The following is a 69,009-nucleotide window of genomic DNA, read 5'->3' as shown; positions in this document are numbered from 1 at the left end:
CTATCATTTACAATGCATCAACATTGAGCTCTTTGAAAATTTGACAGTTCGTCAACTCTCCCTGTGCACCTGCCAGGTGACCTGGAATCTGTGACTTGCTGGGTGATCTGGAAACTGTTATTTTCAACCACCCACTAAGCAGGGATTTTTTGACTCCTAAGGAGGTGAAAAGGAGTAAAATATTCCGCTCAGCAAACCTTTGCATGGTTGAAACCGTGCACAACAGCTAGTTTAGATGTATTAGAAATAACAAGCAATAAAAAATTGGTTTCATTGAAAGACAGAAAATAAATCATATCAATGCCTAATTTTGGATTAAGGGAATAATTCATAATGGGCACCCACCGGAACTATTCAATTGCCATTATCCACCCCTCCCCATACTTACCTACTCTCCCGGAAGCTGCGGGAGGCTACCGTTTTTGGGGGTAGCCCCCCGCATCCCCGGAAGAGTGGGCAGGTCTCCCGCATCCTGCTTGCACCCTAGTGATGCGACAGGATGGAGAGATAACCTTCCGCATTCGCGGGTCCGTCGGGTGGAGAAGGGGTTAAAATGACGCAAATCGCGTCTTTTTAGCCCTTCCCCCTTCCCGCGGACCCTCGAATTGCGGCATTTCACGATGCGGGGGCAGGTCTTAGTGATGTCACAGTCCAGCCCCGCCCCCCGAAGACGCCTGCAGCGTCTACTCTCCGGGCTTCTCCCGGAGAGGAGACATACAATGTAGGTAAGTATGCCCCTCCCCGCTAAGCAGCTAAAACTGTCTAAACTCCTGCTTAGGGCGCTCAAAGGGGAGTTTGAGCACATTTCAGCTCGCACCTCAGGAGGCTGCAAAGTGAAATGTGTCCCCCAGCTATATGCAAACTCAAACTGAGCAACAAATAAATTGCTCCATTGGGTGCCATCTGGTGGCAACTGGGGGGAAAAGCAATTGAATTCCACTTTAATGTTGGAAAGTATTAAAACATTGGCCCTCATTCCGAGTTGTTCGCTCGGTAAATTTCTTCGCATCGCAGCGATTTTCCGCTTAGTGCGCATGCGCAATGTTCGCACTGCGACTGCGCCAAGTAAATTTGCTATGAAGTTAGGTATTTTACTCACGGCTTTTTCTTCGTTCAGGCGATCGTAGTGTGATTGACAGGAAGTGGGTGTTTCTGGGCGGAAACTGGCCGTTTTATGGGTGTGTGCGGAAAAACGCTACCGTTTCTGGGAAAAACGCGGGAGTGGCTGGATAAACGGAGGAGTTTCTGGGCGAACGCTGGGTGTGTTTGTGACGTCAAACCAGGAACGACAAGCACTAAACTGATCGCAGATGCCGAGTAAGTCTGGAGCTACTCAGAAACTGCTAAGAGGTGTGTAATCGCAATTTTGAGAATCTTTCGTTCGCAATTTTAAGAAGCTAAGATTCACTCCCAGTAGGCGGCGGCTTAGCGTGTGCAAAGCTGCTAAAAGCAGCTTGCAAGCGAACAACTCGGAATGAGGGCCATAGTTGAGCAAGGTTTCTAATACACAGCAATGTTAAGCAGGATTTAAACTTTAATTACAATATTATTGTAAAAAAAACAACTGGTTTACAAAAAAACAGTTTAAACAAAAAAAAAAAAAAAACAATAAAAAAAAACCAAGGGTCATCTTTACCTTCTGATTCATAGAAAACTGATCCTACTGTAATGAAACTACAAAAGTCATCAATGACCAGTGCAAAAACAGCATACCGTAGAATTACTAAAAATAGGACTCATTTAGCAGTCTGTAGAAGCAGGAATTAGATAATTACCACAGAATAAAAATAGGATTTATTCTGCAGACTAGAGGTAACTGGCACAGAGTTGGTACTTGAGAATTACATAGAATAAAAATAGCACTCCTTTGCACTAGAGACCTCATTCAGGTTTACTAGGTTTAGGAAAATATATATATCTATCTCTCTCTCTCTCTCTCTATATATATATGTAAAATATAAGCACACAGGGGGCACAAAAAGGGAGTTATTTGGAGACGGACGCAGATCGCTTCATACATCCGCCGCTGTCAATCATCTTGCGTCCGCATCTGCTGCAAGAAGGGTCGTGCACGCGCAGTGCGGCCAGTGCGCAGACCAGATGGATGTGGCCACTGCGTCCATCTCTGATTCTGCCTCTCAGTGCAGTATTGTTTAAAAACAATAAAACTTTACTTAAATTGTGCAAGGACATTTAACATATAAAAACAAGCTTATCACAGTGGGGCTCATCCACTTTCACTTTAGGCTTTTCAAACAGATACTGCAAGCGTCTCTTCACGGACCTTGCGGCTTTGTCACTCTGCCTGTGATTGTAGGAAAGCGCACCCAGCTTGTAGCTTTCCACTCTGTCGTTAGTATAATGAAGCACAAATAATCTCCCAGTGGCTCTCCAGCGGCCTAGTGTGTACCGTCCGTTAGATATACTGGGGGTAATTCCAAGTTGATCGCAGCAGGAAATTTTTTAGCAGTTGGGCAAAACCATGTGCACTGCAGGGGGGGGCAGATATAACATGTGCAGAGAGAGTTAGATTTGGGTGGGTTATTTTGTTTCTGTGCAGGGTAAATACTGGCTTTATTTTTACACTGCAATTTAGATTGCAGATTGAACTCACCACACCCAAATCTATCTCTCTCTCTGCATATGTTATATCTGCCCCCCTGCAGTGCACATGGGCCCTCATTCCGAGTTCTTCGCTCGCAAGCTGCTTTTAGCAGCATTGCACACGCTAAGCCGCCGCCTACTGGGAGTGAATCTTAGCTTATCAAAATTGCGAACGAAAGATTCGCAATATTGCGAAAAGACTTCTCTGTGCAGTTTCTGAGTAGCTTGAGACTTACTCTTCCAGTGCGATCAGTTCAGTACTTGTCGTTCCTGGTTTGACGTCACAACCACACCCAGCGTTCGCCCAGACACTCCTCCGCTTCTCCAGCCACTCCCGCGTTTTTCCCATAAACGGTAGCGTTTTTTCACACACTCCCATAAAACGGCCAGTTTCCACCCAGAAACACCCACTTCCTGTCAATCACACTCCGATCTCCAGAACGAAGAAAAAACCTTGTAATGCCGTGAGTAAAATACCAATCTTCATAGCAAATTTACTTGGCGCAGTCACAGTGCGAACATTGCGCATGCGCATTAGCGACTAATTGCTCCGTTGCGGAAAAAAAATAACGAGCGATCAACTCGGAATGACCACCATGGTTTTGACCAACTGCTAAAAAATAAGAATTTACTTACCGATAATTCTATTTCTCATAGTCCGTAGTGGATGCTGGGGACTCCGTAAGGACCATGGGGAATAGCGGCTCCGCAGGAGACTGGGCACATCTAAAGAAAGCTTTAGGACTATCTGGTGTGCACTGGCTCCTCCCCCTATGACCCTCCTCCAAGCCTCAGTTAGGATACTGTGCCCGGACGAGCGTACACAATAAGGAAGGATTTTGAATCCCGGGTAAGACTCATACCAGCCACACCAATCACACCGTATAACCTGTGATCTGAACCCAGTTAACAGCATGATAACAGAGGAGCCTCTGAAAGATGGCTCACAACAATAATAACCCGATTTTTGTAACAATAACTATGTACAAGTATTGCAGACAATCCGCACTTGGGATGGGCGCCCAGCATCCACTACGGACTATGAGAAATAGAATTATCGGTAAGTAAATTCTTATTTTCTCTAACGTCCTAAGTGGATGCTGGGGACTCCGTAAGGACCATGGGGATTATACCAAAGCTCCCAAACGGGCGGGAGAGTGCGGATGACTCTGCAGCACCAAATGAGAGAACTCCAGGTCCTCCTCAGCCAGGATATCAATTTTGTAGAATTTTACAAACGTATTTGCTCCTGACCAAGTAGCTGCTCGGCAAAGTTGAAAAGCCGAGACCCCTCGGGCAGCCGCCCAAGATGAGCCCACCTTCCTTGTGGAGTGGGCATTTACAGATTTTTGGCTGTGGCAGGCCTGCCACAGAATGTGCAAGCTGAATTGTACTACAAATCCAACGAGCAATAGTCTGCTTAGAAGCAGGAGCACCCAGCTTGTTGGGTGCATACAGGATAAACAGCGAGTCAGATTTCCTGACTCCAGCCGTCCTGGAAACATATATTTTCAGGGCACTGACAACGTCTAGCAACTTGGAGGCCTCCAAGTCCCTAGTAGCCGCAGGCACCACAAATAGGTTGGTTCAGGTGAAACGCTGAAACCACCTTGGGGAGAAACTGAGGACGAGTCCTCAATTCCTCCCTGTCCGAATGGAAAATCAGATAAGGGCTTTTTCAGGATAAAGCCGCCAATTCTGACACGCGCCTGGCCCAGGCCAGGGCCAACAGCATGACCACTTTCCATGTGAGATATTTTAACTCCACAGATTTAAGTGGTTCAAACCAATGTGACTTTTGGAACCCAAAACTACATTGAGATCCCAAAGTGCCACTGGAGGCACAAAAGGAGGCTGTATATGCAGTACCCCTTTTACAAACGTCTGAACTTCAGGGACTGAAGCTAGTTCTTTTTGGAAGAAAATTGACAGGGCCGAAATTTGAACCTTAATGGACCCTAATTTCAGGCCCATAGACACTCCTGTTTGCAGGAAATTTAGGAATCGACCCAGTTGAATTTCCTCCGTCGGGCCTTACTGGCCTCGCACCACGCAACATATTTTCGCCAATTGCGGTGATAATGTTTTTGCGGTTACATCCTTCCTGGCTTTGATCAGGATAGGGATGACTTCATCCGGAATGCCTTTTTTCCTTCAGGATCCGGCGTTCAACCGCCATGCCGTCAAACGCAGCCGCGGTAAGTCTTGGAACAGACAGGGTCCTTGCTGGAGCAGGTCCCTTCTTAGAGGTAGAGGCCACGGATCCTCCGTGAGCATCTCTTGAAGTTCCGGTTACCAAGTCCTTCTTGGCCAATCCGGAACCACGAATATAGTGCTTACTCCTCTCCATCTTATCAATCTCAGTACCTTGGGTATGAGAGGCAGAGGAGGGAACACATACCCTGACTGGTACACCCACGGTGTTACCAGAGCGTCTACAGCTTATTGCCTGAGGGTCCCTGGACCTGGCGCAATACCTGACGAGTTTTTAATCATGTGGAAGACTTCTGGGTGAAGTCCCCACTCTCCCGGGTGGAGGTCGTGCTGAGGAAGTCTGCTTCCCAGTTGTCCACTCCCGGAATGAATACTGCTGACAGTGCTATCACATGATTTTCCGCCCAGCGAAAAATCCTTGCAGCTTCTGTCATTGCCCTCCTGCTTCTTGTGCCACCCTGTCTGTTTACGTGGGTGACTGCCGTGATGTTGTCCTACTGGATCAACACCGGCTGACCTTGAAGCAGAGGTCTTGCTAAGCTTAGAGCATTGTAAATGTCCCTTAGCTTCAGGATATTTATGTGAAGTGATGTCTCCAGGCTTGACCATAAGCCCTGGATATTCCTTCCCTGTGTGACTGCTCCCCAGCCTCGCAGGCTGGCATCCGTGGTCACCAGGACCCAGTCCTGAATGCCTAATCTGCGGCCCTCTAGAAGATGAGCACTCTGCAACCACCACAGGAGGGACACCCTTGTCCTTGGTGACAGGGTTATCCGCTGATGCATCTGAAGATGCGACCCGGACCATTTGTCCAGCAGGTCCCACTGGAAAGTTCTTGCGTGGAATCTGCCGAATGGGATTGCTTCGTAGGAAGCCACCATTTTACCCAGAACCCTTGTGCATTGATGCACTGAGACTTGGCTCGGTTTTAGGAGGTTCCTGACTAGCTCGGATAACTCCCTGGCTTTCTCCTCCGGGAGAAACACCTTTTTCTGGACTGTGTCCAGGATCATCCCTAGGAACAGAAGACACGTCGTCGGAACCAGGTGCGATTTTGGAATATTGAGAATCCAATCGTGCTGCCACAACACTACCTGAGATAGTGCTACACCGACCTCCAACTGTTCCCTGGATCTTACCCTTATCAGGGAATTGTCCAAGTAAGGGATAACTAAAATTCACTTCCTTCGAAGGAATATCATCATTTCGGCCATTACCTTGGTAAAGACCCGGGGTGCCGTGGACCATCCATACGGCAGCGTCTGAACTGATAGTGACAGTTCTGTACCATAAACCTGAGGTACCCTTGGTGAGAAGGGTAAATTTTGACATGAAGGTAAGCATCCTTGATGTCCCGAGACATCATGTAGTCCCCTTCTTCCAGGTTCGCAATCACTGCTCTGAGTGACTCAATCTTGAATTTGAACCTCTGTATGTAAGTGTTCAAAGATTTTAGATTTAGAATCGGTCTCACCGAGCCGTCCGGCTTCGGTACCACAACAGTGTGGAATAATACCCCGTTCCCTGTTGCAGGAGGGGTATCTTGATTATCACCTGCTGGGAATACAGCTTGTGAATGGCTTCCAAAACTGTCTCCCTGTCAGAAGGAGACATCGGTAAAGCCGACTTTAGGAAACGGCGAGGGGGAGACGTCTCGAATTCTAATTTGTACCCCTGAGATATCACCTGAAGGATTCAGGGGTCTACTTGCGAGTGAGCCCACTGCGCGCTGAAATTCATTGAGACGGGCCCCCCACCGTGCCTGATTCTGCTTGTAAAGCCCCAGCGTATACTGAGGGCTTGGCAGAGGCGGGAGAGGGTTTCTGTTCCTGGGAACTGGCTGATTTCTGCAGCCTTTTTCCTCTCCCTCTGTCACGGGGCAGAAATGAGGAACCTTTTGCCCGCTTGTCCACGAAAAGACTGCGCCTGATAATACGGCGTCTTCTCATGTTGAGAGGCGACCTGGGGTACAAACGTGGAATTCCCAGCTGTTGCCGTGGCCACCAGGTCTGAAAGACCGACCCCAAATAACTCCTCCCCTTAATAAAGCAATACTTCCAAATGCCGTTTGGAATACGCATCACCTGACCACTGACGTGTCCATAACCCTCTACTGGTAGAAATGGACAACGCGCTCAGACTTGATGCCAGTCGGCAAATATTCCGCTGTGCATCACGCATATATAGAAATGCATCTTTTAAATGCTCTTTAGGCAAAAATATACTGTCCCTATCTAGGGTATCAATATTTTCAGTCAGGGAATCCGACCACGCCAACCCAGCACTGCACATCCAGGCTGAGGCGATTGCTGGTCGCAGTATAACACCAGTATGTGTGTAAATACCTTTTAGGATACCCTCCTGCTTTCTATCAGCAGGATCCTTAAGGGCGGCCATCTCAGGCGAAGGTAGAGCCCTTACAAGCGTGTGAGCGCTTTATCCACCCTAGGGGGTGTTTCCCAACGCACCCTAACCTCTGGTGGGAAAGGATATAATGCCAATAACATTTTAGAAATTATCAGTTGTTATCGGGGGAAACCCACGCATCATCACACACCTCATTTAATTTCTCAGATTCAGGAAAACTACAGGTAGTTTTTCCTCACCGAACATAATACCCCTTTTTTGGTGGTACTCGTATTATCAGAAATGTGTAAAACATTTTTCATTGCCTCAATCATGTAACGTGTGGCCCTACTGGAAGTCACATTCGTCTCTTCACCGTCGACACTGGAGTCAGTATCCGTGTCGGCGTCTATATCTGCCATCTGAGGTAATGGGCGCTTTAGAGCCCCTGACGGCCTATGAGACGTCTGGACAGGCACAAGCTGAGTAGCCGGCTGTCTCATGTCAACCACTGTCTTTTATACAGAGCTGACACTGTCACGTAATTCCTTCCAACAGTTCATCCACTCAGGTGTCGACCCCCTAGGGGGTGACATCACTATTACAGGCAATCTGCTCCGTCTCCACATCATTTTTCTCCTCATACATGTCGACACAAAAGTACCGACAAACAGCACACACACAGGGAATGCTCTGATAGAGGACAGGACCCCACTAGCCCTTTGGGGAGACAGAGGGAGAGTTTGCCAGCACACACCAGAGCGCTATATATATACAGGGATAACCTTATATAAGTGTTTTTCCCCTTATAGCTGCTGTATAGTTAATACTGCGCCTAATTAGTGCCCCCCTCTCTTTTTTAACCCTTTCTGTAGTGTAGTGACTGCAGGGGAGAGCCAGGGGAGCTTCCCTCCAACGGAGCTGTGAGGGAAAATGGCGCCAGTGTGCTGAGGAGATAGGCTCCGCCCCTTTTTCGCTGACTTTTCTCCTGCTTTTTTATGGATTCTGGCAGGGGTTAAAATTCATCCATATAGCCCTGGGGGCTATATGTGATGTATTTTCGCCAGCCAAGGTGTTTTTATTGCGTCTCAGGGCGCCCACCCCCAGCGCCCTGCACCCTCAGTGACCGAAGTGTGAAGTGTGCTGAGAGCAATGGCGCACAGCTGCAGTGCTGTGCGCTACCTTGTTGAAGACAGGACGTCTTCTGCCGCCGATTTTCCGGACCTCTTCTGCCTTCTGGCTCTGTAAGGGGGCCGGCGGCGCGGCTCTGGGACCCATCCAGGCTGGGCCTGTGATCGTCCCTCTGGAGCTAATGTCCAGTAGCCTAAGAAGCCCAATCCACTCTGCACGCAGGTGAGTTCGCTTCTTCTCCCCTTAGTCCCTCGATGCAGTGAGCCTGTTGCCAGCAGGTCTCACTGAAAATAAAAAACCTAAACTAAAACTTTCACTAAGAAGCTCAGGAGAGCCCCTAGTGTGCACCCTTCTCGTTCGGGCACAGAGATCTAACTGAGGCTTGGAGGAGGGTCATAGGGGGAGGAGCCAGTGCACACCAGATAGTCCTAAAGCTTTCTTTAGATGTGCCCAGTCTCCTGCGGAGCCGCTATTCCCCATGGTCCTTATGGAGTCCCCAGCATCCACTTAGGACGTTAGAGAAACTTTCCTACTGCGATCAACTTGGAATTACACCCTCTGTCTGTCACAGAATTTGGAAAGACTGAATGTGGGCAACAAAGGATAGCTCCAAGTCCAGGTTGACAGCTCGGTAGTGAGCTTGATTAGGCGGGTTGCTTGTTATGTTTTCAAGAGATTTTAGCAAGGTTACTTGGGATGGTATTAGAATCCCGGCGCTTGGAATGCCAGCAGTCCGAATACCGACAGCGGCATCCCGACGCCCAAAATCCAACACCTGTTAGGTGAGTATTTTAACCCTAACCCCCTACATACCCAAAGCCTGACCCTAACCCTCCCCGCTTATTGCCTAACCCTAACCTCCCCTATACTGCCTAAATCTCTCAACCAGCCCCAGCATACTTACGTTCAGGATGCCGACTGTCGGAATTCCGACGTCAGCATTTTGATTTATTTCAGGATTACCACTGCCAGCATCCCGATCGCCGGTATGCTGACTGAATACCGGTTGCTTCTGATGACTGGGTTATGCAGTCAGCATGTAGACATTTACAATGTCAACAATCATACAGAATGTCGACATGTTCACAACGTCAACTGAAATGTCGGTATGTGAAACCCACACATTCTCTGAATGCTGACAGGCTGCAGTAACAGATGGTTAGGCACTCGGGTGAGGGTTAGGCTTTACACTAGAGCTGAATGCTGGACACAGAAGACACCGCTGGAGCTGATGGACCTGAAGAACAAGATCATTTTTGTTCATTTGTTCACTTTTGTGATTGAGAATTTCACACACATGAGGATCTCCGGCATCTCATTTCACTTGTGTAAAAGGTTTGTGCTACTTGTGACTTACATAAATTAGAGATGTGCACGGACATCCAGACTACCCTTAGGTGGTCATTCCGAGTTGTTCGCTCGCTAGCAGATTTTAGCAGCCATGCAAACACATTGTCGCCGCCCACCGGGGTGTGTATTTTCACTTTGCAGAAGTGCGAACGCTTGTGCCGCAGAGAGCCTGCAAAAACATTTTGTGCAAAACAAGACCAGCCCTGGACTTACTCTTCGTGTGCATTGATTCTAACGTTGGAGGGTTGGCTTTTGACGTCACACACCCACCCAGCCTCGCTTGCGTTTTCCCTGCCACGCCTGCGTTTTTCTAAGCACCCTCTGAAAACGGTCAGTTGACACCCAGAAACGCCCCTTTCCTGTCAATCTTCTTGCGGCCGCCAGTGCGAATGAAAACGTCGCTAGATCCTGTGCAAAACCATAAAGGCCTTTGTACCCGTGCATAGGAATGCGCAGATTAGCCTTTTTTTAGCCTGATCGCTGCGCTGCGAACAACGGCAGCTAGCGATCAACTCGGAATGGCCCCCTTAGTGTTTTGGTTTTCCCGTTTTGTCAAAACCACGCTCAAGCGTTTTGGATCTGGATTTTTATTTTATTTCTAAAAACAGTTAAAATCATGTAACTTGGGCCTATTTTTGTTCCTACAGTATTATTAACGTCAATAATATTCATTTCCAGTTGATAATGACCAACTCTCAGCTCACAGTATTATTCACCAATACTGGCCAAAGGCTGGCTGGTATAGTTACCCAGGAATCCGACCCGGGTAGCTACCAGGGTCGGCCCTGGCAGAGCCGGATTAAGGGGGGGGTTCTGGGGGTTAGTACCCCCAGGCCCCACACTCCGAGGGGGCCCCCCGCCACCAGCCACGGATCGGATCACTGTTATTGGTCCGATCCGCAGCGTAGAGCGCCCCACTGACACCGCCGCTGACTGCCTCCAGTGCGTCACGCCGCGGCCGCCGGAGCCACAGGGCTATGTGGGGCTGCCGAGATCCTGGGGCCTCTGTCCAATGGCATGTGCAGCTGCAGCCTGCTGCTCCATGACTGGCTGGAGCGCAGGCTGCAGGTAAGAAGGAGGCAGCAGTATCCCTGGCGTGTACAGAGCCGCCACATGTGAAGTTGTGCCCGTCGGAGGAGAGAAGTTAAAGCTCTCGTTCTTCTCCCTGTCTAAGTGAGTTTTTGCCAGCAGCTGAGCAATGTTATGAATTAAATTAGAACTGGTGGCTCTGGGTCATATATAGATATGCATATATACGTACATATGTGTGTGTACATGCATATTTGTACATGTGTAAAGAATATATATGTGTACACAGTATGTGTATATATGTACATACAGTATATATATATATAATAAGATTTTACTTACCGATAAATCTATTTCTCGGAGTCCGTAGTGGATGCTGGGGTTCCTGAAAGGACCATGGGGAATAGCGGCTCCGCAGGAGACAGGGCACAAAAAGTAAAGCTTTTCCAGATCAGGTGGTGTGCACTGGCTCCTCCCCCTATGACCCTCCTCCAGACTCCAGTTAGGTACTGTGCCCGGACGAGCGTACACAATAAGGGAGGATTTTGAATCCCGGGTAAGACTCATACCAGCCACACCAATCACACCGTACAACTTGTGATCTAAACCCAGTTAACAGTATGATAACAGCGGAGCCTCTGAAAGATGGCTTCCTTCAACAATAACCCGAATTAGTTAACAATAACTATGTACAATTATTGCAGATAATCCGCACTTGGGATGGGCGCCCAGCATCCACTACGGACTCCGAGAAATAGATTTATCGGTAAGTAAAATCTTATTTTCTCTATCGTCCTAGTGGATGCTGGGGTTCCTGAAAGGACCATGGGGATTATACCAAAGCTCCCAAACGGGCGGGAGAGTGCGGATGACTCTGCAGCACCGAATGAGAGAACTCCAGGTCCTCCTTAGCCAGAGTATCAAATTTGTAAAATTTTACAAACGTGTTCTCCCCTGACCACGTAGCTGCTCGGCAAAGTTGTAATGCCGAGACCCCTCGGGCAGCCGCCCAAGATGAGCCCACCTTCCTTGTGGAGTGGGCCTTTACAGATTTAGGCTGTGGCAGGCCTGCCACAGAATGTGCAAGTTGGATTGTGCTACAGATCCAACGAGCAATCGTCTGCTTAGACGCAGGAGCACCCATCTTGTTGGGTGCATACAATATAAACAACGAGTCAGATTTTCTGACTCCAGCTGTCCTTGCAATATATATTTTTAATGCTCTGACAACGTCCAGTAACTTGGAGTCCTCCAAGTCACTTGTAGCCGCAGGCACTACAATAGGCTGGTTCAGATGAAATGCTGACACCACCTTAGGGAGAAAATGCGGACGAGTCCGCAGTTCTGCCCTGTCCGAATGGAAAATCAGATATGGGCTTTTGTAAGATAAAGCTGCCAGTTCTGACACTCTCCTGGCCGAAGCCAGGGCTAGAAGCATGGTCACTTTCCATGTGAGATATTTCAAATCCACCTTCTTTAGTGGTTCAAACCAATGAGATTTTAGAAAGTCCAAAACCACATTGAGATCCCACGGTGCCACTGGAGGCACCACAGGAGGCTGTATATGTAGCACTCCCTTAACAAAGGTCTGGACTTCAGGGACTGAAGCCAATTCTTTTTGAAAGAAAATCGACAGGGCCGAAATTTGAACCTTAATAGATCCCAATTTGAGACCCATAGACAATCCTGATTGCAGGAAATATAGGAATCGACCCAGTTGAAATTCCTCCGTCGGAGCACTCCGATCTTCGCACCACGCAACATATTTTCGCCAAATTCGGTGATAATGTTGCACGGTTACTTCCTTCCTTGCTTTAATCAAAGTAGGAATGACTTCTTCCGGCATGCCTTTTTCCTTTAGGATCCGGCGTTCAACCGCCATGCCGTCAAACGCAGCCGCGGTAAGTCTTGAAACAGACAGGGACCCTGCTGAAGCAAGTCCCTCCTTAGAGGTAGAGGCCACGGATCTTCCGTGATCATCTCTTGAAGTTCCGGGTACCAAGTCCTTCTTGGCCAATCCGGAACCACTAGTATCGTCCTTACGCCTCTTTGCCGTATAATTCTCAATACTTTTGGTATGAGAGGCAGAGGAGGAAACACATACACCGACTGGTACACCCAAGGCGTTACCAGCGCGTCCACAGCTATTGCCTGCGGATCTCTTGACCTGGCGCAATACCTGTCCAGTTTTTTGTTGAGGCGAGACGCCATCATGTCCACCATTGGTCTTTCCCAACGGGTTACCAGCAAGTGGAAGACTTCTGGATGAAGTCCCCACTCTCCCGGGTGAAGATCGTGTCTGCTGAGGAAGTCTGCTTCCCAGTTGTCCACTCCCGGGATGAACACTGCTGACAGTGCTATCACATGATTCTCTGCCCAGCGAAGAATCCTTGCAGCTTCTGCCATTGCACTCCTGCTTCTTGTGCCGCCCTGTCTGTTCACATGGGCGACTGCCGTGATGTTGTCCGACTGGATCAACACCGGTTTTCCCTGAAGCAGAGGTTCTGCCTGGCTTAGAGCATTGTATATTGCTCTTAGTTCCAGAATGTTTATGTGAAGAGACGTTTCCAGGCTCGTCCATACTCCCTGGAAGTTTCTTCCTTGTGTGACTGCTCCCCAGCCTCTCAGGCTGGCGTCCGTGGTCACCAGGATCCAATCCTGTATGCCGAATCTGCGGCCCTCCAATAGATGAGCACTCTGCAACCACCACAGAAGAGACACCCTTGTCCTTGGAGACAGGGTTATCCGCAGGTGCATCTGAAGATGCGACCCTGACCATTTGTCCAACAGATCCCTTTGGAAAATTCTTGCGTGGAATCTGCCGAATGGAATTGCTTCGTAAGAAGCCACCATTTTTCCCAGGACTCTTGTGCATTGATGTACAGACACCTTTCCTGGTTTTAGGAGGTTCCTGACAAGCTCGGATAACTCCTTGGCTTTTTCCTCCGGGAGAAAAACCTTTTTCTGAACCGTGTCCAGAATCATCCCTAGGAACAGCAGACGAGTTGTCGGCATTAACTGGGATTTTGGAATATTCAGAATCCACCCGTGCTGTTTTAGCACTTCTTGCGACAGTGCTAATCCCATCTCTAGCTGTTCTCTGGACCTTGCCCTTATTAGGAGATCGTCCAAGTATGGGATAATTAATATGCCTTTTCTTCGAAGAAGAATCATCATCTCGGCCATTACCTTTGTAAAGACCCGAGGTGCCGTGGACAATCCGAACGGCAGCGTCTGAAACTGATAGTGACAGTTTTGTACAACGAACCTGAGGTACCCCTGGTGTGAGGGGTAAATTGGAACGTGGAGATACGCATCCTTGATGTCCAAGGATACCATAAAGTCCCCCTCTTCCAGGTTCGCTATCACTGCTCTGAGTGACTCCATCTTGAACTTCTTTATGTACAGGTTCAAGGACTTCAGATTTAGAATAGGCCTTACCGAGCCATCCGGCTTCGGTACCACAAAAAGAGTGGAATAATACCCCTTCCCTTGTTGTAGAAGAGGTACCTTGACTATCACCTGCTGAGAGTACAGCTTGTGAATGGCTTCCAAAACCGTCTCCCTTTCGGAGGGGGACGTTGGTAAAGCAGACTTCAGGAAACGGCGAGGTGGATCTGTCTCTAATTCCAACCTGTACCCCTGAGATATTATCTGCAGGATCCAGGGATCTACCTGCGAGTGAGCCCACTGCGCGCTGTAATTTTTGAGACGACCACCCACCGTCCCCGAGTCCGCTTGAGAAGCCCCAGCGTCATGCTGAGGCTTTTGTAGAAGCCGGGGAAGGCTTCTGTTCCTGGGAAGGAGCTGCCTGTTGCTGTCTCTTCCCTCGACCTCTGCCTCGTGGCAGATATGAATAGCCCTTTGCTCTCTTATTTTTAAAGGAACGAAAGGGCTGCGGTTGAAAAGTCGGTGCCTTTTTCTGTTGGGGAGTGACTTGAGGTAGAAAGGTGGATTTCCCGGCTGTAGCCGTGGCCACCAAATCTGATAGACCGACTCCAAATAACTCCTCCCCTTTATACGGCAAAACTTCCATATGTCGTTTTGAATCCGCATCGCCTGTCCACTGTCGCGTCCATAAAGCTCTTCTGGCCGAAATGGACATAGCACTTACCCGTGATGCCAGTGTGCAGATATCCCTCTGTGCATCACGCATATAAAGAAATGCATCCTTTATTTGTTCTAACGACAGTAAAATATTGTCCCTGTCCAGGGTATCAATATTTTCAATCAGGGACTCTGACCAAACTACCCCAGCACTGCACATCCAGGCAGTCGCTATAGCTGGTCGTAGTATAACACCTGCATGTGTGTATATACTTTTTTGGATATTTTCCATCCTCCTATCTGATGGATCTTTAAGTGCGGCCGTCTCAGGAGAGGGTAACGCCACTTGTTTAGATAAGCGTGTTAGCGCCTTGTCCACCCTAGGAGGTGTTAACCTAAGCTAAACTTTTTCTAAGCAGCTCTTTAGGAGAGCCACCTAGATTGCACCCTTCTCGGCCGGGCACAAAAATCTAACTGGAGTCTGGAGGAGGGTCATAGGGGGAGGAGCCAGTGCACACCACCTGATCTGGAAAAGCTTTACTTTTTGTGCCCTGTCTCCTGCGGAGCCGCTATTCCCCATGGTCCTTTCAGGAACCCCAGCATCCACTAGGACGATAGAGAAATATATATATATATATATATATACACATACACACACACGGTATATAGATATAGATATATATAGATATATATATATATATATATATATATATATATAATGCGGTAAGCCGGCACTCCCACTGCCTTGTACTGTAATCAACTTGCGTCGGTGGCCTCCTACTGCCGGGCTCCACCCGACAAGTAGATCCACCAGGGCGGCACGCCAGACAACTTGTAATAAAAGGCTTTTAGTCTCGTTGATATCAATTTTTCAGAACTATTTACATCAGCATCCCGACGAAAGATCATAAGTAAAAGAACATAAGTAAAAAGTTCTGAAACGTTGACATCAACGGGACTAAGAATTTTTCATTACAAGTCGTCTAGAGTGCCGCACATATACAACTGTCAGGCAGCACTCCCAGGAATTAAACGGGGACAGTAATCAGGAGACCGAGTCCCAAATAGATATATATATATATACACACACACTGTATATGTATAGTATATATTTGTATTATGGTTTTAATGTTAGACCTCAGGGCCCCCCTGTCGTAAGTACCCCGGGCCCACCGAAGTCTTAATCCAGCTCTGGGCCCTGGGTAATGCTGCAGTATAATACCTCTTTCACATCGCCAAAATAACCCGTCTCATTGTGCATTGTGAAAACCTCTGACCCATGATATTCAAACTGGGTCTCAGAAAAAGGTGCGGATTGGCTGTTTCTGCGCAGAGCAGTCCCCAGCCCCTCCTTTTAGTTCTTTTGAAACCTCATCAATGTGAGCCAGAAAAGTCCATTATAACAGAGCAGACTGCTAAGGGGTGCAGTGTGAAAGGAGCCGGACAGGGAAAAACCCAGGTTGAAGCAGCAGTATCAACGGTGTTTGACCCACATTGGAATTATGGGGGACATGTATAAGCAGTGATAAAAGTGGAGAAGTGAGCCAGTGGAGAAGTTGCCCATGGCAACCAATCAGCATGATGTAACATTCATAATTGGCATACTATAAAAGTATGCAGAGCAGCTGATTGGTTGCATGGGCAACTTCTCCACTGGCTCACTTCTCCACTTTTATCACTGCTTAGTACATATCCCCCTTTCTTCAAGAAAATTGAGTCAGAACCGGGATTTAGGTTTAAAAGGATAATATATGTGACTGATCTCTGGCACACTGAGCACAGATCACAGCTAGCCGCTGCCCATCTCCCTGTAAGGCCTGTGTATAATGTAACTATCTTCTCCAGCGCAGAGGAAAGAAGGCGCCCTACGGCGACTAACATCTAACATCCAATCACCACTCTTCTCTCACCCACCATATGTGTCTGAAATCCGCAACCTGATTGGCCCTCACACACACGCACCGCACCTATTGGAGTGGAGTTAGGAAAGTGGGCGGTGCCACATGCGGGAGTATTGTGCGTTACCGTGTCTCCGTTTCCGGTACACCGGGACCGGCAGTCACTCCGACGCTGCGGTACGTTACTCCAGTTACCCTGTTTCTGCTTCACCGGGACCGCCAGTCACGCAGCGGCAGAGGTACGTCACCCGCATAGCCGTTACCGTGTCAGTCACAGGACCTTACCGGCAGGAGAGAGCTCCACACACAGCTCCGGCTGTCCGGGCTGTGGCGGAAGTCGGGCGCGTTGAGTGTATGTGGCACATCCCAGTACCGCGCAGCCTGTACCGTGTGATGTGACTGTTTGTGTTACTGTACGTAGTGTCACAGAATATAACTGCGGCAGGGGGCCCCTGATTGTCATGCAGTGTCAGTGCTGGGGGCCCCTGATTGTCATGCAGTGTCAGTGCTGGGGGCCCCTGATTGTCATGCAGTGTCAGTGCTGGGGGCCCCTGATTGTCATGCAGTGTCGGTGCTGGGGGCCCCTGATTGTCATGCAGTGTCACTGTCAGTGAAGGGGGCCCTGGGTATTGTGTAGCGTTGCTGCAGGGGCCCCTGGGTATTGTGTAGCATTGCTGCAGGGTGCCCCCAAGCAGTGTTGTGTGGCATCGCTGTAGGGTGCCCCCTGGGTCTTGTGTAGCGCCACTGTAGGGTGCCTCTCCCCGGGTCTTGTGTAGCGTTGCTGTAGGGTGGTCCCCCCCCCCCCCCCAATCCAGGTCTTGTGTAGCGTCGCTGTAGGGGCCCCCGAGTCCTGTTATGTAGCGTCGCTGTAGGGTGGCCCCCGGGTCTTGTGTAGGGTCCTGCCCCGGGTACTGTAGTGTCCACTGCAGGGCTTGCTGGTGACTGCAGAGTAAATATTTCTCCACCAAGGATCAAGTAAAGTCAGTTTACATTTTGCACACCTTTTACTTTTATTTTAAGTGCAAGAGACAGGTAGAAGCGAATTACCACCAGCTGGGAGTAAGTGCAGCTAATATGCAACTTGCCTCATCTCACCTGCGAATTCATGGATTTTTGTACTCTGGGGATAATTCAGACCTGACCGCTAGGGTGTGCGTTTTTGGTATCCCTGCGATCAGGTAGTTGCCACCTACAGGGGGAGGAGGAATTCGCTGTGCAGGTGTGCACAGCACAGGACTTACTCAGCCGCTGCGATGATCGGGGCCGGAGCTGACGTCACAAATCCTCCCACAAAATGCCGGGTCACTCCTGCGTTTTTCCGGACACACTCTAGAAACGGCAGTTATCACTCACAAACGCCCTCTTCCTGTCAGTCTTCGTGCGATCGGATTTGGCGCACCATCCTGGCGCTGCAGACCGTCGCACCTGCACGTTGCCCGCTGTGGGAGAACGCACAGCAGCGATCAGGTCTGAATTAGCCCCACTGTCTTATGGGTCTGCAAACAAAAATAAGTGAGTCAGGAGGAACCGTAGGTGCGGTGTGTAGCCGAACTTACTTGCGGGCAGATCACTATAGATGTGGAAGGGATACGATGGTAAACAGATTTTGTTATAAGGGATTCACCTGATTAGGATGCTTGAGGTGTGTTCAATATGTACCAGCGGGGGGTAATATTAGAGGCATGTGCAGGGGAATCAAGATCCCTTCAGTATTCCACAAGTTGACATGAAGTGGTGCTGGTCATAGGATGTTTTAGTGTACAGTATTTGTATGCTTACTGAAGCAGAGAATTCAACTGAGAACAGAATTGTTACATTGGCAACTTATTTCACTTGTCTCTGTGCCCACACCTTCGGATGTGGGCACAAGTGCTCTATTGCCAGCATGAAGCCGTGGATTATGGGGAGAAGGAATGTTCCCTGGACGGCCCATATCCGTGATAACACCAAGTTCATAATTATGTTGGCCCCAGGCACTCATTGTTAATAATAATAATAATAATAATAAATAATAATAATAAAAAATTAAAAAAAAGTGTGCCCTAGCTTACGTTTTCTGGGTCCCATTGTAATATACCTCTCCACGAAGCCTTTTCAATGCCCCTCAGACCTCCCCAAAATTCTCTTTTATATGCATTGACCGATAAATGCCTTTTTTTGCAATCAGACTCCTTATATGCACCCTATACCCCTTTCATACCGCACAAATAACCCGATATCGACCCAGTATGTTGCCAGGTTGACGTGGGCCACTGTGCTCTGTGAAAGGGGCCTGTCCCAAATTCCCAGGTCGCCTGACTTGGTATTTCAACCCAGGAATAAAGAAGGGTTATTACCAGGTTAGGTGCAGTGTGAACCGGTTGGCAGGTCAATGCGACTCGGGACCTGTTCACAGTATAGGCAGAGGCGGCGTGATGATCTCATCTTAAAGCGCCGCCTCCATCCACGCCCACCGATGGCAAACCAACCCGACATATTTCCGGTTCAGGAAGCCAGTGTGAAAGGGTCCAATGCCGGGTAGCACCTGGGAAGGACCTGTTTTCAAATCCCGGCATTGCGATCTGAAAGCAGTACAGGTTGAGTATCCCATATCCAAATATTCCGAAATACGGAATATTCCGAAATACGGACTTTTTTGAGTGAGAGTGAGACAGTGAAACCTTTGTTTTTTGATGGCTTAACGTACACAAACTTTGTTTAATACACAAAGTTATTAAAAATATTGTATTAAATGACCTTCAGGCTGTGTGTATAAGGTGTATATGAAACATAAATGAATTGTGTGAATGTAGACACACTTTGTTTAATGCACAAAGTTATAAAAAATATTGGCTAAAATTACCTTCAGGCTGTGTGTATAAGGTGTATATGAAACATAAATGCATTCTGTGCTTAGATTTAGGTCCCATCACCATGATATCTTATTATGGTATGCAATTATTCCAAAATACGGAAAAATCCCATATCCAAAATACCTCTGGTCCCAAGCATAATGGTAACTCACCCCCACCCATTAAACGTGTAATTTTGCTTAAATATTACATTAAGTCCCCCGACCACCATCCTTTCCAACATCTGGCTATACTATCTTGTTTGCTGGTACCCTGGCAGTGGGGAGAGGCAAACGCTTTGTTGCTGTTATAAAAAATAAAATGTATGGGTCATACAATCTTTAAATACTTTTCTCTATCGTCCTAAGTGGATGCTGGGGTTCCTGAAAGGACCATGGGGAATAGCGGCTCCGCAGGAGACAGGGCACAAAAGTAAAGCTTTTACAGGTCAGGTGGTGTGTACTGGCTCCTCCCCCTATGACCCTCCTCCAGACTCCAGTTAGATTTTTGTGCCCGGCCGAGAAGGGTGCAATTCTAGGTGGCTCTCATAAAGAGCTGCTTAGAGAGTTTAGCTTAGGTTTTTTATTTTACAGTGATTCCTGCTGGCAACAGGATCACTGCAACGAGGGACAGAGGGGAGAAGAAGTGAACTCACCTGCGTGCAGGATGGATTGGCTTCTTGGCTACTGGACATGAAGCTCCAGAGGGACGATCACAGGTACAGCCTGGATGGTCACCGGAGCCACGCCGCCGGCCCCCTCACAGATGCTGAAGCAAGAAGAGGTCCAGAATCGGCGGCTGAAGACTCCTGCAGTCTTCTTAAGGTAGCGCACAGCACTGCAGCTGTGCGCCATTTTCCTCTCAGCACACTTCACACGGCAGTCACTGAGGGTGCAGGGCGCTGGGAGGGGGGCGCCCTGGGAGGCAAATGAAAACCTTTAAAAAGGCTAAAAATACCTCACATATAGCCCCAGAGGCTATATGGAGATATTTACCCCTGCCTAAATGTACTAAATAGCGGGAGACGAGCCCGCCGAAAAAGGGGCGGGGCCTATCTCCTCAGCACACGGCGCCATTTTCTGTCACAGCTCCGCTGGTCAGGAAGGCTCCCAGGTCTCTCCCCTGCACTGCACTACAGAAACAGGGTATAACAGAGAGGGGGGGCAAAATAAATGGCAATATATATTAATATAAAAGCAGCTATAAGGGAGCACTTAATCATAAGGCTATCCCTGTCATATATAGCGCTTTTTGGTGTGTGCTGGCAGACTCTCCCTCTGTCTCCCCAAAGGGCTAGTGGGTCCTGTCTTCGTATAGAGCATTCCCTGTGTGTCTGCTGTGTGTCGGTACGTGTGTGTCGACATGTATGAGGACGTTATTGGTGTGGAGGCGGAGCAATTGCCAAATATGAGGATGTCACCTCCTAGGGGGTCGACACCAGAATGGATGCCTTTATTTGTGGAATTACGGGATAGCGTCAACTCGCTTAAGCAGTCGTTTGCCGACATGAGGCGGCCGGACACTCAATTAGTGCCCGTCCAGGCGCCTCAAACACCGTCAGGGGCTGTAAAACGCCCCTTGCCTCAGTCGGTCGACACAGACCCAGACACAGGCACTGATTCCGGTGGTGAAGGTGACGAATCAACCGTATTTTCCAGTAGGGCCACACGTTATATGATTTTGGCAATAAAGGAGATGTTACATTTAGCTGATACTACAGGTACCACTAAACAGGGTATTATGTGGGGTGTGAAAAAACTACCAGTAGTTTTTACCGAATCAGAAGAATTAAATGACGTGTGTGATGAAGCGTGGGGTGCCCCGATAAAAAACTGCTAATTTCAAAGAAGTTATTGGCTTTATACCCTTTCCCGCCAGAGGTTAGGGAGCGCTGGGAAACACCTCCTAGGGTGGACAAAGCGCTAACACGCTTATCAAAACAAGTGGCGTTACCCTCTCCTGAGACGGCCGCACTTAAAGATCCATCAGATAGGAGGATGGAAAATATCCAAAAAGGTATATACACACATGCAGGTGTTATACTACGACCAGCTATTGCGACTGCCTGGATGTGCAGTGCTGGGGTAGTTTGGTCAGAGTCCCTGATCGAAAATATTGATACCCTGGACAGGGACAATATTTTACTGTCGTTAGAACAAATAAAGGATGCATTTCTTTATATGCGTGATGCACAGGGAGATATCTGCACACTGGCATCACGGGTAAGTGCTATGTCCATTTCGGCCAGAAGAGCTTTATGGACACGACAGTGGACAGGCGATGCGTAGAGGAGTTATTTGGGGTCGGTCTATCGGATTTGGTGGCCACGGCTACGGCCGGGAAATCCACCTTTCTACCTCAAGTCACTCCCCAACAGAAAAAGGCACCGACCTTTCAACGGCAGCCCTTTCGTTCCTTTAAAAATAAGAGAGCAAAGGGCTATTCATATCTGCCACGAGGCAGAGGACGAGGGAAGAGACAGCAACAGGCAGCTCCTTCCCAGGAACAGAAGCCCTCCCCGGCTTCTACAAAAGCCTCAGCATGACGCTGGGGCTTCGCAAGCGGACTCGGGGGCGGTAGGCGGTCGTCTCAAGAATTACAGCGCGCAGTGGGCTCACTCGCAGGTAAATCCCTGGATCCTGCAGATAATATCTCAGGGGTACAGGTTGAAATTAGAGACAGAGCCACCTCGCCGTTTCCTGAAGTCTGCTTTACCAACGTCCCCCTCAGAAAGGGAGACGGTTTTGGAAGCCATTCACAAGCTGTATTCTCAGCAGGTGATAGTCAAGGTACCTCTTCTACAACAAGGGAAGGGGTATTATTCCACTCTTTTTGTGGTACCGAAGCCGGATGGCTCGGTAAGGCCTATTCTAAATCTGAAGTCCTTGAACCTGTACATAAAGAAGTTCAAGTTCAAGATGGAGTCACTCAGAGCAGTGATAGCGAACCTGGAAGATGGGGACTTTATGGTATCCTTGGACATCAAGGATGCGTATCTCCACGTTCCAATTACCCCTCACACCAGGGGTACCTCAGGTTCGTTGTACAAAACTGTCACTATCAGTTTCAGACGCTGCCGTTTGGTTTGTCCACGGCACCTCGGGGCTTTACAAAGGTAATGGCCGAGATAATATTTCTTCTTCGAAGAAAAGGCGTATTAATTATCCCATACTTGGACGATCTCCTAATAAGGGCAAGGTCCAGAGAACAGCTAGAGATGGGTTTAGCACTATCTCAAGAGGTGCTAAAGCAGCACGGATGGATTCTGAATATTCCAAAATCCCAATTAATGCCGACAACTCGTCTGCTGTTCCTGGGGATGATTCTGGACACAGTTCAGAAAAAGGTTTTTCTTCCCGAAGAAAAAGCCAAGGAGTTATCTGACCTGGTCAGGAACCTCCTAAAACCAGGAAAGGTGTCTGTACATCAATGCACAAGAGTCCTGGGAAAAAATGGTAGCTTCTTACGAAGCAATCCCTTTCGGCAGATTCCATGCAAAGGGATCTGTTGGACAAATGGTCAGGGTCGCATCTTCAGATGCACCTGCGGATAACCCTGTCGCCGAGGACAAGGGTATCCCTTCTGTGGTGGTTGCAGGAGGCTCATCTATTGGAGGGCCGCAGATTCGGCATGCAGGATTGGATCCTGGTGACCACGGATGCCAGCCTGAGAGGCTGGGGAGCAGTCACACAGGGAAGAAATTTCCAGGGAGTGTGGTCGAGCCTGAAAAAGTCTCTTCACATAAGCATTCTGGAACTAAGAGCAATCTACAATGCTCTAAGCCAGGCGGAACCTCTGCTTCAAGGAAGACCGGTGTTGATCCAGTCGGACAACATCACTGCAGTCGCCCATGTAAACAGACAGGGCGGCACAAGAAGCAGGAGGGCAATGGCAGAAGCTGCCAGGATCCTTCGCTGGGCGGAGAATCACGTGATAGCACTGTCAGCAGTATTCATCCCGGGCGTGGACAACTGGGAAGCAGACTTCCTCAGCAGACACGACCTTCACCCGGGAGAGTGGGGACTTCATCCAGAAGTTTTCCACATGCTATTAAACCGTTGGGTAAAACCAATGGTGGACATGATGGCGTCTCGCCTCAACAAAACACTGGACAGATATTGCGCCAGGTCAAGAGATCCGCAGGCAATAGCTGTGGACGCGCTGGTAACACCTTGGGTGTACCAGTCGGTATATGTGTTTCCTCCTCTGCCTCTCATACCAAAGGTATTGAGGATTATACGGCAAAGAGGAGTAAGACTAGTGGCTCCGGATTGGCCAAGAAGGACTTGGTACCCGGAACTTCAAGAGATGGTCACGGACGATCCGTGGCCTCTACTTCTGAGAAGGGACCTGCTTCAGCAGGGTCCTTGTCTTTTTCAAGACTTACCGCGGCTGCGTTTGACGGCATGGCGTTTGAATGCCAGATCCTAAAAGGAAAAGGCATTCCGGAAGAAGTCATTCCTACCTTGATAAAGGCAAGGAAGGAAGTCACCGCGAAGCATTATCGCCGTATTTGGCGAAAATATGTTGCGTGGTGCGAGCAGCGGAGTGCTCCGATGGAGGAATTTCAACTGGGTCGTTTTCCTACATTTCCTGCAATCAGGATTGTCTATGGGTCTCAAATTGGGATCTATTAAGGTTCAAATTTCGGCCATATCAATATTCTTCCAAAAAGAATTGGCCTCAGTCCCTGAGGTCCAGATTTTTATCAAAGGAGTACTGCATATACAGCCTCCTGTGGTGCCTAAGGTGGCACCGTGGGATCTAAATGTAGTTTTAGATTTCCTCAAATCCAATTGGTTTGAACCACTAAAGAATGTGGATTTGAAATATCTCACATGGAAAGTGACTATGTTACTGGCCCTGGCTTCGGCCGGGAGAGTATCTGAACTGGCGGCTTTGTTTTATAAAAGCCCTTATTTAATTTTCCATTCGACATAGGGCAGAGCGGCGGACGCGTCCGCATTTTCTCCCTAAGGTGGTATCAGCGTTTCACCTGAACCAGCCTATTGTAGTGCCTGCGGCTACAGACGACTTGAAGGACTCCAAGTTGTTGGACGTTGTCAGAGCCTTAAAAATATACATTTAAAGGACGGCTGGAGTCAGAAAATCTGACTCGCTGTTTATACTGTATGCACCCAACAAGTTGGGTGCACCTGCTTCTAAGCAGTCGATTGCTCGTTGGATTTGTAACAAAATTCAACTTGTACATTCTGTGGCAGGCCTGCCACAGCCTAAATCTGTTAAGGCCCATTCCGCAAGGAAGGTGGGCTCATCTTGGGCGCCTGCCCGAGGGCTCTCGGCATTACAACTCTGCCGAGCAGCTACGTGGTCAGGGGAGAACACGTTTGTAAATTTTTACAAATTTGATACCCTGGCAAAGGAGGACCTGGAGTTCTCTCATTCGGTGCTGCAGAGTCATCCGCACTCTCCCGCCCGTTTGGGAGCTTTGGTATAATCCCCATGGTCCTTTCAGGAACCCCAGCATCCACTTAGGACGATAGAGAAAATAAGAATTTACTTACCGATAATTCTATTTCTCGGAGTCCGTAGTGGATGCTGGGCGCCCATCCCAAGTGCGGATTATCTGCAATACTTGTACATAGTTATTGTTAACTAATTCGGGTTATTGTTTAGGAAGCCATCTTTCAGAGGCTCCTCTGTTATCATACTGTTAACTGGGTTTAGATCACAAGTTGTACGGTGTGATTGGTGTGGCTGGTATGAGTCTTACCCGGGATTCAAAATCCTCCCTTATTGTGTACGCTCGTCCGGGCACAGTACCTAACTGGAGTCTGGAGGAGGGTCATAGGGGGAGGAGCCAGTACACACCACCTGACCTGTAAAAGCTTTACTTTTGTGCCCTGTCTCCTGCGGAGCCGCTATTCCCCATGGTCCTTTCAGGAACCCCAGCATCCACTACGGACTCCGAGAAATAGAATTATCGGTAAGTAAATTCTTATTATCCTGTACAGTGTGTCGCTAACTCTGTCTATCTGCATTGGTCTGGAGGAATGAACCTGTATAAGTAAGCAACTGCCTGATAGTTATCATATGTTCTTCCCATGCCAAATTATTACCTGCACCAGCCCTTTAACCCAACAGGTGCTGGTTTGGTCTGGTACAAGTTCCCGCCTGAGAAACCCAATCTGCCCCCCCCCCCCCCCCATATCTTCCTTGGGCATAAATGTTTTATTAGTTCTAAGATACAATAAATAAAAAAATGTCAGTGTTGTTCAGTAACGGGCACAGATCTGAGCCCTCCCTACCCCCAGTCTTTACTCCTTCTATTTAAATAAATTCTGCTAAAATGCAGTACTGTTTTTATCTGTCCAAACCCCCCATAGTAGGACAGATGAGGGCACGGCACATCTGCTGCAGTGGCCATACTAATAGGAGCGCTGAGGGGATGGGGAGGCCATCGCCTGGATCCAGGACTGCTCCAGGGTGACCTGTTGCGACTATTCATTACCCAGGTGTATGTGATCCGATCAAGAAAATAGTTCCGCCAACCACTTCATTCAGGCATCTAGGCCGCCCTTATTCGCCAGACTTCACCCCATGCGACTTTTGCTTGTGTTTTTATTTTGTAAAACCAGGTATCTGTCAAGTTTTGAGAATAGCCTTGATTGTTTACAGAGCGTCGAACTGCTTTCCAGGTTGTAAAGTAGATTTGTTTAAACCACTTTCCTTTCTGTAGATATATTCAAAGATTTCTTTTATTGGAAATATCTGTGTTCATGTGATATCTGTGTAAAGTTATATCAACCCGATCACCAGTGCTGTTATTTTGGTGGTTTCTCCCCACATTGGAGGGTGTGGTTCATAGGGTCGACCACACTTAGGTCGACCACTATTGGTTGACGGTAAGTCAACATCTAAAACAGGTCGACATAAGGTGTTTTTTTTTTTTTTTTTAAATTGTGTAGCTTACTTTGTAGAGTGACCGGGAACCCCTATTAGTGCATCGTGTCCCCTCGCATGGCACGCAAAGGTTTGGGCAAGGTGCCTCGCTCCACTACCGCTGCGCTTGGCACATGTTACCGTTCCCAGTTGTAGTCCACATGGATCGTAAAATATGAAAAAGTTAAAAAAATTAAAAACAATCGTGAAAAGCCTCATGTCGACCTAGAAACCCTGTTGACCTAATGACTGCCGACCTAAGTGTGGTTGACCTAAAGACCGGATACCCACATTGGCTTATATTTAATAGTCTGGAAGATTTTGACAATTTTGGTATTTTTTTTTATTTTTATTTTTTAAAGGTAAAACAAGATTGATTTTGCCTTTTTAAAAATTGCAATTTTAAACATATAGTAGATGTTAAATCGGCAAAATATCCCTGCTGCCTGCAACTCGCAGACTATTAAGCTTATGCCACACATGGCGTTTTCGCCTGACCCTTTTTGCAGTAACCATGCAACAGGAAGGAGCTTGCATATGGTCTTCCATCTTGCCGTCTACACATATGCGGCGGTGCCGCACCCGCCGGATCCCGCCGCGGTGAGGAGGATGACAGGATGACCGGATTTTTAAGTAGAACACATACATTTGAATGTATGTGTTCACACAGTGCGGCTGTGCTGCACTGTTTTCTACTTCAAATCCCGTCGTGGCACTGGCCGGATCCTGTTCTGCGGCATCCGGAGAAAAGGCTATGTGTGAATCTGAAAAGGCTCCTTCCTGTTGAACAGGTCCTGTGAAATGGTTCTGGCGAAAATGCTATGTGTGTCCCAAGCCTTACATATACCACATTGTAGTGGTGTAGTGTTTTATCAAGTTTGTATACAAAATGTCAGTGTTTATTGCTCTGGAAACTCAGAAATGTTAATAACAGAAGTATAGAACATATTATGTATCATTTAATTGGGAGACTCCCAGTAGCAGATGGTTAGGCAACCTTGGTTTAGAGTATCAGACAAACTAATTTATGGACCTAGTTATCAAAAAAGTGATCTAAGAATTCCAGTGGGAGGTGGATCCTAGGTTCTCCTCCAAAACAAAATTCATGGTCCAACATCAGTGAACGTGTCTCCAAAGTATCAATTTCCACACAGGTGAAGAAAATGCATATAATGGGAGAGGTTCAGTTGTTTTAATGGGCGCCCATCTGAGCAATTCAATTGTTTCCCTGATTGGGCGACCGTCACTTTTTTGCGCACACAAATAGATGGGGTTTAGCCACATGTAGCGGCTAAACCAGTCTAAAGCCCTGGTTAGGGCACCCAAACATTTCGCACATTTCTTCTTGCCACCTTAGCTGATTGCGAGTAATAATGTGTCTCACGAAGCTAATGGGCGCCCTAACAGTGCAATAATTGAATTGATTTGTTTTGTGACGACAGTGGGAGACATTTGAATTGCCTCCATAGTGTTCTATAGTCCCCACCAGTCTGCCCAGTATTTTCCAGTTTGCTTTTTTACACTGTTGAAGTTTATGGGGAGTTGGATTCCTTCCTCCATGTCTATTGGTCCTGTGCCAAATAAGCAGTAGTTTAGGATTAAATTGCACGTCTTGTCAATGAAGTGGTAAATGACCCATGGGGATTTATTTACAAAGTCCTTCCCGGCAGGTTGGAGGTGAATATGTAAAACTCCACTCGCAGTAATTTTTCATCTCCAACCTGTCAGGAAGTGTAGTCTTAAAAAGTAAAGCCCATGTTCCCTTTTTGTCTTGGGTCTCCCACTCAAAGTTCCTGTCACTGGGAACACCCTAAAACTTCTTCCATTCTCTTGGTCATTAAACAGCATTTGTCACCTCACTATTATGGAAAATATTAATAGCAGATCTCACAAATTCATGGGACTCTATGGTACTCATTTCATAATGCTCCTTCCCAATCTTCCTCTTCTTTTTGACTTTTGGAAACTCTCATCAGGCTCTCTTGTTTCACTGATTTTCATTTCTCTCTCTCTCTCTCTCTCTCTCTCTCTCTCTCTCTCTCTCTCTCTCTCTCTCTCTCTCTCTCTCTCTCTCTCTCTCTCTCTCTCTCTCTCTCTCTCTCCACATTGACCTCTTTATCAACAATGGTACTTCCTAGTATAATGGGGTGTTGTTCCTCCATAGACCCCTAACTCTGGGCTCCTTATCCCCCATACCAACTTCCTCCCTCCCTGTTATACCAGTTATTTCCATCTGCTATTTTAAAACACATACCCACCAGTAGCTTTGGCAAATACTGTGTATGCTCTATTATGTTACTGAGCCATTCCCCTGTCATGTAAAGGACATTTGTGCAAGTTTTAACAATGCAGTTGTCACGTAAGGGACAAGCCAAGTTCACCACTGTTTTGTAAAGGAAACTCCTACTTGATAATTCCCCTCAACTCTAAATTAAGAGCCTGTTGTTTTTTTATGGAAACTTATGAGAAAGAGCTATAATTTAACTTGTGAAACCTATTTTATAAAGATACACAGTTACAGATTGTTTTTACAATTTCACATATGGGACATTTTTACTTTTTTTTTAATGGAATGGCTCTACTGCTGTAGTCTCTGCTGTTCTTCTTCTTTTTTTTTTTTCTGTATTATACAGAACACCCAGCATAAATCCACAGTAGGGGGCTGCGACAACGCATGGGAATCGGGGATTTATCCAAAACGGCCTCTAATTGCATACCACGATAATGATTATCGGTCATTAATCACGATATCCGGCCATTTTGATCGGCTGAAATCTCATCAGAGTTAACAGGATACCGCCCTATGCACTGTTCACACTAGCGTGAACGGTGAGCAGGGTAATGGTGGTGAATAATGGCATTGTTGGAAAATGGGGGGATGGCCACTCAGGGAGATGGCGTGGTCTCGTGCAACAGCCTTAATACGTCACTCTTGGGGGCGTGCCCAGCACTTACCAACATGCTGGGCTGCCCCCAAGCTCTCCCCGCACTGTGAATAGATGCACATCTATTCACCATTGGTGAACGGTAACCACAACTTTTCTCTAACGTCCTAGTGGATGCTGGGGACTCCGTCAGGACCATAGGGATTAGCGGCTCCGCAGGAGACAGGGCACAAAAATAAAGCTTTAGGATCAGGTGGTGTGCACTGGCTCCTCCCCCTATGACCCTCCTCCAAGCCTCAGTTAGGTTTTTGTGCCCGTCCGAGCAGGGTGCAATCTAGGTGGCTCTCCTAAAGAGCTGCTTAGAAAAAGTTTTTAGGTTTTTTATTTTCAGTGAGTCCTGCTGGCAACAGGCTCACTGCAACGAGGGACTTAGGGGAGAAGAAGTGAACTCACCTGCGTGCAGGATGGATTGGCTTCTTAGGCTACTGGACACCATTAGCTCCAGAGGGATCGAACACAGGCCCAGCCATGGAGTCCGGTCCCGGAGCCGCGCCACCGACCCCCTTACAGATGCCGAAAAGCGAAGAGGTCCAGAAACCGGCGGCAGAAGACTTTTCAGTCTTCATGAGGTAGCGCACAGCACTGCAGCTGTGCGCCATTGTTGTCACACACTTCACACCAGCGGTCACGGAGGGTGCAGGGCGCTGCAGGGGGCGCCCTGGGCAGCAATGAGAATACCTTGTTCTGGCTAAAATATACATCACATATAGCCCTTGGGGCTATATGGATGTATTTAACCCCTGCCAGGTCTCACAAACTCCGGAGAAGAGCCCGCCGAAATAGGGGGCGGGGCCTATCTCCTCAGCACACAGCGCCATTTTCTCTGACGTCCTATGTGGATGCTGGGGACTCCGTCAGGACCATGGGGAATAGCGGCTCCGCAGGAGACAGGGCACAAAAGTAAAAGCTTTAGGATCAGGTGGTGTGCACTGGCTCCTCCCCCTATGACCCTCCTCCAAGCCTCAGTTAGATTTTTGTGCCCGGCCGAGAAGGGTGCAATCTAGGTGGCTCTCCTAAAGAGCTGCTTAGAGTAAAAGTTTTGTTAGGTTTTTTATTTTCAGTGAGTCCTGCTGGCAACAGGCTCACTGCATCGAGGGACTTAGGGGAGAGAAGTGAACTCACCTGCGTGCAGGATGGATTGGCTTCTTAGGCTACTGGACACCATTAGCTCCAGAGGGAGTCGGAACACAGGTCTCACCCTGGGGTTCGTCCCGGAGCCGCGCCGCCGACCCCCTTGCAGATGCCGAAAAGTGAAGAGGTCCAGAAACCGGCGGCAGAAGACTTTTCAGTCTTCATAAGGTAGCGCACAGCACTGCAGCTGTGCGCCATTGTTGTCAGCACACTTCATAGCAGCGGTCACTGAGGGTGCAGGGCGCTGGGGGGGGCGCCCTGGGCAGCAATGATAGTACCTTATTCTGGCTAAAAATACATCACATATAGCCCCTGGGGGCTATATGGATGTATTTAACCCCTGCCAGGTCTCAGAAAAACGGGAGAAGAAGCCCGCCGAAAAGGGGGCGGGGCCTATTCTCCTCAGCACACAGCACCATTTTCCCTCACAGAAATGCTGGTGAGAAGGCTCCCAGGCTCTCCCCTGCACTGCACTACAGAAACAGGGTTAAAACAGAGAGGGGGGGCACTTATTTGGCGATATGACTATATATATTAAAATGCTATAAGGGAAAAACACTTATATAAAGGTTGTCCCTGTATAATTATAGCGTTTTTGGTGTGTGCTGGCAAACTCTCCCTCTGTCTCCCCAAAGGGCTAGTGGGGTCCTGTCCTCTATCAGAGCATTCCCTGTGTGTGTGCTGTGTGTCGGTACGTGTGTGTCGACATGTATGAGGACGATGTTGGTGAGGAGGCGGAGCAATTGCCTGTAATGGTGATGTCACTCTCTAGGGAGTCGACACCGGAATGGATGGCTTATTTAAGGAATTACGTGATAATGTCAACACGCTGCAAGGTCGGTTGACGACATGAGACGGCCGGCAAACCAATTAGTACCTGTCCAGGCGTCTCAAACACCGTCAGGGGCGTTAAAACGTCCTTTTACCTCAGTCGGTCGACACAGACACAGACACGGACACTGACTCCAGTGTCGACGGTGAAGAAACAAACGTATTTTCCTTTAGGGCCACACGTTACTTGTTAAGGGCAATGAAGGAGATGTTACATATTTCTGATACTACAAGTACCACAAAAAAGGGTATTATGTGGAGTGTGAAAAAACTACATGTGGTTTTTCCTGAATCAGATAAATTAAATGAAGTGTGTGATGATACGTGGGTTTCCCCCGATAGAAAATTATTGGCGGTATACCCTTTCCCGCCAGAAGTTATGGCGCGTTGGGAAACACCCCTTAGGGTGGATAAGGCGCTCACACGCTTATCAAAACAAGTGGCGTTACCGTCTCCAGATACGGCCGCCCTCAAGGAGCCAACTGATAGGAGGCTGGAAAATATCCTAAAAAGTATATACACACATACTGGTGTTATACTGCGACCAGCGATCGCCTCAGCCTGGATGGGCAGCGCTGGGGTGGCTTGGTCGGATTCCCTGACTGGAAATATTGATACCCTTGACAGGGACAGTATTTTATTGACTATAGAGCATTTAAAGGATGCATTTCTATATATGCGAGATGCACAGAGGGATATTTGCACTCTGGCATCAAGAGTAAGTGCGATGTCCATATCTGCCAGAAGATGTTTATGGACACGACAGTGGTCAGGTGATGCAGATTCCAAACGGCACATGGAAGTATTGCCGTATAAAGGGGAGGAGTTATTTGGGGTCGGTCCATCGGACCTGGTGGCCACGGCAACAGCTGGAAAATCCACCTTTTTTACCCCAAGTCACATCTCAGCAGAAAAAGACATCGTCTTTTCAGCCTCAGTCTTTTCGTCCCCATAAGGGCAGGCGGGCAAACGGCCAGTCATATCTGCCCAGGGATAGAGGTAAGGGAAGAAGACTGCAGCAGGCAGCCCATTCCCAGGAACAGAAGCCTTCCACCGCTTCTGCCAAGTCCTCAGCATGACGCTGGGGCCGTACAAACAGGTGCGGTGGGGGGTCGTCTCAAGAGTTTCAGCACGCAGTGGGCTCACTCGCAAGTGGACCCCTGGATCCTACAAGTAGTATCCCAGGGGTACAGATTGGAAATTCGAGACGTCTCCCCCTCGCAGGTCCCTGAAGTTTGCTTTACCAACGTCTCCCTCCGACAGGGAGGCAGTATTGGAAACAATTCACAAGCTGTATTCCCAGCAGGTGATAATCAAAGTACCCCTCCTACAACAAGGAAAGGGGTATTATTCCACACTATATTGTGGTACTGAAGCCAGACGGCTCGGTGAGACCTATTCTAAATCTGAAATATTTGAACACTTACATACAAAGGTTCAAATCAAGATGGAGTCACTCAGAGCAGTGATAGCGAACCAGGAAGAAGGGGACTATATGGTGTCCCTGGACATCAAGGATGCTTACCTCCATGTCCCAATTTGCCCTTCTCACCAAGGGTACCTCAGGTTCATGGTACAAAACTGTCACTATCAGTTTCAGACGCTGCCGTTTGGATTGTCCACGGCACCCCGGGTCTTTACCAAGGTAATGGCCGAAATGATGATTCTTCTTCAAAGAAAAGGCGTCTTAATTATCCCTTACTTGGACGATCTCCTGATAAGGGCAAGGTCCAGAGAACAGTTGGAGGTCGGAGTAGCACTATCTCAAGTAGTTCTACGACAGCACGGGTGGATTCTAAATATTCCAAAATCGCAGCTGTCTCCGACGACACGTCTGCTGTTCCTAGGGATGATTCTGGACACAGTCCAGAATAAGGTGTTTCTCCCGGAGGAGAAAGCCAGGGAGTTATCCGAGCTAGTCAGGAACCTCCTAAAACCAGGAAGTGTGTCAGTGCATCATTGCACAAGGGTCCTGGGAAAAATGGTGGCTTCTTACGAAGCGATTCCATTCGGCAGATTTCACGCAAGAACTTTTCAGTGGGATCTGCTGGAAATAACCCTGTCTCCAAGGACAAGGGTGTCTCTTCTGTGGTGGCTGCAGAGTGCTCATCTACTAAAGGGCCACAGATTCGGCATTCAGGACTGGGTCCTGGTGACCACGGATGCCAGCCTGAAAGGCTGGGGAGCAGTCACACAAGGAAAAAATTTCCAGGGAGTGTGATCAAGTCTGGAGACTTCTCTCCACATAAATATACTGGAGCTAAGAGCAATTTACAATGCTCTAAGCTTAGCAAGACCTCTGCTTCAAGGTCAGCCGGTATTGATCCAGTGGGACAACATCACGGCAGTCGCCCACGTAAACAGACAGGGCGGCACAAGAAGCAGGAGGACAATGGCAGAAACTGCAAGGATTCTTCGCTGGGCGGAAAATCATGTGATAGCACTGTCAGCAGTGTTCATTCCGGGAGTGGACAACTGGGAAGCAGACTTCCTCAGCACGACCTCCACCCGGGAGAGTGGGGACTTCATCGGGAAGTCTTCCACATGATTGTGAACCGTTGGGAAAGACCAAAGGTGGACATGATGGCGTCCCGCCTGAACAAAAAACTGGACAGGTATTGCGCCAGGTCAAGAGTCCCTCAGGCAATAGCTGTGGACGTTCTGGTAACACCGTGGGTGTACCAGTCGGTGTATGTGTTCCCTCCTCTGCTTCTCATACCTAAGGTACTGAGAATTATAAGACGTAGAGGAGTAAGAACTATACTCGTGGCTCCGGATTGGCCAAGAAGGACTTGGTACCCGGAACTTCAAGAGATGCTCACAGAGGACTCATGGCCTCTGCCGCTAAGAAGGGACTTGCTTCAGCAAGTACCATGTCTGTTCCAAGACTTACCGCGGCTGCGTTTGACGGCATGGCGGTTGAACGCCGGATCCTAAGGGAAAAAGGCATTCCGGAAGAGGTCATTCCTACCCTGGTCAAAGCCAGGAAGGAGGTGACCGCACAACATTATCACCACATGTGGCGAAAATATGTTGCGTGGTGTGAGGCCAGGAAGGCCCCACGAAGAAATTTCAACTCGGTCGATTCCTGCATTTCCTGAAAACAGGAGTGTCTATGGGCCTCAAATTGGGGTCCATTAAGGTTCAAATTTCGGCCCTGTCGATTTTCTTCCAGAAAGAATTGGCTTCAGTTCCTGAAGTCCAGAAGTTTGTCAAGGGAGTACTGCATATACAACCCCCTTTTGTGCCTCCAGTGGCACTGTGGGATCTCAACGTAGTTCTGGGATTCCTCAAATCACATTGGTTTAAACCGCTCAAATCTGTGGATTTGAAATATCTCACATGGAAAGTGACCATGATGTTGGCCCTGGCCTCGGCCAGGCGAGTGTCAAAATTGGCGGCTTTGTCTCACAAAAGCCAATATCTGATTGTCCATTCGGACAGGGCAGAGCTGCGGACTCGTCCCCAGTTTCTCCCTAAGGTGGTGTCAGCGTTTCACCTGAACCAGCTTATTGTGGTACCTGCGGCTACTAGGGACTTGGAGGACTCCAAGTTGCTAGATGTTGTCAGGGCCCTGAAAATATAGGTTTCCAGGACGGCTGGAGTCAGGAAAACTGACTTGCTGTTATCCTGTATGCACCCAACAAACTGGGTGCTCTTGCTTCTAAGCAGACGATTGCTAGTTGGATGTGTAGTACAATTCAGCTTGCACATTCTGTGGCAGGCCTGCCACAGCCAAAATATGTAAATGCCCATTCCACAAGGAAGGTGGGCTCATCTTGGGCGGCTGCCCGAGGGGTCTCGGCTTTACAACTTTGCCGAGCTGCTACTTGGTCAGGGGCACACCCTGGCTGAGGAGGACCTGGAGTTCTCTCACTCGGTGCTGCAGAGTCATCCGCACTCTCCCGCCCGTTTGGGAGCTTTGGTATAATCCCCATGGTCCTGACGGAGTCCCCAGCATCCACTTAGGACGTCAGAGAAAATAAGAATTTACTTACCGATAATTCTATTTCTCGTAGTCCGTAGTGGATGCTGGGCGCCCATCCCAAGTGCGGATTGTCTGCAATACTTGTACATAGTTATTGTTACAAAAATCGGGTTATTATTGTTGTGAGCCATCTTTTCAGAGGCTCCGCTGTTATCATGCTGTTAACTGGGTTCAGATCACAGGTTGTACAGTGTGATTGGTGTGGCTGGTATGAGTCTTACCCGGGATTCAAAATCCTTCCTTATTGTGTACGCTCGTCCGGGCACAGTATCCTAACTGAGGCTTGGAGGAGGGTCATAGGGGGAGGAGCCAGTGCACACCACCTGATCCTAAAGCTTTTACTTTTGTGCCCTGTCTCCTGCGGAGCCGCTATTCCCCATGGTCCTGACGGAGTCCCCAGCATCCACTACGGACTACGAGAAATAGAATTATCGGTAAGTAAATTCTTATTTTCCTGCTCAGCTCCGCTGCGAGGAAGGCTCCCAGGACTCTCCCCTGCACTGCACTACAGAAACAGGGTAAAAAAGAGAGGGGGGGGCACTTTTTTTGGCGTTTTTGATATATATTAAGCTGCTATAAGGGAGACAACACTTCTATAGGGTTGTTCCTATATATTTATAGCGCTTGGGTGTGACTTGGCAAGCTCTCCCTCTGTCTCCCCAAAGGGCTAGTGGGGTCCTGTCTTCGATAAGAGCATTCCCTGTGTGTCTGCTGTGTGTCGGTACGTGTGTGTCGACATGTATGAGGACGATGTTGGTGTGGAGGCGGAGCAATTGCTGGTAATGGTGATGTCACCCCCTAGGGAGTCGACACCGGAATGGATGGCTTTATTTATGGAATTACGTGATAATGTCAGCACATTACAAAAATCAGTTGACGACATGAGACGGCCGGAAAACCAGTTAGTACCTGTACAGGCGTCTCAGACACCGTCAGGGGCTGTAAAACGCCCTTTACCTCAGTCGGTCGACACAGACCCAGACACGGACACCGAATCTAGTGTCGACGGTGAAGAAACAAACGTATTTTCCAGTAGGGCCACACGTTATATGATCACGGCAATGAAGGAGGCTTTACATATCTCTGATACTGCATGTACCACAAAAAGGGGTATTATGTGGGGTCTGAAAAAACTACCTGTAGTTTTTCCTGAATCAGACGAATTGAATGAAGTGTGTGATGAAGCGTGGGTTAACCCCGATAGAAAACTGCTAATTTCAAAGAAGTTATTGGCATTATATCCTTTCCCGCCAGAGGTTAGGGCGCGCTGGGAAACACCCCCTAGGGTGGATAAGGCGCTCACACGCTTATCAAAACATGTGGCGTTACCGTCTCCTGAAACGGCCGCCCTCAAGGATCCAGCAGATAGGAGGTTGGAAACTACCCTGAAAAGTATATACACTCATACTGGTGTTATACTGCGACCAGCCATCGCCTCTGCATGGATGTGCAGTGCTGGGGTGGTTTGGTCGGATTCCCTGACTGAAAATAGTGATACCCTGGATAGGGACAGTATTTTACTAACTATAGAGCATTTAAAGGATGCATTTCTATATATGCGAGATGCACAGAGGGATATTTGCACTCTGGCATCGAGAGTAAGTGCGATGTCCATATCTGCCAGAAGAAGTTTATGGACGCGACAATGGTCAGGTGATGCGGATTCCAAACGGCATATGGAAGTATTGCCGTATAAGGGGGAGGAATTATTTGGGGTCGGTCTATCGGACTTGGTGGCCACGGCAACAGCCGGGAAATCCACCTTTTTACCTCAGGTCCCCTCCCAACAGAAAAAGACACCGTCTTTTCAGCCGCAGTCCTTTCGTTCCTATAGGAACAAGCGGGCGAAAGGACAGTCATATTTGCCCCGAGGCAAAGGAAAGGGTAAGAGAGTGCACCAAGCAACTTCTTCCCAGGAGCAGTAGCCCCCCCCGGCTTCTGAAAAGCCCTCAGCATGACGTTGGGGCTTTACAAGCGGACTCAGGGGCGGTGGGGGGTCGACTCAAGAATTTCAGCGCACAGTGGGCTCACTCACAGGTGGACCCCTGGATCCTGCAGATAATATCTCAGGGTTACAGGTTGGAATTCGAGAAGTCTCCCCCTCGCCGGTTCCTAAAGTCTGCTCTGCCAACGTCTCCCTCAGACAGGGCGACGGTATTGGAAGCCATTCACAAGCTGTATTCTCAGCAGGTGATAGTCAAGGTACCCCTCCTACAACAGGGAAAGGGGTATTATTCCACACTATTTGTGGTACCGAAGCCGGACGGCTCGGTAAGACCTATTCTAAATCTGAAATCTTTGAACCTGTACATACAAAAATTCAAGTTCAAGATGGAGTCACTCAGAGCAGTGATAGCGAATCTGGAAGAAGGGGACTTTATGGTGTCCCTGGACATCAAGGATGCTTACCTGCATGTCCCAATTTGCCCTTCACATCAAGGGTACCTCAGGTTCGTGGTGCAAAACTGTCATTATCAGTTTCAGACGCTGCCGTTTGGATTGTCCACGGCACCTCGGGTCTTTACCAAGGTAATGGCCGAAATGATGTTTCTTCTACGAAGAAAAGGCGTATTAATTATCCCTTACTTGGACGATCTCCTGATAAGGGCAAGGTCCAGGGAACAGCTGGGGGACGTAGTAGCACTAACCCAAATAGTGCTGCAACAGCACGGGTGGATTCTGAATTTTCCAAAATCTCAATTGACCCCGACGACACGTCTGCTGTTCCTGGGAATGATTCTGGACACGGTTCAGAAAAAGGTGTTTCTTCCGGAGGAGAAAGCCAAGGAGTTATCTGAACTTGTCAGGAACCTCCTAAAACCAGGGAAAGTGTCTGTGCATCAATGCACAAGAGTCCTGGGAAAGATGGTGGCTTCTTACGAAGCGATTCCATTCGGCAGATTCCACGCACGAACTTTTCAGTGGGATCTGCTGGACAAATGGTCCGGATCGCATCTGCAGATGCATCAGCGGATAACCTTGTCGCCACGGACAAGGGTGTCTCTTCTGTGGTGGTTGCAGAGTGCTCATCTGTTAGAGGGCCGCAGATTCGGCATACAGGACTGGGTCCTGGTGACCACGGATGCCAGTCTGAGAGGCTGGGGAGCGGTCACACAGGGAAGAAACTTCCAGGGAGTATGGTCAAACCTGGAGATGTCTCTTCACATAAATATACTGGAGCTAAGAGCGATTTACAATGCTCTAAGCCTGGCAAAACCCCTGCTTCAGGGTCAGCCGGTGTTGATCCAGTCGGACAACATCACGGCAGTCGCCCACGTAAACAGACAGGGCGGCACAAGAAGCAGGAGAGCAATGGCAGAAGCTGCAAGGATTCTTCGCTGGGCGGAAGATCATGTGATAGCACTGTCAGCAGTGTTCATTCCGGGAGTGGACAACTGGGAAGCAGACTTCCTCAGCAGACACGATCTACACCCGGGAGAGTGGGGACTTCATCCAGAAGTCTTCCACATGATTGTGAACCGTTGGGAAAAACCAAAAGGTGGACATGATGGCGTCTCGCCTCAACAAAAAACTGGACAGGTATTGCGCCAGGTCAAGAGACCCTCAGGCAATAGCTGTGGACGCTCTGGTAACGCCGTGGGTGTTCCAGTCAGTGTATGTGTTTCCTCCTCTGCCTCTCATACCAAAAGTACTGAGAATTATACGGCAAAGGGGAGTAAGAACGATACTCGTGGCTCCGGATTGGCCAAGAAGAACTTGGTACCCGGAACTTCAGGAGATGCTCACGGAAGATCCGTGGCCTCTACCTCTAAGACGGGACCTGCTTCAGCAGGGACCGTGTCTATTCCAAGACTTACCGCGGCTGCGTTTGACGGCATGGCGGTTGAACGCCGAATTCTAAGGGAAAAAGGCATTCCGGAAGAGGTCATTCCTACACTGGTAAAAGCCAGGAAGGAGGTGACTGCACAACATTATCACCGCATTTGGAGAAAATATGTTGCGTGGTGTGAGGCCAGGAAGGCCCCCACGGAGGAATTTCAATTGGGTCGATTCCTACATTTCCTGCAAACAGGATTGTCTAGGGGCCTCAAGTTGGGGTCCATTAAGGTTCTAATTTCGGCCCTGTCGATTTTCTTCCAGAAAGAATTGGCTTCAGTTCCTGAAGTCCAGACTTTTGTAAAAGGAGTACTACATATACAGCCCCCGGTTGTGCCCCCAGTGGCTCCGTGGGACCTTAATGTAGTTTTGGATTTTCTCAAATCCCATTGGTTTGAGCCACTCAAAATCGGCGGATTTGAAATATCTTACATGGAAAGTAACCATGCTACTGGCCCTGGCTTCAGCCAGGAGAGTGTCAGAATTGGCGGCTTTATCGTATAAAAGCCCATATCTGATTTTCCATTCGGACAGGGCAGAACTGCGGACGCGTCCTCATTTTCTGCCTAAGGTGGTGTCAGCGTTTCACCTGAACCAGCCTATTGTGGTGCCTGACGCTACTAGCGATTTGGAGGATTCCAAGTTGCTGGACGTTGTCAGGGCATTGAAAATATATATTTCAAGGACGGCTGGAGTCAGAAAATCTGACTCGCTGTTTATACTGTATGCACCCAACAAGCTGGGTGCTCCTGCTTCTAAGCAGACGATTGCTCGTTGGATTTGTAGCACAATTCAACTTGCACATTCTGTGGCAGGCCTGCCACAGCCTAAATCTGTCAAGGCCCATTCCACAAGGAAGGTGGGCTCATCCTGGGCGGCTGCCCGAGGGGTCTCGGCATTACAACTCTGCCGAGCAGCTACGTGGTCGGGGGAGAACACGTTTGTAAAATTCTACAAATTTGATACCCTGGCTAAAGAGGACCTGGAGTTCTCTCATTCGGTGCTGCAGAGTCATCCGCACTCTCCCGCCCGTTTGGGAGCTTTGGTATAATCCCCATGGTCCTGACGGAGTCCCCAGCATCCACTAGGACGTTAGAGAAAATAAGATTTTACTTACCGGTAAATCTATTTCTCGTAGTCCGTAGTGGATGCTGGGCGCCCATCCCAAGTGCGGATTGTCTGCAATACTTGTACATAGTTATTGTTACAAAGAAATCGGGTTGTTATTGTTGTGAGCCGTCTGTTCAGAGGCTCCTACGTTGTCATACTGTTAACTGGGTTCAGATCACAGGTTGTACGGTGTGATTGGTGTGGCTGGTATGAGTCTTACCCGGGATTCAAAATCCTTCCTTATTGTGTACGCTCGTCCGGGCACAGTATCCTAACTGAGGCTTGGAGGAGGGTCATAGGGGGAGGAGCCAGTGCACACCACCTGATCCTAAAGCTTTATTTTTGTGCCCTGTCTCCTGCGGAGCCGCTAATCCCCATGGTCCTGACGGAGTCCCCAGCATCCACTACGGACTACGAGAAATAGATTTATCGGTAAGTAAAATCTTATTTTCTGACCTGCGGGATACTGCGGCCCAAATATGGGGACAGCAGACTGTTCCAGAGGGGTACCGGCATAAGGGCAGGATGCGTTTAGTAGTTTTAAAATTGGGCAAGGCGCGGAGCCCAGCTTAAACATCCTAGCAAGAAGACCACTTTTCAAATAAAGATTATTATTTTTTTACAATGCTAAATGCTGTGAAACCTACTGTTCCTTATTGCTGTGATTCCAAAACAGGTAATTTCTCATTGCCACCTAGATGGGACAGCTGGTCTGATAGGCAGCTGTTCCTGATAAGCCCTAAACCTGTTCTTCTGCTGCTAATGGTAGCGGAGTGACTTTACACTGCCTAGTCCAGTCCTGGCTGGGTTACTGCACATGCGCAACCGTAGCTGATGCATGTGTACTGTGGGAGCCGGAGAATGCGCTGGGATCTTCATGGCTTCCTCTTCACTGCAGGAGATCTTTTCCAGCTAGCTACAGTAATCAAGCTCCAAATACTTTTTAATTTTCACAGCTTGATAAATAGCACAATCACAGTGTGGTCTGATTTATATTTTATTATTACTGTAACTCTATAGGCTTAATAAATACCCATGTTATTTCATTTAGTAGTAATCATGTGGAAACTGTTGTTTCTGCATGACTGCCTGTGCAGAAGGCCTTGATAAATAGGCCCCTATATTCTTGAAACTTCAGGCATAGTAGTATATAACAACGAATCTTCTAGATAATGGCGTGCAGATAAAAACAAGTTATAACATGGTTATTGAGAGTATTCACCACACACGAGAAAGCAAAGGAATTAGAGGGCAGATTGCTCAGTTAGAACTGGCCCCAAGGTTAATCTATAAGGCCAGTGGATTGTGCAGCAGAGGGCAGACCTGCGCTAATACAGTGAGTGATCTCTGTTCAGGAGTTCCCTCATCAGCAGCAGATAAAATGGAGCATTTTATTCTCACACCATTTCCATTTTAAGGACTTTTTGTGCAACAAACCATTTTTCCCCAGGTTTATTAAATATAGATAAAGGGACAGATAGAACTCGGTGCTATGCACCATTTTGGTTAGTACAGCACTGTATGTTTGCTGCCATCTCTGAGGTGTGAGTACTAATAAGCCATGATTCTTACCTCTAAGATCTTAGGGAGTGATATTGTGTGGGGGTCTAATGGCACCTTGCGTTCACCTCATAATATGGATAAAGCTCTTTATATATAAAAAAAAAAAAAAAAAGACTTGCAGCAGTTTCAGCTATTAAGCATCTAACCAAATGCTATGTTATTGAAGATTGCTGAAAATATTTATAAGCTCATTTAGAGAGAGAAGCAAATCCAGTGAAAGAATATGGGAGGAATTCAATTAGCCGCAGTAATTTACCGCGACTAATTGATCCATCGGGGGCTATCCAATTAGACCTGACATCGGGACCCCCTGAGGTCCTGAAAAAAATCCACAAAAGTGACCTGGTTTTGTGATTGTGGGAACATAACCTGGATCCTATGTGTTTTTGCCCCCAAAAAGGTCAATTTTCAGTAAAAAAAAAAAAAAGGGGGGGGGGGGGCTTCAGTTGAATATTTTAATCCTTAATTGAATTCTCCCCCTATACATTACATGCCTGGAAAATAGTGGCTGCTTTTAAATATAACTGGGCAGGGAGATTTATTTTGTAATTGATTTAAAGTTGAGCTAGGATACACCCCATCCCAACTGTTTATCTGTACATTCTAAATCATGTCCCCTCCCCCTCCCGTAGTGTAATATGGTGCTGTTACACCTTCCGGCAGATTTACCCCTAATGTAAAGTGAGACCCTTGGTGTGCATTGTCATGATAACATGATCCTACCTTTATTACGTTAACACTATGTAAATGGCTTTGGCACCAGAGGAAACAGTAGATCAGAATGAATGGATGAAATGGTTAACATAAAGGCACATGATTCAGTTTGTCAGTGCCCCACTGAGACTGATTGTAGAGGAGAGAAAGCGAGCATAACATCAGTATAGCACTGTTGTATGGGGGGGAAAAAACAATTTTAAAAATAAATAAAATGGTTAATCGTGGTGATCGGACTTCAGTTTTACGCTTACACTACCTCCTAATCAAATGCATCATAAAGTAAAGTAAACCACTGTTTTTCTGTTTTGTATCTTGGTTGTAGAAACCCACAGTTCTTGTATTTAACCCTGTGCGAAAGCCTGAATGTCTGCCATAGCCACTGGCCTAATTAGCACAGCTAAGTAATTTGGAACTCCTGTCAGAGGCGATTATGTTGGTTGGAAACCGAATGGATGAAATCAAATGCACTGACCTCATCTCCAGTTTATGGAACAGTGCGTTTCACTACTGAAACAAATCTGTTTTCCTTCTATTACATTCAATCAGCATATTATTTTTGTAATGCAATTTTGCTAAGGCAAAGCTTTTGACGTGACATGCATATACTGCTACAATCAAATATACAGGTATTTAATATATTATTGGCTAGAGAGACGCACTTCCTTTTTATATATCATAATTAGAGCCCAATCTTCACTGACGGTTCGTTTAGCTTGTGCTGCATATGCATTTTACATAACAGCTTGTGTTTTAAATAAACACCTATAGTAGATCATTTGTCCTTTAACGGAAAGACGATGTATATTCCAAACACTTGCTGCTATGCTCGGTCCAATCGTTATCTGTGGCTTCAGCTATTGGCTTAAAGCTATTGACTGCCTGACACCATCTGCAAAGCTGCAATCTCTACTCTTTTCAGATCCATTCAGCACAAGACTCGAGTCAGCGAACGGACTATCTCTGCTTTAAGCAGAATCCAATCTTGTTAACCTGATTTACAATAAGTAATGCAGACAGTTATATGCTCTCTCCTTCTCGAGGTTGCACAATAGGTGGCCCAGCTGCGCTACATCTCAAGGATTTAGAGGCAAACAAAATAGGAGACATGTTTGGAATATATTTATCACATCAAGTGCTGGATCAAACTTGAAGTCGGTTTTTTTTTTTTTTTTTTTTTTTTTTTAAATTCTGCAAACCGGAAAGGCCCTCTTGCCTCTCTGTTCTGTAGATGCATTTTAGCTTTCTTTTTAGAACACTTTTGGGTTTTTGTGCTGTTTTGTTATTAATAAGCTGTTCGGCTCCATGAACTAAAATACTGATGGTAGATGCCAAAGGAAAGAACATGAAATGTCTCACTTTTTTTTTGATGCTTCCAGAAACTGTCAAGAACCGGTCCAATAAAGGCCCCAAAAAGGCAAGTTCCAGTAGCAGCAGCAGCAGCAAGTTGCCACCAGTTTGTTATGAGATAATCACCTTAAAAACCAAAAAGAAGAAGAAGATGGCTGCTGAGATATTTCCCAGTAAGAAGCCAGCTAACAGCAACTCCAACTCCGTGCAGCAATACCACCAGCAGAATCTCAATAACAATAACACTATCCCATCCCCAAACTGGCAAGGACTCTATGGGACCATCCGAGAAAGGTAAGACGGGCTCTGCTGTTTATTTTACTAAAGTTGATGTCAAATATAGCAAATGGACTAGCTGTAAGAGGCTGTAGGGCAGCTACTCTACTAATGTGTAAATCAGTGCTTTATTATGTTGGAAAGTGTGATATTTAAAAGCATTTCCCCCCATAGAAATTCAGTGGTGTTCAACAATGAATTGATGGCAGATGTGCATTTTGTGGTCGGACCACCAGGTGGGACCCAGCTCTTGCCCGGACATAAAGTAAGGAATATTCTTTATTTGTTTGTTTTTTATATATACCAATGTTACATTTTTGTGTAAATTATTTGTAGTGCCAGTTTAGATATTTGGTTTTTCCTTTTAAGCCACCTGTTTCTTAATCTTGGTGTTGAATGCTATGAAGTGTAATTAGAAAATATTTATTATTTATGAACGCCATTGCCATGTTTAACTTGCCTTTTGTGGTTCTCGTTGGCAGTATGTTTTAGCTGTGGGGAGTTCGGTGTTCCATGCAATGTTTTATGGGGAGCTGGCAGAGGACAAAGATGAAATTCGTATACCAGATGTTGAACCTGCTGCTTTCCTTGCCATGCTGAAGTAAGCAATATTCCTGTCTTACCGTAATGTGCCTGTCAATAGGAACTACAGCTTTAATTAACAGAAAATAGCCTGCATCATTTTTAACATGGTTGCTGCCAATAGCCGATTATTGTTTTTGGAAGGCTTCCTGTACTCTGCGGATTATTAAAGTCATCATTTAAACGTTGAGATCCTGTTCTCACGTGTTAGGAAAATAGATAAAAATGCATGAAAAATAACTCTCTATAGAGGAGGTGTATGAGTGTGTGTGTGTGTGTGTGTATGTATGTATGTATGTGTATATATATTATGAGAGAGAGATATATAAAGAGAAAGCGATATAGATATATATATATATATATATATTTAGAGAGAGACTTAGAAATAGATAGAGCTATATATAATATATATTAGCTAGTTATCATTTTTTTAACACCCTTTTCATGTGTTGCCCTTTAAACAACACAGTGCATTGTAACGCGCCATTAATGTTTTTGAATGCAGCGCTGGGAAAGGCCAGTCCATTCGTGCTGTTTTTATTGCGCTTTTCAGGCATTCACAGGTAGAAAAGGTCATTTAACAGTGGAGTTGTTTGAGCTCATAATGAAACAGTTTCCTGGAAAAATTAAAGATGCATAAAAATGTTTTAATAATTGATCGTGCACAAAATGAGCCAAACATTACAATAATCTAGTAGTTCCGTGTCGGAACTGCCATTTTGTCTTTACCTCTTTCGTATACTGCCTGGATAAATAAACAATACAGAGTCCATTGAATCCATCCTTGATCACAATAATAATAATAACAACGCAAGAAGATACAATAATTTAGATCACCATAAAATATAACTTGACATGACCGTTCCCATTCCCATGTAATGTCTCTGCTTCTTAGCCTGTATTTATTCCAAAATATTGTTCATGTTATTTTAGGTCAGCAGAATAATATGTGTTGCTTATCTCTAATGATGCAGTATGCAGATTGCAGCTCTCTATGTATAAGTACAGTGAAATGGGGCATGAAACTAGATCCAAGAGCACAGAGCATGTGAAGAGGAAGCCGGGGGATGAGATATGGTTCAAAGTGTGAGACTTCTACAGCACAAATCAGTTCTCACTTCAAGTGTGAAAGTAGCTGAAAGCGGGGCATGTCAAAGCTTCCTGTGTCATGTCTAGTACGGAGTTCATTCTCTTATTCTGATAACGGTAAAGTTCAGAATGTATGTGTAAGATCCTTCTCATCAGATATTTATTGTGTTACTTAGCAACACTTTCTGCAACACCGTGCACTCTAAGACGTAAGCTGGGTGTAATAATTGTATAAAAGCACAGACTAATAGCAAAGGTGGAAATGTGCTATCTATGAAAAGGCAAAGAAAGTACGGTGGAGGTTTTCCCAACAGTAATACGTATTTCCTTGTTATCAGAGTGCAAAACCAGCGTTTCACAGCTTACTGTCCATCTGTTGTCATCGGCACTCATTCTGTACAAGTAAATATATCCGTAGGCGTAGTCACTGTGTTGCTGTGTTTTTTCTGATTATGTGCAAAGAGGTAGCAATTGCTTTTCGTGACTGTGTTTGGACTGTATTCAGGGTTTACCTCTCTCAGGTAATCAGATTTGATGAGTAGTTGAACATCTGTCTTCTGCCAGGATAAAAATTCCTAGCAGAATTACCAATGGGAAAAAATTCCAGAGCAGGGGATATGTTTACTAAAGGTCGATTTCTATCTATTTCAAATCGATATAGTACTTCCCAGACTAACACACATTTACTGACTTATAGAGATGAATATAAACAATCCTCTGTTAGTAAATGTGTGTTTCAGCCCTTGGAACCAAACATCAATTTAGATCATTCTTCATCTATTTGAAATAGATTAAAATCGACCCTTAGTAAATAAACCCCCAGGAGAAAGAAACTCTCTTGCTTGGTTAGCTACAGCCGCCAGAGGTCTATGAGGGTGGAAGGTGAGTTTAAAAATAAATAAATAAACTCCTTTTTATTGCATAGCAGGGTGTATATAAGTGCAGATAAGGGTGTATCTTTATCTGCAAAACATCAATCCAGAAGCTCTATGTTAACTTTTTTTTTTTCTTTTTTTCTTCTCCCCACTCATTGTATAGGTATTTGTATTGTGATGAAATTGACTTGGCTGCTGATACTGTTCTGGCAACTCTGTATGCTGCAAAGAAATATATTGTCCCCCATCTAGCCAGAGCATGTGTTAACTTCCTAGAGACCAGTCTCAGTGCAAAAAATGCTTGTGTTCTCCTCTCTCAAAGCTGCTTGTTTGAAGAACCTGATCTGACCCAGAGGTGCTGGGAAGTGATTGATGCACAGGCAGAACTTGCTTTGAAAAGTGAAGGTTTTTGTGACATTGACTTTCAAACACTTGAAAGTATCCTTAAAAGAGAGACTTTAAATGCCAAAGAAATAGTTGTGTTTGAGTCGGCTCTCTGCTGGGCTGAAGTAGAATGTCAACGTCAGGACTTAACGCCTACCATAGAGAATAAGAGGAAAGTTTTGGGCAAAGCTCTCTACTTAATTCGCATCCCTACCATGGCGCTTGACGATTTTGCCAACGGTGCTGCGCAGTCCGGAGTGTTGACTCTCAATGAAACAAATGATATCTTTCTTTGGTATACAGCTGCTAAGAAACCAGACCTAGAGTTTGTAAGCAATCCTCGAAAGGGCTTAGTCCCTCAGAGGTGTCATCGATTTCAATCCTGTGCCTACCGCAGCAACCAATGGCGTTACAGAGGCCGCTGTGACAGCATCCAGTTTTCCGTGGATAAACGAGTATTTATCGCAGGCTTTGGTCTCTATGGCTCCAGCTGCGGGTCAGCAGAATACAGTGCAAAAATTGAACTGAAACGACAAGGAGTGATATTGGGACAGAATCTAAGCAAATATTTTTCAGATGGATCCAGCAATACTTTCCCTGTTTGGTTCGAGTATCCCGTGCAAATTGAGCCAGACACGTTCTACACAGCCAGCGTGGTCCTGGACGGCAATGAATTGAGTTACTTTGGACAGGAGGGAATGACTGAGGTGCAGTGTGGGAAAGTAACTGTACAGTTTCAGTGTTCCTCAGACAGCACAAATGGAACCGGGGTGCAAGGTGGACAGATACCAGAACTTATTTTCTACGCCTAACGCAATGTACTTTCTATAGTCTAATAGACATTTTGTGCAATTTTGAGTATGGGAATATACAGAATGTGATTTATATCTATATTTAAAGTACCTGTGACAACACTTTCTTATATCTAGTACACTTTAGCTGTTACGTTTGGTATAGATTAGTTGTACAGTGTAAATTAAAGGCACTTTCTAAAATGGTTTCTAAAACCTTCATTAAACTGAACTCTGCTTATTACAAATGAGAAAGTATTTTGATAACTGCATTGTACCAGTGTATCTTATGTTTTGCGTTAACAAGTTAGAGTTTATAACAGATGTATATTTCTATCTTTATCCCATAAATAGAGAACACTATGTACATTCAAATATTTACAGACTGAAATGCTGTCACAAAATTATCAAGCCTTGAGAAAATGAATCTGACGATCCCATGAAAAACCCTATTTAAATGTACCGCTACAAATGCTCAACTCCACCCTCCAGTCCCCCAATATTCTATTCTAGATAGCTATAGGCTGCACATTTCATTTTACAATGTTTGGTTCTTCATATGGTAAGTACAGTGTTGTTACATTTAAGTTGATTTCTGCACTGTCTTTAGTTAATGTTTGGAATCTCCTCCTTTTTCTATGTGGATGCAGTTTAATCTGTGACAACTAAACCTTTTTATTTTTGACAGCAGTAATAATCTGTTGTACCTTGAGACCAGCAGGTTATAAACAACCTGAGAACTTACGAGGATATTTGTCCAAAAATGTTTTTATTTCTGTTAAACCAATGACCTTTTATTTTTCGCAAGCTGTAAAAATCTAAACCGCTGTCTTATGACCTATGACTCCTACAGACAACGGTAATCATAAAATACATTTTTATTTACTTTGTTATGACCTGTGTTTGGTTTCCTAGTCATTCAAGACGCCAGTACTATCTATTACTACTGCAGTTTAATTGATGCTTTGTTCCACAATTATAATAGCACTGTTGACTGTTCTTTTGAATTTTCCAAAATAAATGTAGTAAGCCTATTAAAATACTCAGTGCTCAGAATGTTTATAGTCTATTCTCCATGCAGCATTTCTAAATGTATTATTTATTCCCAATTAGTTGTTTTTAAAATCTTTTTATTTTTAACAAAGCTATGTAAAAAAAATATACTGCTGTAAGCTTCAGCTTGTATAATTTGGATTTGCAGGTTCACTGTTGGATTCCATTCCATAAACCATAATCGTCTGGCATTATGTTAACTCTCAAACCAGTTCTTGTGCAACTACAGTACTAGTTGAATACAGCTTGTGTTGTGTTTGCATCAGAGGGGGTTAATACAAAGCTGTTCACATGAGATAACATTATTATAGAAGTATAATTTGTCTTCTACCCTCTGGTATACGTACCCCCCCATTGCACACAAATAAGCATATTGTATGCAGTGATGCAGGTGTCTGTGCAATTCATAGTGGAAACCATGCATGTCCCATAGGATGCCTTACAGATGATGTGGAAAGCGTTCTAGCATCCCAGATGTTGGCCCTGTCTGCCATTACACCACAATAGTTGGTTCAATGGTTTGTCAATGCTTTTCAGAACACTGCACACCTTTACTATTAACTGTCAACAGACTGTAAGATATAAATTAGTCCACAGGTTCTCAAACTCGGTCCTCAGGACCCCACACGGTCCATGTTTTGCAGGTCACCTGTAGATTTTTGAAATGTGACAGTTGGTGATACACAGTGCAGCTGCTGGGTGACATGGAAAACATGAACCGTGTGAGGTCCTGAGGACCGAGTCTGAGATCCACTGATTAGTCATTTGGGCTCACGCTGCATAATGATTGGTCAAACCTATAACAGTCAAATTCTATAAAATTTCTATTTCCAGCACAATGGAAAATAAGATTGTCCGGTGACCTCATCTGATAGTATGTGATGTCAATTTTCAATGCAGCACAGTTGTATTGCAATATTGAACGTGTGACCAGCACTAAGCTGTGTATTTAGCCCCTGGAAGTAAACCTCTAAGTAGCAATAATCTCATTACTGACCAATGGTAAATCTATAATATCCTTATGTTTTGCTAGGTTTACATGTAGAGTATTAAAGGGCTGGTTTGATAAATACTACACATACCGACAATAACATGGGGACTCACTATATGTTATTGCACTTTATAGATTATTCACTAATTTAAATACTTTTATGAAGCATATCACTATGTTTAGTTGCATAGATCACATTTGACTATTTTCAATTTGCGTGCCTATGCTTTGGAAGTTTTATCTTTTTTACTAATTTCTATTCCTTATTCATGATACAGTATGTGCAGGTAATGCTTGTATATGTATTTGCACCAGGCCAATAGTAATCTCTAAACAACGTTTAATTTTAGTAGTTGTACTGATGTCACCTTATTGTTAACGCCTGTACGTAGTGCAGTGTATTGTATGGGTGATCTGGTATTTTAAAGTGTTATCCAGCCAAAACTGTATATGTAGAAGGTAACACTGCTTTCTATGACGTCCTAGTGGATGCTGGGAACTCCGTAAGGACCATGGGGAATAGACGGGCTCCGCAGGAGACTGGGCACTCTAAAGAAAAGATTAGGTACTATCTCTGGTGTGCACTGGCTCCTCCCTCTATGCCCCTCCTCCAGACCTCAGTTAGAATCTGTGCCCGGCCAGAGCTGGGTGCTCCTAGTGGGCTCTCCTGAGCTTACTAGTAAAGAAAGTATGTATTAGGTTTTTTATTTTCAGTGAGCTTCTGCTGGCAACAGACTCACTGCTACGTGGGACTAAGGGGAGAGAAGCAAACCTACCTGCTTGCAGCTAGCTTGTGCTTCTTAGGCTACTGGGCACCATTAGCTCCAGAGGGTTCGAACACAGGCACCTGTCCTCGATCGTCCGTTCCCGGAGCCGCGCCGCCGTCCCCCTTGCAGAGCCAGAAGAACAGAAGCTGGAAGACGACGAAATCGGCGGCTGAAGACTCCTGTCTTCATTAAGGTAGCGCACAGCACCGCAGCTGTGTGCCATTGCTCCCAGCACACTTACACACTCCGGTCACTGTAGGGTGCAGGGCGCTGGGGGGGGGGGGGGGGGCGCCCTGGGCTGCAATTGAAGTACCTTTGGCATAAAAATACATATATACAGTCTAGCACTGTATATATGTAAAAACCCCCGCCATTTTTTTACACTGAAAGCGGGACAGAAGCCCGCCACTGAGGGGGCGGGGCCTTCCTCCTCAGCACACCAGCGCCATTTTTTCTTCACAGCTCCGCTGGAAGCAGCTCCCCAGGCTCTCCCCTGCAGTATCCAGGTACAAGACGGGTTAAAAAGAGAGGGGGGGGCACATAAATTTAGGCGCAAAGAATACAAAAAAAAAGCAACTATTGGGTAAATCACTTATTAGCAGTGAAAATCCCTGTGTTATATAGCGCTGTGGTGTGTGCTGGCATACTCTCTCTCTGTCTCCCCAAAGGACTTTGTGGGGTCCTGTCCTCAGTCTGAGCATTCCCTGTGTGTGTGCGGTGTGTCGGTACGGCTGTGTTGACATGTTTGATGAGGAAGGTTACGTGGAGGCGGAGCAAGGGCAGATAAGTGTGGTATCGCCCCCGTCGGGGCCGACACCTGATTGGATGGATATGTGGAAGGTCTTAAATGACAATGTAAACTCCTTACATAAAAGGTTTGATGACGCTGCAGCCTTGGGACAGCCGGGGTCTCAGCCCGCACCTGCCCAGGCGACTCCGAAACAGTCAGGGGCTCATAAACGCCCTCTATCTCAGATGGTTGACACAGATGTCGACACGGAGTCCGACTCCAGTGTCGATGATGATGAGGCACATTTACAGTATAAAATGACCAAGGCCATCCGATACATGATTATTGCAATGAAAGATGTATTACACATTTCTGAGAGTAACCCGGTTAATACCAAGAGGGTTTATATGTTTGGGGAGAAAAAGCAGCCAGTGACTTTTCCCCCATCTGATGAATTAAATGAATTGTGTGAAGAAGCGTGGAGTTCCCCTGATAAGAAATTAGTGATTTCTAAGAGGTTACTAATGGCGTACCCTTTCCCGCCAACGGACAGGTTACGTCCCCTAGGGTGGACAAGGCGCTGACACGCTTATCTAAAAAGGTGGCCCTGCCGTCTCAGGATACGGCCGCCCTAAAGGAGCCTGCGGATAGAAAGCAGGAGGCTATCCTGAAGTCAGTGTATACACACTCTGGTACTCTACTGAGACCTGCTATTGCTTCAGCCTGGATGTGTAGTGCTGTAGCAGCGTGGACAGATACTCTGTTAGACGACATAGATTCCCTCGACAGAGATACTGTTTTGCTAACCCTGGGCCATATCAAAGACGTCGTCTTATATATGCGAGATGCTCAGAGGGACGTTTGCCTGCTGGGCTCTAGAATTAATGCTATGTCCATTTCTGCCAGGAGGGTCTTATGGACTCGGCAATAGACAGGAGATGCTGATTATAAAAAACACATGGAGGTTTTGCCTTATAAGGGTGAGGAATTGTTTGGGGACGGTCTGTCGGACCTCGTGTCTACAGCGACAGCTGGAAAGTCCACTTTCTTGCCTCAGGTTTCCTCACAGCCTAAGAAAGCACCGTATTATCAAATGCAGTCCTTTCGTTCCCAAAAAGGAAAGAGGGTCAGGGGTGCATCCTTTCTTGCCAGAGGCAGGGGTAGAGGTAAGAAGCTGCACCATGCAGCCTGTTCCCAGGAACAAAAGTCCTCCCCTGCTTCCACTAAATCCACCGCATGACGTTGGGGCTCCACAGGCGGAGCCAGGTGCGGTGGGGGCGCGTCTCCGAAACTTCAGCAGCCAGTGGGTTCGCTCACAGGTGGATCTCTGGGCTATACAAATTGTATCTCAGGGATACAAGATGGAGTTCGAAGCGACTCCCCCCCGCCGTTACCTCAAATCAGCCTTGCCAGCTTCCCCCATGGAAAGGGAGGTAGTGCTGGCGGCAATTCACAAGCTGTACCTCCAGCAAGTGATTGTCAGTGTCCCCCTCCTTCAACAGGGAAGGGGTTACTATTCCACAATGTTTGTGGTACCGAAACCGGACGGTTCGGTGAGACCCATTCTGAATTTAAAGTCCTTGAACACTTATATAAAGAAATTCAAGTTCAAAATGGAATCGCTCAGAGCGGTTATTGCAAGCCTGGAAGAGGGGGATTTTATGGTGTCGCTGGACATCAAAGATGCTTACTTGCATGTCCCCATTTACCCACCTCACCAGGAGTACCTCAGATTTGTGGTACAGGACTGTCATTACCAGTTCCAGACGTTGCCGTTTGGCCTGTCCACGGCACCGAGAATATTTTACCAAGGTAATGGCCGAAATGATGATACTCCTTCGGCAGAAGGGAGTTATAATTATCCCGTACTTGGACGATCTCCTCATAAAGGCGAGGTCCAGGGAGCAGTTGTTGATCAGCGTAGCACTCTCTCAGGAAGTGTTGCAACAGCACGGCTGGATTTTGAATGTTCCAAAGTCGCAGCTGATTCCTACGACGCGTCTGCTTTTCCTGGGCATGATTCTGGACACAGAACAGAAGAAGGTGTTTCTCCCGGTGGAGAAGGCCCAGGAATTAGCATCTCTGGTCAGGGACCTCCTGAAACCAAAACAGGTATCGGTGCATCACTGCACGCGAGTCCTGGGAAAGATGGTGGCTTCATACGAAGCCATTCCCTTCGGCAGGTTCCATGCGAGGATCTTTCAGTGGGATCTGTTGGACAAGTGGTCCGGGTCACATCTTCAGATGCATCGGCTGATCACCCTGTCCCCAAGGGCCAGGGTGTCTCTTCTGTGGTGGCTGCAGAGTGCTCACCTTCTCGAGGGCCGCAGGTTCGGCATACAGGACTGGGTCCTGGTGTCCACGGATGCAAGCCTCCGAGGATGGGGGGCAGTCACTCAGGGAAGAAACTTCCAAGGGCTGTGGTCAAGTCTGGAGACTTCTCTACACATAAATATACTGGAATTAAGGGCCATTTACAACGCCCTGAGTCAAGCAGAGCCCCTGCTTCAAAACCGGCCAGTGCTGATTCAGTCAGACAACATCACGGCGGTCGCCCATGTAAACCGCCAGGGCGGCACAAGAAGCAGGATGGCAATGGCGGAAGCCACAAAGATTCTTCGATGGGCGGATAATCACGTGCAAGCACTGTCAGCAGTGTTCATTCCGGAAGTGGACAACTGGGAAGCAGACTTCCTCAGCAGACACGACCTCCACCCGGGAGAGTGGGGACTTCATCAAGAAGTCTTCCAACTGATTGCAAACCGATGGGAACTGCCACAGGTGGACATGATGGCGTCCCGCCTCAACAAAAAGCTAAAAAGATATTGCGCCAGGTCAAGGGACCCTCAGGCGATAGCTGTGGACGCCCTAGTGACACCGTGGGTGTACACCAGTCGGTATATGTGTTTCCTCCTCTTCCTCTCATACCAAAAGTACTGAGAATAGTAAGAAAGAGAGGAATAAGAACAATACTCATTGTTCCGGACTGGCCAAGAAGGACTTGGTACCCGGAACTGCAAGAAATGCACACAGAGGATCCATGGCCTCTGCCTCTCACAGGACCTGCTGCAACAAGGGCCCTGTCTGTTCCAAGACTTACCGCGGCTGCGTTTGACGGCATGGCGGTTGAACGCCGGATCCTAGCGGAAAAAGGCATTCCGGATGAAGTTATTCCTACTCTGATAAAGGCTAGGAAAGACGTGACGGCAAAGCATTATCACCGTATATGGCGAAAATATGTTGCTTGGTATGAGGCCAGGAAGGCCCCTACAGAGGAATTCCAACTGGGTCGTTTCCTGCACTTCCTACAGTCAGGGGTGACTATGGGCCTAAAATTGGGGTCCATAAAGGTCCAGATTTCGGCCCTATCCATTTTCTTTCAAAAAGAACTGGCTTCACTGCCTGAGGTTCAGACATTTGTTAAGGGAGTGCTGCATATTCAGCCCCCTTTTGTGCCACCAGTGGCACCCTGGGATCTTAACGTTGTGTTGGATTTCCTGAAATCCCACTGGTTTGAGCCACTTAAGACCGTGGAACTAAAGTATCTCACGTGGAAAGTGGTCATGCTGTTGGCCTTAGCGTCGGCTAGGCGTGTGTCGGAATTGGCGGCTTTGTCATGTAAAAGCCCATATCTGATCTTCTTCCATATGGACAGGGCAGAATTGAGGACTCGTCCCCAATTTCTCCCAAAGGTGGTGTCCTCGTTTCATTTGAACCAACCTATTGTGGTGCCTGCGGCTACTCGGGACTTGGAGGACTCCAAGTTGCTGGACGCAGTCAGGGCTTTGAAAATATATGTTTCCAGAACGGCTGGAGTCAGGAAGACTGACTCGCTGTTTATCTTGCATGCCCCCAACAAGCTGGGTGCTCCTGCTTCAAAGCAATCTATTGCTCGCTGGATCTGTAGCACGATTCAGCAGGCTCATTCTGCGGCTGGATTGCCGCATCCAAAATCAGTAAAAGCCCATTCCACAAGGAAGGTGGGCTCTTCTTGGGCGGCTGCCCGAGGGGTCTCGGCTTTACAGCTTTGCCGAGCGGCTACTTGGTCGGGTTCAAACACATTTGCAAAGTTCTACAAGTTTGATACCCTGGCTGAGGAGGACCTTGTGTTTGCTCATTCGGTGCTGCAGAGTCATCCGCACTCTCCCGCCCGTTTGGGAGCTTTGGTATAATCCCCATGGTCCTTACGGAGTTCCCAGCATCCACTAGGACGTCAGAGAAAATAAGAATTTACTCACCGGTAATTCTATTTCTCGTAGTCCGTAGTGGATGCTGGGCGCCCGTCCCAAGTGCGGACTTTCTGCAATACGTGTATATAGTTATTGCTTAACTAAGGGTTATTGTTATGAGCCATCCGTTGAGTGAGGCTCAGTTGTTGTTCATACTGTTAACTGGGTAAGGTTATCACAAGTTGTACGGTGTGATTGGTGTGGCTGGTATGAGTCTTACCCTGGATTCAAAATTTCCTTTCCTTGTAATGTCAGCTCTTCCGGGCACAGTTTCCCTAACTGAGGTCTGGAGGAGGGGCATAGAGGGAGGAGCCAGTGCACACCAGATAGTACCTAATCTTTTCTTTAGAGTGCCCAGTCTCCTGCGGAGCCCGTCTATTCCCCATGGTCCTTACGGAGTTCCCAGCATCCACTACGGACTACGAGAAATAGAATTACCGGTGAGTAAATTCTTATTTTTCCCCACGCCCCCCAAAAACTTTTTTTTTTTTTAAATTCCAAGCATTATTGAATTTTATTATTTTAACTTATTTTTGTTTCCTTTTTTTATATTAATAAAAGTGACATGGTTTTTGTTTTTTTGGTGGTATATATTTTAGATGAATAAAGAACCTTTATAAAATGTAAAGGCCCACCAATTAAAAATGCAAGTTACTGTTAATGAGTGACTAATGCTTTAATATGTGAGATGTTTGAAATTTACCTCACAATTTCTCTTAAATTTATTATGGGTAAGTTGTGCGGAGCCTAATATGCCTGATACATTAAACTAAGGTAGATCAGTAGTCCATGATTGGGTGAAGCCAATTTAAGACTTTTCTTTCTATTTAAAGGGATATGATTTTATGGGAATGCATTTAGGTATGAGTGGTGCGCAAACAGATTTAGGGGTCTATTTACTAAGCCTTTTCTGGAGATAAAGTGGGCGGAGATGAAATACCAGCCAATCTGTTCCTATCTGTCATTTTTCAAACCCAGTCTGACATGCCAGTTAGGAGCTGATTGGCTGTTACTTTACCTCCGTCCAAGCCTTAGTAAATAGACCCCTCTATTACATGGGGTGTGTTATAAAAAAGCTGTTGATCAGCTGGGCTTTGGCAAACTGTGGCATATTATATATACCCCTAAGAGGCAATAATGTTTGTAGCAATTACTTAAAAAAACTACTAACCGCAAACTTAAAGAACAGTAGATACAATGGGGCAAATATGTAATATAGTCCGAGTTTTCCAAAGTGCATGATGGCGGCTGATCTCTGAGCTTTTTTTTAAAAGCGGCAATCATATAAAAGGCAAAACCATACCTTGTAAATGATTGCCGCTTTAAAAAACAAAAAAAACTTCCGCGATTGGCTGGCAACCCACACCTCCAGCAAACCTGGACCCTATTACATATGCCCCATTGTGAGAGAGCATAATATAGCGATACTTTTAAACCTACAGTAGGAATAAATGCTAAACCAGGCTTATTCAGCATTTATTCTTATTGCCGTTTTAAAACTATGGGTCAAAGTCTCCAAAGACTGGCGACATTGAAAACTGCTGTATAGTAAATCCACCTGTAAGTGGCAAACCGTAAACTGGCGCCTGTTTATTCTGAAGGGGAGGAGAGACTAAACTGTAATCTGTTTATTAATTAATCATAACACCAAATAACATACTGCAACAAATCTGTGCTCACATGATAAAATTTACTTCTTACATATATTAGAGATCATATATGCCTGCAATTAAACATCTAAAGGTCAAATCTCAAAGAGCTTTTATAGCTACCTAGTGATGTACTTGCAGATTAATACATTTTGTAGTACTGACTAAACCAAATTCAGGGATTGATAGACCCCCAATGCTAGTAATTACTAATCTCAGTTGCTGTGTTTGGCAGAGCGCACATTTTCTCAAAAATTATAAATGCACCCTGTTGTTTTTAAGGTAGGACTCAAATAGGACTGGAAGCTCTCCCATTGTTATCGCCAGGGTTCCACAAGATAGCCCAGGGGATGAAGTCAGAATGTCAATATTCAAAATGTTGACACTAGAATGCTGACATTATGAATGTAAGGGCCCGTATGCACGGGCAGATTAGGGGAGAGATATGTGTGCTGAGCGAACCGCTCGGCACAGCGCGATGTGTGCTGAGCGTGCGGGGGAAGCGCTCATTTCACCCAGCAGGTGAAGTGAGCAATCTGCTAGATTGGCCAATCTAGCACCAGCGATAGCTATGTGCGGGGTTGCGCATGGCTATCGCTGTGAGGGGTACACACGGAGTGATCGCTGCTTAAAATCTAAGCAATCTAGTCAGATTGCTTAGATTTTAAGCAGCGATCGCTCCGTGAGTACCCCCCTTAAGGTTAGGCTAAATAGGAGTGTCAACATCATAACCACTCTGCATTCAAACTATGTCAAGGTAATGAATGGCGACCTGTCACATAACACCCGTAGCCCAGAGGGTTCACTGAAGCTGTACGAGTGTTCATTAAGGCTGCTTGGCACAGCTCCATAAAAGGATCCGTTATAAGTTCCTTATGAGCCATATCTACTGGCCACTTGCGCAGCTGCTTATACTAAATTAAAGCACACAGTATATCAGAAAAGAGGATTAGAATTTAAAATTCTAAGAGGATTAGAAGACCCTTCCCTTGATTGAGTGTAGGCAATGTAGCCCCATATAAACTACTAATGTGTAAAAAATCTGCGCAACTATCACTGCTGCCAGTTATAAAACTCCTAGTGACGCTAGTTTCACTTAAACAACAAGCGCACATACAAAACAATGATTTTCTATATGGAACTATGGGTGTGATTCAATTATTTTACCAGCCACTATAAATAATGGGTCTCCGAAGGAGCAATTCAGTTGTTCGGGGGTGCCCATTAATTATCGTGCTTGTCGCACCCAATTACTGTATACCGGGTTTAGGCGCTTATGGCCTCAAAACTAGAGATGAGCGGATTCGGTTTTACTCGGTTCTCAAAACCGAATCTTATTGGCTATCCAAAACACGTGACATCCGTGAGCCAATTAGATGCCGTTTTGAGAACCGAGTAAAACCGAACCCGCTCATCTCTACTCAAAACTCGTTTAAAGGCACTATGAATGGTAGGTCCTGAATACATTTATACAATTTGTCAGTGTAGGGATGAGTTTGTGGTGCGGGGCCCCCTGAGCGGGTGCGGCCTGGCTGTTTTGTGGCATCATATTGTAACACTTAGCACTTTTTTAATACCTAGATTGTTAAAAAGTGTTACATTAGTAAACATTACCTCTTACCTAAGTACACATAGCTGCTGCTTCTTACTAACATAACACCTTTTAACACTTAAACCTCTCACTAGTGTGGTGCCTTGGGGCAGTTGGCTTGTACTGGCCTGTGAGGGGAGTTCCGTGCTCTGTACTTGAACTTTAGTGTTTGGGACCCACTTGATGAGATCACCTGGTCGCAGTTGGATATGCTTAGAAAATGTACTCTGTTATATTGCAGAGTTTGTTACAATTTGTCTTATTAGCAGTGATGGTATTTGGAGTGTGCATCTGCAGTTTCTCTTTTTTTTTTTTTTTTTTTTTTGTCTGTGTATCATAATGAATACAGGCACATCTCAATATGATTTAGTTTCCTCCTCTTTGATGTCAGGCAGTGAAACAGGTACCACACAAAATATAAAATTGCATATAGGGAAGTACCACCAAAATACTGTAGTTCTAAAAATGTTTAATAAGCACTTACAAGAAATTGTTTTTAATATCTCATGCATGCGTATGTACGTACATACATTAAATGTCCTAGCTTAACTCTAAATTACAGTATAAAAATAAAGTTGTCCAGCAGTATTTGTGTTCTACAGGTGATGTTTTTCCAAGTGTGCATTTATAAAAAAAAAAATGTATTGCAACATGGTACAAATGTCCCCAATATATTAGCCTTGCTCCATACGCTTAATGAGGCTCTGATGAGAGTGTGCTATCGACAAAGCCTCAGCTCAGGTAGAGGCACCATCCCTACGCTATAGGCACCTGTATTTGATTTGCAGTGTGCCTGGTATCCTGTGTAGACCCTGTCCCCGGACTTCATGATATTGCATGTTAAGGATGGGGCCTCAGACCAGGATGTAGAGTGTCTTGAAAGATGCTCGGTCCAGTGTTCTACTTCCTTGAGCCAGCTAGGTAGGACCGGCACAGGGTGGCATAGAGCCCTGCTCTGACACTGTCTCTCTTGCGCTCTCACAGTTAGTAATTTGTATTACTAGACATCTGCCTTTTCCTTCTGGCATCATTGCTGTAAACAAGTGACGTATATTTTGTTGTCAATGCCATGTCTATATTGGTATCCAGACTATAGATCTACACTAAAAAGGTCTACAGTCAATAGGTCTACCACTAATGGTAAACATGCATTAGGATCGACATGTAAAAGGAAGACAGAAGGTCGATATGTAAAAGGAAGACAGATCTAAAGATCGACAAAACAATGGTCGACACCAGTTTTTGTGTTTTTTTTTTTTTTGTTTTTTTTTTTGGGGGGGGGGGGGGGGGGTTGTAATTTTTTTTTCAACCTTTTCATACTTTACCATCCACGTGGACTATAATTGGGAATAGTAACCTGTGTCGAGTGCAGCAGTAACGAAGCAAGGCACCTTGCCCGAAGCATGGTGAGCTATGCGAGGGGATGTGGTACACTAAATGGGCTTGTTTGTGGCAGAAAACACACACAAAAAAAATTGTCTACCTTTTTTGTGTTGATTATTTACCTGTCGACCTTTCATACTGTCTACCTATTCTATTTTGACCTTGTCAACCTACTGCATGTCTGCCATTAGTGGTAGACCTATTGACTTTTTAGTGTAGATCTAATAATCCACACCCGTCGATATTCAACATGTTTTAAAATTGATGAAATGTCAACATGCTTAGAGTGTCGACAAAATGTCCTTGGTGGTCTAGTGGTGATTTACCTGGTTCGGCAGCTCCAGCAGTGTCTTTCTTCCTGCAGATCATGCATGATATCCAGTGGTATTGCTAATCCTAACCCCTAATACCCCCCCTCAACCCTCCCCTAGTGTCTAACACTGTCCTTGTTGTTAACATGTCAGCATTCTTCAGGTGCTGACATGTTCAATGTCGACATAACTGGATTTGTCCCTTTTGGTCAGGATAATTACTGAAATTTTTCTTTACAAAAATTATTATTTTAGGGGAGTGACAGCAGACGACAAGAGAATTTGCAGTTATTTTAACTCTAATTTTGTCCATCAGCAACATTCACAAAATACCACCTACTTTTTAAAGAAAGAACACAAGTCCTGCACTCTCACCCAACAGGAGACAGCTGCTGGGGTGCCATACAAATGAATATAAAAATGTCCAAATAATATATAAATCTGTAGCCCCCGGGGGGGATGAGATAGTACTCACTAGACTTCAAACTGAATAGTTTCCACTACTATTTATTCAAAGATTATGCCAGCCAACTTTTTGGTCCCAACAGGGACCTTTATCAAGGCTCCAGAAGGTACAAATAAGTCAAACAGGAACATGGCACCTGCTTTTTAAAGATATCTCCCAAATATAGACTTGCTATGCTCACTGCCAACTTAAGCCCCATACACGCTAGACGAGCAAGTAAAAGATATCGCTCAGAAGGGCCATTCTGAGCAATATCTTTTACTATCTCATCTAGTGTGTACACTCAACATTGTTAACGATATGCGCTTCTGCGCATCGTTTATGACCGTCTCCCTCATCTGAACAGTTCAGGCGAGGGAGAACCTCATTAACGAGAGCCATGTTGCAGCCCTCGCACCTCCCTGTCGCTTCCCCAGCCGGCATCGGGAAGTGTGTATGCACTTACCGCAGCGGGCACCCCGCTGGGTCCCTGATGTAGCCAATATCGCCGGGTACACACATCGGCTAGTGTGTACCCAGCTTTCGACCCATTGGTATTTTATGCTGCAAGCAAGAATCCCCCTATCCAAAAAATGTGTCCTACTGCGGGTGAATTTGTCAACACTAGAATATCGACATGGATAGGAAGTCAACATGTCACACTGACAATATCAAAATGTCGACAATGTGCATATTGACAGCCTAACCCAAGTCGAGTCGACCCTCACAGTGTTGACATTATAATCCTGAACCAGCATGTCTCATACCACATCTTACTCTGATGAAGAAGACCTTGGTCACTACAAACTTATTAAGGTGGATGCACGCTATAAGATTATCTGTCCAATCTTTCTGGTTGGGAAGAAAATCTGGTAATGTCTGGGAGCAAATGACAATTGATCATTTGCTCCCAAAAACTTGAAAACATATAAATATGGTCATTTAGACAATTTGGATAAATCCAGTTGATTTAACCAATTTATCTAAATAACTGTTTTTGTCTGTTTTTTTTATTTATTTTGGGAGCAAATGGTTGATATGCTCCCATACATTACCAGATTTTCTTTCCAACCAGCCAGATTGGACAGAAAATCTTATAGTCTGTAACCATTTTAGCTCTAAAATAGAGACCAGGGTGTATATTTACTAAAGTGAGGGTTTATAGAAGTGGAGAGTGCTTATTTATCTAGCACCTTCTAGAAGATAATATCTAGAATCTCATATTTTGCTATGGGCAACAGCTCCACTTGTAAAAATTCACACTATAGTAAATATACCTCCAGCTCCGCTATAGAGTTGGGAAGGCAAAAGCATGGTGTTTAGGGCTAGTAGTAGAAAAAAAAAAACATTGATGGATTTTACAAATTGAGACCTACAGCAATATCAAATGTGTTTGTACGATAAAAGTTATAGTGACTATCCGTCAATGTCATTTAATGTACAGCCAGCAGTAAAGCAAAACCACACCAAGACAAATGTCTTAGAGAATTCAAATGAGAATGAATCTATGTGAATCTCTGGCAGTGTGGGATTGATAGTTGGAGTGCAGGAATAGCGAAATAAATGAAAGAATGTGTTTAAATGCAACAGAGCTTTACGCCAGATATTCTAGTAAAAGCAAACGGAAGCACAGGTTCCTACACGGTACTTCAAGTTTATAAATAGTAAATCGCACATAACTAATATAGAACGACCTAATTCATTGCAGGGTAAACAAAATGCATATTAATAGCCTAATTACTAAATGTTCATGGTGATCACAATAAAATCACCCATGACTACAATTTATGGGCACATACATGGTGGGTTTCTGCCCTCCCTGACTTTCTGTACGACACCTGCATTGTGGTTTGACATTATACACATTTTCATTAACTTTTCTTGTGTAATCACGTCTTGAGATGGTGGTAACAGAACAGCTATTGCGGCAGCGTTTGTATCGAAACAGTGTTTGTGAATAGGCCTGTACATGCTTTGTATGGAGAAGTCATGGGTGACAAAACTCTTACTGCCAGCGAGGGTCACCACGAGTTATAGCAATGCTATCACAGAACGTACTTGATGTGTAGGATGAAGAACCCATTTTCACTGGACATAGGATTTTTGCACCTATGATTAAGAGGTCACTGCTCACACAATAAAATGAGCTAAGGTGCAAACAGAACAATCAGCAAGGGCTGAAATAGGCAACAGGCAGCTCATATAAGTGACCTTAGAGCGTGATGCAGGAATGTGCGCTAATGTATTCAAAGCTGTGTTCCCGTATGCAGGGTATATGCAAAAATATGCTAATGCTGTAGCCACCCGGAAATCTATTGAAAGGCCCACCGGTAGCCTCTGCTTACAAACACATATGGGGTCAATCCAATTGTCCACCCTTACCTCACGGGTGCATGTCATCGCAGCAGCGGCCACACTTTATGGCGGCCCATATTACCACAAAAGTGCTTGCCACCCCATAGTGGCCCGAGCAATTTTGTGTGAATTCAGGCTGAAACTAGCCCGTGAAGGGTGCAAGATCAAGTGCTGTTGCTGGCGTTGCACCCTTAGCGGCTAATTGGATTGACCCCACAGTACGAGCAGGAGACAATGTTGTAGTATTGTAGTCAATGGTGTAAGCGTAGATACAGGGTTATTAACCAGTAGCGTACCTCCGGGACCAACCTTGGCAGCTGTTTTATTTAGCGCAGCGATCAGGCTAAAAATCGGCATTTCTGCGCATGCGTATGCTCCACATACAAAGGCCGTTGTGGTTGTGCACAGGTTCTAGCAAAGTTTTCAGTCACACTGGGGGCTGCAAGAAGATTGACAGGAAGGGGGCATTTCTGGGTGTCAACTGACCGTTTTCAGGGAGTGTTTGCAAAAACGCAGATGTGTCTGAAAAAACACAGGTGTGGCTGGGCAGGTGTATGACGTCAAATCCGGACTCGAATAGGCTAAAGTGATCGCAAGCGCTGAGTAGGTTCAGAGCTACTCAGAAACTGCACAAACTGTTTTTGCAGAGCTCGGCTGCACATGCGTTCGCACTTCTGCTAAGCTAAAATACACTCCCCAGTGGGTGGCGGCAGAGCGTTTGTATGGCTGCTAAAACTAGCTAGCGAGCGATCAACTCTGAATGACCCCCAATGACCAGGAAATCCAATTAGGGTAGCTTACAGGGTTGGTCCTGGGAAGGACCCAGGTTATGGGGTAGTGTAAACCGGTAACCAGGATCGTCCGACCTGAGTCCTGTTCAGAGCATGGGGAGATCCGACAGAAGAGATCCACTGCACATGGGTGCAGTGTGAACTGCACCGACCTGGGAATAACATGAGTTGGTACCTCGGTGTGAAAGGGGTCTGTCCTGAGTCTGACCCAGTTTGGACCCATGTTCCAAATCCCAGGTCAGACCCTGGACTTTGGTGTAAAAGGGGTACGGTATTACAGATATTCATGTCAGGCAACCGTTTCATGGGAAATGTAAAGGGCTAATTTGAGCATCAACTGGGGTAACTGACAGACATCATTGTACGTTGGTATGACAATAATTTGGTCTTTTTCTGCTGCGGGGTACACTGGGCTCCACAAGGAATGGACAATGGGGGTGTAGAGTAGGATCTTGATCCGAGGCACCAACAGGCTCAAAGCTTTGACTGTTCCCAGAATGCACAGTGCCACCTCCTATATCACCCAGCCTCCCTGCACAGGATCTCAGTTTTGTAGTTGGTGCTGCAGTAGCAGGCACTTAACAGAGGGTCTGCTCTAGGCAGCCCTAAGAAGAGCTTTTTTCTGAGGAAAAAAGTGAAGACTTCAAGGGCAGCAGCAGTGTTACATGTCAATAGACATTCACGGCTGCAGCTCTGGCTCTCCCCAGCGGCGCTGTACACTCCCGAGCCCTGGTTGCCGGGTAACTACAGCAGGAGGCTCCGGTTTTCTTCTTGTCAGGCACGCACGACGGGGGCTCTCCGGGATCGCGTGGCCGCGCTTCGGGAGGTGGTAAGTGGGTCCCGCTTGCGGGACCCGGTCTTTATTGCGATCCGGCGCGGTTAGTGGGAGGCGGGCTGCGCGCGCTGGCGGTGGACACTGTGGCAGTACAGGCGATCCCACTAGATCACCAGGGCATGGGACAGGTCAGGTTTTCTCTATAAACCGTTTTATTAGAGCCCGCAGTACCCGGTGGTTTTGCCAGCAGGGGGATAGAGCTTGGACCTGAAGCCCCTCCCCCAGCCCCAGGGCGCCATTTTCTGCAAATGTTCCCGCCCTGGAGCTGCATATCTGTCTCTCCCTCACTCACTCCCTGGCAGTGTCTGCGGCGCCATTATCCCTCAGCTCACTGTTCCTGGGAATGCTTGGGCAAATCCTCCTATGTAAAACCGCCTGGTTGTCAGTGCTGTGACTTTACAAGACACTTAAGTATTCTACCTGCCTTTTTTAGTCAGTGTTAGTTAAGAAAGAGTGCACTTAGTCAGGGTTTCCTAGTACAATTACCCTGTGATATACATCCAGTTCTTACTGTGTACTGTTATATCTATTATTTATTGTAAGCTAGTCCAGTGCAGTATTATTGTTAGTAATAACCTCTGCATTGTACATACTGTGACTATATGTGTGCATTTGATAGCTGAGTGGTGTTCATTTCGTGTCTTTCACTCAACCTGCTATCCCTATATTCTATAACCTGAGGGGGCTTGGTGCGTCAGGTTTTATCTAATATAGGATTTTCACAAAGATATACTGTATTACGTATTTTTCTCTGTGATTTAGTCACCATATCTCTCCTTTATCTCTGCTGGTGCTGACTACACTGCACAGGGGTTTGGGCTAGAGGTATTGTGCTGCTGACAAATTGTACTGTGTTACCTGATACTGCAAGTTATATTATGTCTGCTTCTGAGGGTAACGGTTCTGGGGCTGAATACACTGCCGGTGTTGCTGAAGCCGCAGATACCTATGAGGAGAATATAGCAGCTTTGGGCTCTGGTTCTGGAGGCTCCTTGCCCCCCAGTGGGATGGTGGCAACGGGGGCAAATAATGACCCGCCGTGGGCCGCTTTTTCCACGCTTCTGCATACGCTAGTTCATAAACTAAAACCCCCTATGGGACCCCCAAAGCCAGTGCAACCGTTTGTGGTCCCTGCAGCTAACCCGCCGTGGGCGGACGATTTAGCTGCTCAAATAAAGAAGTTGAACCAGTCCCTGACTACTAAAAAGTCTGACCATCGCTCGTCTACGTCCAGGGGGTCCTCTAAGCGAGCGCTTGTCTCCTTACAATCAGCTCTACCGGTCACCACCGTCACGTCTCTAAAAGAGCCTACGGATAAACGTGTGGAGGGTTGTCTGAAAGCGATTTACACCCTCATGGGTGCTGCACAAAGGCCCACTTTTGCAGCTACTTGGGCTGCAGAGGCCATTGAAGCATGGGCCTTGGAGTTAGATGTTGAAATCTCCTCTGACCATGCTAGACAATGCTTGTCTTATATTGTCACAGCTTCTCGTTATATTAAAGAGGCGGCTTCTGATGCCGGTATCCTGGCAGCCAAGGCCTCTACTACGTCAGTCCTGGCTCGCCGGATATTGTGGCTGAGGTCCTGGTCTGTGGATCTGGACTCTAGAAAAACCCTGGAGGTACTCCCTTTTAAAGGGAGATATCCTGTTTGGGGAGGATTTAAATAAGATTGTGGCTGACTTGGCTACTGCCAAAACTGCCTGTCTGCCAAGTACTGCTCCTTCTGTGTCGAAGGCTAAAGGTACTTCCTTTCACCCCTTTCGTCCTTCAGGTAAAGCAAAGGGTCAGGCGTACAACAAGCAGGCCCGCACTTCCAAACCTGGTAAGCCTAAGCCCAAAAGAGCCTGGGCAGCCCGTCAGCCAGCTTCCAAGACAGATAAGCCTGCCGCATGATGGGGCGGGCCTCCTTCTGGGGGATCCCAGGGTGGGGGGCCGGCTTCTAGGGTATACCCAGGAATGGTGGAAGACCACTTCAGATGCCTGGGTATGGGAAGTTGTCACTCGAGGTTACGCCATAGCCTTCAAAAACCGACCCCCTCATCGATTTTGCCAGACAGATGTCCCATTGGACAAGACAAAGGCAAACACTCTACATTCGGTGGTACAGACCCTCCTGGATACAGGAGTCGTATTACAGGTGCCTCTTGCGCAGAGGGGCCGGGGGTACTATTCTCCGCTGTTTCTAGTCCCGAAACCGAATGGGTCCTCCCGGCCCATTCTCAACCTCAAGGCATTGAACAGGTTTGTGAAGGTTTCCAAGTTCCGAATGGAAACCCTTCACTCTATAGTTCTGGCCTTGGAACCTGGGGACTTCATGGTCTCCCTGGATATACAGGATGCTTACCTGCATATTCCTATAGCAGTGTCTCATCAGCAATACCTGAGATTTGCGATTGGCAACTGCCATTAAGAGTTTCGGGCGTTACCTTTTGGTTTAACAACGGCTCCGCGAGTCTTTACAAAAGTCATGGCGGTGATGACGGTGGTACTCCGCCGTCAAGGGGTCAGTATACTGCCGTATTTGGACGACTTGTTAATCCTTGCAAGTTCCCCAGAACTTCTCCTGCGTCATCTAGATGTGACGGTCCGGTTTCTGCAAGCCCACGGGTGGCTCATCAACTGGAAGAAGTCATCCCTGATCCCTGCTCAGAGCATGGTGCATCTGGGAGCACTATTGGACACTCACAACCAACGGTTGTTCCTGTCTCAGGAGATAGTCCTGAAACTTCAGGACAGGATTAGTTGCTTCCTATCTCGTCCGCAAGTGTCGATACATTCGGCGATGCAGGTGCTGGGCCTCATGGTGTCAGCATTCGACATGGTGGAGTACGCTCTATTTCACTCTCGCCCTCTCCAGAGGCTGATTCTAGCCAAATGGGACGGCCTTCCTCACCGGATCAGGTCTCGAATGATCTCATTGACTCCGGAGGTCCGTCTGTCGCTGCTCTGGTGGCTCCGGGACCAACAACTGTGCAGGGGCCGTCCGTTCTGGATATCCGACTAGGTCCGGTTGACGACAGATGCCAGTCTAAGAGGTTGGGGCACGGTGCTGGTGCAACACTCCCTTCAGGGGCGGTGGACCAAGGAGTCCCTCCTCTCGATCAATATTCTGGAGTTGCGGGCGGTCTTCAATGCCTTGAACCTAGCCCAGCATTTAATTCAGAACCGTCCTGTTCAAGTACAGTCAGACAACGCCACCACAGTGGCTTACATAAATCATCAAGGCGACACTCAAAGCCGCCTAGCAATGAAGGAAGTCTCACGGATTCTACAGTGGGCAGACCGCCATCTACCGGCCATATCGGCAATATTCATTCCGGGAGTCCTGAATTGGGAAGCGGACTTTCTCAGTCGTCAGGACGTGCATGCCGGCGAGTGGGGCCTCAATCCAGGAGTGTTTCAACTCCTAGTGGAAAGGTGGGGCCTTCCAGACGTAGATCTGATGGCGTCTCGACACAATCACAAGGTTCCAGTCTTCGGAGCAAGGACAAGGGATCCTCAAGCAGCATTCGTGGATGCGTTGGCGGTACCGTGGAGGTTTTGGCTGCCGTACGTGTTCCCTCCGGTGTCACTCCTGCCCAGGGTAATTCGGAAGTTCAAGCAAGAAAAAGGAATTCTGCTTCTCATAGCTCCAGCGTGGCCCAGACGGTACTGGTTCTCAGACCTGTAAGGCCTATCGTCAGAGCGTCCAATTCTACTTCCACAACGCCCAGACCTCCTCGTTCAGGGCCCCTGTGTCTACCAGGACCTAGCCCGGCTGTCTTTGACGGCGTGGCTCTTGAAGCTTCCGTCTTGAGGGCTAAAGGGTTTTCTGAGGCGGTCATTAAAACTATGTTGCAGGCCCGGAAACCGGCTTCGGCTCGGATTTACTATGGGGTCTGGCATTCTTACTTTGTTTGGTGCGCATCTAACGACTATGACGCTTCCAAGTTTAGTATAGCCAAGTTATTTGCTTTTCTTCAGCAGGGCCTGGACTTAGGCCTGCGTCTGGCCTCCCTCAAGGTTAAATATCTGCCTTGTCAGTGTGGTTTCAGAGAAAAATTGCGACCTTACCTGA

General features: G+C 46.7%; 1 protein-coding gene across 2 annotated transcripts; it reads left to right on the top strand.

Annotated features, from left to right (window-relative positions):
• The first annotated feature begins 16,679 nt into the window (after positions 1-16,679).
• On the top strand, positions 16,680-48,861 carry BTBD3 (BTB domain containing 3). Of its 2 annotated transcripts, XM_063918545.1 has the most exons (5): positions 16,680-16,858; positions 43,852-44,116; positions 44,273-44,363; positions 44,581-44,699; positions 46,808-48,861. In XM_063918545.1, the coding sequence occupies exons 2-5, from the start codon at positions 43,974-43,976 to the stop codon at positions 47,838-47,840; spliced, it is 1,386 nt and encodes a 461-aa protein (XP_063774615.1). In that variant the 5' UTR covers positions 16,680-16,858; positions 43,852-43,973; the 3' UTR covers positions 47,841-48,861. The 2 variants fall into 2 exon arrangements, with proteins under 2 accessions (XP_063774615.1, XP_063774614.1); XM_063918544.1 differs by lacking the exon at positions 16,680-16,858 and having other exon boundaries at positions 43,386-44,116.
• The last annotated feature ends 20,148 nt before the right edge of the window (positions 48,862-69,009 follow it).

This window comes from Pseudophryne corroboree, chromosome 4 (assembly GCF_028390025.1).
Source record: "Pseudophryne corroboree isolate aPseCor3 chromosome 4, aPseCor3.hap2, whole genome shotgun sequence".
NCBI lineage: Eukaryota > Metazoa > Chordata > Amphibia > Anura > Myobatrachidae > Pseudophryne > Pseudophryne corroboree.
Note: the sequence above shows the minus strand (reverse complement) of the source record. Positions and strands in the feature narration are given on the sequence as shown.

Bases quoted from the DNA above. Each gene is read 5' to 3' on its own strand.
- BTBD3 (XM_063918544.1), top strand. From the start codon at position 43,794: ATGGTAGATGCCAAAGGAAAGAACATGAAATGTCTCACTTTTTTTTTG. The intron at 44,117-44,272 runs GTAAGACGGGCT...TTCCCCCCATAG, and splicing joins TATGGGACCATCCGAGAAAG to AAATTCAGTGGTGTTCAACA. The intron at 44,364-44,580 runs GTAAGGAATATT...TCTCGTTGGCAG, and splicing joins AGCTCTTGCCCGGACATAAA to TATGTTTTAGCTGTGGGGAG.